Genomic DNA, 72,089 nt, shown 5'->3' with positions numbered 1-72,089 from the left:
TTTTTTTTATTAGAGGCTTTGAAAGAAATGAGAAATGAAATATTTGAGGAAAAGTTTTTGTGGTTTGCTACTCCTCTAAAATATATTTTAAAAACTATTCAAGAACAAAGGTTGTCATATCAAACTGCACACAGTATCAATTCTTGTACACTATAGACAGGCAATCAATTCTGTATTTATGAGGCAGAGACTGTATAAAAATCAAGGCCTGAGATGGATTGTTTTTAAATTTTCAGAGCATGTTCAGTTACCTTCATTTGTTCAAACATGCTTGTATTATCAGCAGATGCAATTATATGAGTGTTAATTAGTGAGAAGTACAAAAGAAGTGATGATTAGACATCTTCCAATGAGCTGATCTCCTGATATTAATTCTGATGCTGCCCCAAGGCCCTTGCTAGGATATCAATGAGGAGACTGAATCTTTTGACCTGCAGTGCACAAAGTTATGCTCTGCTCAAGGCGGGGGGCAGAGATTCTACTCTTTCTTTTGCTCCCCAAGAATTTCCTTTCAGATAAGTTTTGGAATTGCCAGATAATCAAATTTTGGTTTCTGTCTTGCTATTTTGTAAATGACCCCCCATGTATAGCAGGTTATGTGCTTCAGTTTAATGTCTTTCATTGATACAACAGAGATGTCCTCTATCAAAAGAATGGTTTTTTCTTTAGCTACTTTTGATCACATGACTCCCTGTTCCCTCTTATAAGAACATAAAAAAAGAATCACAAAATACATTTGGGAGTAGCTACTAGCAGTTTGGGACATCAGAAAAGGTTTCATGAAGACAATACTTATGATGAGTTTTACAGGAAACAAGGAATATTTACAAGGGAAACAAGGTAGAGAAAAAGAAAGAGAGCAGAAGAAAGAACTAGGAAACCCAGGGGATTGGAAAAGGTGAAAGGAGTCAAAGTTGGGGTTACAAGGAAGCCAAGAAATGTGGATTTTCTTCTCTGCTTTCTTTCTTTCTTTCTTTCTTTCTTTCTTTCTTTCTTTCTTTCTTTCTTTCTTTCTTTCTTTCTTTCTTTCTTTCTTTCTTTCTTTCTTTCTTTGTTTCTTTCTTTCTTTCTTTCTTTCTTTCTTTCTTTCTTTCATTTCCCCGTGACTATTTTTCCCCTTTCTTCTTCTTCAATAACAACAATCATCAATATCACCACCATTTATATAATGTAGAATGCTTTATACCCATTTAACCCTCATAATTCTGTAAAGTAGGTGCTATTATTATCCCCATTTTATACACGAGGAAACTGAGTCTGAAAAATGTTAAAGTCACACATCTATTAAGTGTCTGAGATAAGATTTGGAATCAGGTCTTCCCGACTCTGTGTTGAACATTATACCACACAGACTTTCTGGAGAAAGTGTTTCTGTCTGCTGAAAATTGTTGATTCACTGGTGCTTTTCTTTTGAGTTTCTAGGGGTAGCATCTCCTGACAATATAAACATGGCACAAAGTCTATTGAATTCTGTAGAGTTTGCTTTTAATGGGAAGACATCATTAATTATTTATTTCCACTGTAACTTTTAGCCGATATATAGATGGACAACAAAAGAACTCAATTTGAAAGGAAAAACTTGACTCTATGAATTGATGTAGGCAAAGCTTTTTAGTGGGCATAGACTGTACTATCCCTATTAATCAACAAATCAACAAACTTTCCCATGTCCCAGGCAATATGCTAAACATGGAAACACAAAGAAAAAATGAAAACAATTTTTGACCTCAAGGACCTTACATTATAATGGGAGATGTGAGTACATGAATAGCTGGGAAATATCTACTCTCCAATACGGCAGGGAAGATGGATTTGCTACCCAGTTCTTTTAGGAAGTTATGCCATCTAAAGGTCAATCAGATAATTTATTAGATTTTGTGTCCTTCTTAGTCCCCCTTTGTCTGAAAGATTGACTTGATTCTCTTTATTACTGAAAGCTATTCAATAATAAGGAGTTGACCCTTTGGGTGTTTTAAAATAAAATCAAACACTTTTACTGAGAATACTGAAAAATTAGCTATGGCTGGCTGCATTTTTCATAACCAATTTTAATAAACAGGTTAGAATTAGCATCCTAAGTGACTCTGGCTGTTGGCTCATGTCAAGTATCAATTGTATTATGATAAGCAAAAGTTTATGAATTTAGGGAGTGCATATATTTAGAAAGCTGCTTGACTGTGCCAACAGAACTCCATGGGAAATAGAGGTTTACAATTAATTTATTCATTTATTCCTCCTAAAGAGCATCTTTCTTTATAGCACCGAAAGGCTTTAATCAAAATGGGTAAAAAAAGACTTCCTCTTATATTATTTCTCATTTACATTACTTACACCAAGAGAATGTGGGGTATCGGATAGATGACTGACATTAGAGTCTGAAAGATTGTCATTTTCCCTCTGACTTTATAGACTATAGGATCCTTGACAAGTCAGAAATTGTTTCTCTGTTGATTATATACAATCAAAAGACCCCCATAGAAGCAGATTTTAGTGAAAACAGTAGTGCAGTCTGTGTCAGGAGAGACTGGACTGCAAACTTTTGTTTCTATCACTTACTAGTTGTATTATCATGAGCAAGACAATGCATCTATTTGAGCCTCAGTTTCCTCATCTGCCAAATGGGGACAATAATAACTCAGTACTTCATTCACAGGGTTGTAGTGAAGCTCGAATGGGAGCATATTGGAATAATTGCTTAGCAATGGAAAAAGGGCCATGGTGATATGCTGACTGGGATTATATAGGTCCCCTCCCTCTTGCTCCTCCTTCTCAGACTCTGGCCTTCACTTCCAATTAGTCAGGGTTGGGGCAGGGTGCAAAAATATTGGGAAGAAGGAAGTGGTCAAGTAAACAGTGTTTTTGTATCAACTATTCCTATTTGACCAACTTAGTTAAGTATCTCTAAAAGCCAATGAATTCATATTAACTGGTAACTAATGTGGGAAACACATTGCTGGTTCTTGTGAGGAACAGAATTAGGAAGATTCTCCTCTCTCCCTAAAAATTAACCCTATGATCCTAAGAGGGTAAATAGCCAGATTTCCTGGAACCCATTATGCCAGGATGAATTGCTGTTTGGGAGAGTGATTTACCAAAGTCTCCATTGGAAGCGGATTGATTAAGATAAGTGACCCAGGGGATAGCTTGTAAATTTGTCCATGTAAATTCAGAGACACACAAGTGAGCCTCTCCCTTGCTAAAAGCATCAGGTGTTCAAATCTTGAGTTCAAATCCTGACATTAAGCAGAGTAATCTTGGGTAAATCACAAATCTCTTTCTGCCTCAGTTTCTTCATCTATAAAATAAAGGGCTTAGACTTGATGGCCTCTAAGGTTCCTTCCAACTCTATGATCCTGTGGTCCTAGGGATCCATTTTTCCTACCCATCATTTCTTCCAGCCAAACTTGCTTATCGTTTACCTAAAAAGGGAAAGCCTATTTTTTTTTTTGTTGTTCTGAGGATTTGGAAAATTGAATTGATAACTCATTTTTGGTCACTGAGTCTCCATACTAGAAATTCTCAAACAGTTGTCAATCTTTCTCTGTCTCTCTGTCACTCTGGGTCTGACTCCATCTTTTTTTTATCTTCCTCTCCTTTTCTTGTCTTCTTCACTTCTGAACAACACTGTATGTATGCACATGTGCATAGTGGGTAGAACACTGGACTTAGAGTCAGGATAACGTCAGTTAAAGTCCTGCTTCAGACCCCTACTGTATAACCCTAGGAAAGTCACTGTAGTTTCCTCAATTACAAAATGAACATAATTTTTTTATAGCTAAATTTCAAGAAAATTAGTTTCCTTTGTAATCTGATTGTGTTTTATTTTGAATATTTAAAACCATTTTTGTAGAAAACGGGTTTATAAGCTTTACCATACTTCCCAGACATAAAGTTAAGAACATTTGGTCTATATTAGTTTTATTAAATCTGAACTAATATTTAAAATAACCTCCTGAACTTATCTATTTATCAAAAAGGACACAGAGGTATCTGGAAAGGGCTGGGTCCTGCATGAAGTCAGTTTGACTATCATAGCTGATAATCTGTGATGGATAATCCATAAACTGGGAGGAGGGGAAAGAAGCACCAATAGTTATTTGCTTAGATTTTACACACTGTCCAAGTTCCTAGTAAAATGTAAAATGAGCTTCTTCTTTTTTTTTTTTTTAAATGATGGGAATTTGAATAAAGAACCACTTATTGACTGTACTAGATTTACACATAGAACTTAAATGGATTTCTAAACAGCCCTCTTCTATTACAAAATAGATTTGATACATCTTTCAATGATATTGCCTAGGGTGTCAGCTGAAGTCTCTTCTAACTCTCAAATGCTGTGAAATCTGGAAAAAATGGAAAATGACTGAGAGGGTTTATAAAACTTTCAAGGAGAAATTTTTAGCTTTATATAAAGCTGACATAGAAGATGAAAAAATTTAGGAAAGTGATGTGGTACAATAAAACTCCAAACCAAAGCACTGTATTTAAAGTCTAAATTTCAGTTCTAGTTCCAGTGTTCTAGAATCAGTTTCAGCTGCCTTCCAAGAAAGCTGATTGTTAAAATTTCAATATGAGCATTCATACTTTTGTGTACATCTGAAAATCAGAGCTTGACTTATTTTGTTGATTATCTAGCCTTAATAAAGAGATGGAAAATATATTAATAATGCAGATTGCATTTTAAAGTGTTATATATACATATATACACATCCATATATAATATATGCAAATACATATATGTATATGTATATACGTACATGTATATATATACACACATATATATATGTATATATATACACACACACACATATATATATGTATATATATACACATATATATACATATATATGTATATACTTTTTCTTTTAGTGGAAAGCTAGTTGTCAAATATTTTCCAGCACATCTTGGACTCCATTGTTTACCAGCTATGTGACTCTATATAAATCATTCCATTTCTCTTCATCTCAGTTTCCTTTCCTATAAAATAGGATTGGACCTGATGATTCCAATGAAGATTGTATTTTTTAGCTTTAAACTTTATGAATTGCTTTTATGGAATGGAATTTGGTGCAACTTTCTTGGTGATTACTGATATTGACTACTAAACTATCCCTTTCTCTGGGCACATGAGGCTTAGTAATGAAGAAAAAGCAAGCTTCATAATCATTACTTTTCATCTTTTCCTTTTGTAGTCACATCAATGAGAGTAACCTGCACATAGTAGGTCTATTAAATAAGTTCTTGCTGAATTGTAGTGAATGAGCTTTGCAAAGATTTGGAAATATGTGGGGCAGCTAGGTGACACAGTGGATAAAGCACCAGTCCTGAAATCAGGAGGACCAGACTTCAAATCTGGCCTGACACTTAACACTTCCAAACTGTGTGACTCTGGGCAAGTCACTCAACCTCAATTGCCTCAGCAATTAAAAAAAAAAGATTTGGAAATATGTGTATGCAAGATGTTAGGATCTCTGACTTAGCTATCCTTATTAAGTTGGGCTTATGGGGCTGGTGGATGTAAACATATGGCTTTTAGATTTCTTTCCTGAAAGGGTACAGTTTCCAATTCTTGGAATTTCCTGAGGTAATGGGTCACAGATTTCAAGCTGGGAATGATATTAAATCTGATCTAGACCTGCCATTGAATTTTATAGACAAAGGAGTTGAGGCCCAGAGAGTTAAAGTGACTTGCTACAGATAATAAATGGCAGAACTAAAATGTGAAGCCAGGTCAATTCACTTCAACTGAACAAACAGTAAGCACCTACTATGTGCCAGGTGTAGATACACAGCTAAAAATGAAACATTCTCCACCCTTGAGAAACTTTTATCATACTGGGGTGGAGAGGAACCCAACAATGAAAACAACAGAAAACACTATCTCAAGTGATACATAATCATTTTCAGAAGTATACTATTTATTGGTAGTGGTTATAAAGGAAGCAGAGGGCAATATAATTGGGGAAGACTTCAAGTAGATGATAGCATATAAGCTAGATTTTTTAAAAAAATAATTTAATATAATTCTTAGTTAATGGAATAAAATAAGCAGTTTCATAACACAGCATAATTAAAACTATGGTTGTATAAGAAACTGCAAGTCTATGATGCACAATTTGCTATTCTTTTCAAATATACAACAAAATTATCATGTAAATTTCTTGTTTTTTTTCCCTCTTCCATTTCCCAACCCTAGTCCTAGAGATGGCTATCATTAGAGACAAATAGGTGTATACATACATACATATATACATATGTAAAATTATTCTATATGTATTCAGTTTTTCTCTGGATGCAGATAGTGTTTTTCTTCATATGTTATTTATAACTAATTTGAATATTTATAATAGACAAAATAACGTATTCATCAAAATCATATTGCTGTTACTGTATATAATGTTCTCTAGATTCTGCTCATTTCGTTCTATTTATTATTTTAAATTATATCTATGTTAGCCTTAACTTTGTAGGAGACCATAATTGCTATCATTGCTTTTTTTGCATCAGCTGAAGCACAATGAATTTTACTGCAACCTTCTATTTTTATTCTGTTTATCTCTCATTTTCAAATAAGTTTCTTGTAAACAACATATTGTTATATTCTGTTTTTTAATCCTTTCTGTTGTTTCCAATTATGGGTGAGTTTATCCCATTCACATTCAGAATTATAATTGCTATTTGTGAATTTTTCTCCATCTTATTTTTACTCACTATTTTCCTTCTCAGCCTCTTTTCATTCAATTCCTGTTATTTTATCTTGTTTTATTCCTTATTTTACCCTTCTCTCTAAAAGTCCCTCCCTTATCTATTTACCACACTCTCCTAATCTTAATCAGCACTCTCTTCTACAAGTCCCTCCTTCACCCTATCCATCAGTTTTCTCACCCTTTTAGAACTTTAGAAAATTTCTAAGCCCCTTCAGATGTATTCATTGTTTCCTCTTCAACCCAGATGAAAGTTAGGTTCCAATATTATCTATCTTCTTTGCCCACTTACTTCCTCTGTATTACTTTTTCCTTTCATGCCCTGCTTTTTATGAGGTAAATTTTCTTTTTAACCTTTTTGTACCCATTTTTAAAAAGAATCACCTCAGCATATACAACAGAGCCCCAATCTTTCTTTCAAACTACCTTAATGGAATAGCTAGATGTTACAGTGGGTAGAGGGCCAGTCCTAGAGCCAGAAATTGTGTGACCCTGGGCAAGTCACTTAAACCCAACTTGTCCTACAAAAAACCCCCACAAACTATCTTAGTAATAATAACAGTTTTAAGAGTATCATTACTACTACTAATATTTACTCTCCCTTATATAAAGACTATAAACTCTTTATGGGTAGAACCCATTTCTTCTTTTGCATATTGTAGAAACTTTCAAAGTGCTTGTTAAAATAAAACTTCCTTACATCAGATGATTCAGACAATTAGGTGGCCCAATGGGGGAAGTGCCAGGAAGACTCATCTTCATGAATTCAAATCTAGCTTTAGACACTTATTAGCTGTATGACATTGGACTAATCAGTTAACCCTGTTTGTCTCAGTTTCCTTAGCTATAAAATGAGCTGGAGAAGGAATGGCAAAGCGCTCTAGTATCCTTGTCCAGAAAATCCCGAATGGGTGATGAAGAGTCAGACATGATCAAAATGACTGAACAACAACAACAATATATCAGGTAGTGAATTAAGTGCCTGGATATTTCTCTCTAAACCCAGAAAATCATGTATTTGACCTCCTCTTTAGACTTCTCCATTGCTTGCTCTTTCCCTAGTAGAGTCCAGCTCTGGACATGCTGAACCTTAATGTTCTTTCACTCAGAGTTCCACGAGATTCTGACTAACATATCCAAAGTCTTGCTTTTCTCGGCACTAAGATAGAGATAGTATGGTCCAGGGAAAAGATCAGTGGCTCTGGACCCAGAGGACCTTGGTCTAAGTTCTTCTTTGACACTAGATGTATGACCATGATCAAGTTACTTAGACCTTCTGGCACAGTGGGTGAAGCAGTATTGGGCATAGAATCAGCAAGATTTGAGTTCAGATTCTGTTCCAAATACCTAATACACAAATTCTTCAATCTTTCTGTGCCTTAGTTCCATCTGAAAAATGAGGAAATTGAGCTTCATGGAGTCTGAGGTTCTTTTTAGTTAAAAATCTATTAGCTTATACTTAGACGACCATAGAGGCTTTTTCTAGTTCCAACGCCCTAATTCTATGGATTCCTTCCAAAGATTAATTTTCTAATGTTAGAACAAACCTCCTCAGAATCAGGAAGGAGGAAAACTGACTGGTGGATATCAGCTTTCCCTTTTAGTCCCTTTCTTACTCTTTGTTGGTCACTCCCATGTGCTCAGTATTTTCATTCAGGCCTTTGTTCAAGGCTACCCTTCCACAACCTTTCTTGCTCTGGTTCTATCCTTCATTGCTAGTGCTCATCAAAAGATAACTCCCTCTGGGTAAGATATGAGTAGCCCCTGACTTACAAAAACTAGACCTGCAAAACAATGTGCAAAACAGATGGCTGCCCCCATTTTTTCTACTCCTCCCTCAGAGGTATAGATTTATCTAATGGCTTTGTTGGCCCATATAACTAGCTTGAAGCAGTAGGGAATCTACTGCTAGTGCACAGAAAAAAGTCCAAACTTGGGGAACAGGATGGTTTTTGTTCTTGAAATGGCTTTATCTCCCTTACCTTAATTTCCCTCATATTCTGAAGTAGTTGGGATTCTGAAGAGGTAGTTTTCCTCTTAATGTTCAGAAGTCTCCTTTATTGCTTATCCCTAAGAATTTTTTTTTTTGTTGCTAGCATCTTTATCTCTTGAATTAAAAACAAAATAAAATGAAAGTTGAAAAAAAAAACTGACCAGTTTTAAAGAGAAGCTATATCCACTAATGATAAGTTCTAAAATCTTAGAAACCCATCATAATATTATAAATTTATAGCTTAAAAGGACTCCAGAGACCATTAGTCCAAACTACATTTTACAAATAAATACACTGAGGCACGGAAAGGTTTGTGACTTTTTCAAGATCACACAGGTAGCAGGTGACAGAGCTTTGATTCAAGCTTGGGGTGTTCAGTTGTAACATTCTTGCTATGATATCATGCTGCCTTTGATATAGGGCAGTCTTCCCCCACCCTTATCTTTAATCTTTTCTTTCCTACCCTAGACCCACCTTTTTTCAGATTAAACTTTTGATTACCACAATGTGATCCAAATTCTGCCTCGTTTTCTTTTTTCCAAAAAGTCTTCTTTCCTTCTGTCCACTGTGTCCTTCCTTCTCTTTCCTTCCTTCCTTCCTTCCTTCCTTCCTTCCTTCCTTCCTTCCTTCCTTCCTTCCTTCCTTCCTTCCTTCCTTCCTTCCTTCCTTCCTTCCTTCCTTCCTTCCTTCCTTCCTTCCTTCCTTCCTTCCTTCCTTCTATTTCTTTTCTCTCCTTTCCCTCTGTTCACATGTACATCTGTTTCCTATTTTTGGAGGTCAAGCCACTCATTCTCATGTTGTTTATTGATTCCTTTCTTCCTTTTTGCTTAGCCCTTGAGTCCCCTTTAACTTCTTGGTCCTTTCCTGGGTCTTACTTTACCATGAAAGGTAGATAATATATGATTTATCTCCTCAAAGGTCATAAGCTTCTGGATGATAAGAACTGGTGCAGTTTTTGGCCTGCAGTCGAGCAATAAAATAGGACTGTTCACATAGTAGGCATCTAAAGTGCCTTCTCTAACCTACAATATTATCTGATTTCCTCAGTCTAAAATGATAGAGACAGTTTGGTATAGAAGAAAAAACCAGGGTGACTATATTACGATTTAGAGTGGAAAGGAATCTTGGATAGCATTTAGCTTATTCCCTTAATTTTATAGAAGGGGAAACTGAGATTCAATAAAGATAAAGTGATTTTTCCAAGTTCAAATAGTGTCAGAGGAAGTTCTAAAATTTCAAATCAAGTACATTTTCTTCTAAGCTGCCCCATGTTAGATTAGAGTTTGGAGATTTGGGTTTGGATCCTCTTTGTGCCTGTTAAAGTCACATTTAGCCTTTCTAAACTTTGATTTCTTTTTATTTAAAATGAGGGGATTGGACAAATTGGCCTTGCTCTAAACTTAGGATCTTCTCATTTAAACTTCCCTAGAACTCTTAGGACAGCAGATTTATAAATTGCTTATTACATAGTGGGTTTTTTTGTGTATACCTTAATTTTCCTACTATATGGTAATCTTAGGGACAGCAAGTCACTGTACTAGCCAGAGTTCTGGCTTTGGAAAAACATGACATGCTCAATGAAGTATACTTTCCAGAGACCTATTGTTTTGGTTAGATTTCATTAAAAGAGAAGCAAGATATCCCCCCATTCCTCAAGGCTAAAAAATAAAAAATCCTGGTTCTTCCAGTTACTACTCTGATTTTTAGCAAATCATTTAACTGACTTTGACAATATTTTCTAAGCTTCTGCTATATTCCTGGCACTGTGTTAGATTTTGAGAATAAAGAGAAATAATGAAGCGGTCCCTCCCCTCAGAGAGCTTATATTCTATTGGGGAGAGGGAGAGAAAATATAAAAACAAACAGAAAGCAATTTTAGGAGAAGGGAAAATAAATAATGATTAAGGGTGAGAGAGAGGGAAAGAGAACATTAGGAAAGAGCTGCTCTCCAAGGTAGCACCTGAGCTCAGCTTTCAAGGAATATGGGAACAGTGAAAGTCAGAAGTAAGAATTCCTGGCACGGAGAGACAGCCTATGTAAAGAGTGAGAAGATGGAAAATTGTATATGGGGGACAGAAACAGGCCTATTTGGCTAGAGTGTAGAGTGCTTGAGGGATGTGATAAATATCTATGGAAGTAAATTGGAACCAGACTGTGAAAAGCTTTAAATGCCAAGTGTAAGTTTCTATTTTATCCTGGAGAAGACAGAGAGACATTTAATTTTCTTGAGTGGGGGAATGGTATGGTCAGAATTATGTTTTAGGAATGTTTATTTAGAAGCTTTGTGGATAATGGATTGGAAAGATACCTCCCTAGGTCTCAGTTTCCTTATTTTTTAAAAAAAAGGTTTGGATGACTTCCATGAAGTTAAATTTATATACATATATACATACACACACACATATATATATATGCACACATACATACATACATATATACACATATGCATACATATACATATACACATATAAATACACACACATACATATATATATATAATATTTAAAATATTTTTCTTTGTAATCCTACTTTTAAAATGTTATGCATTTAAAAACATCATTTTGATACAAGTTCAAAGGGTTCCTCAGATATTACCACTGGGGCCATGATACAAAAGATCAAGAACTCCTTGGTTGGGTGGTCTCTATGCTCCTCTCTAGATCTATCTCCTGAGATGCTACTTGTCTGTGACTTTATACCACATTTTACTTTTTTTTTTTAAATCCCCACTACCATCTAGGAGAGTACTTTTCACCCATCAGGAACTTAATAAATCTTCATCTGAATGAATAGATGGAAGGCTATATGAATGGATGGATGAGGCTACTCCCATAATGGAGGTCAGGCTACCATCAAAAGTGGCATTCCTTATCACAGAGGGCCCACATCCTCTTTTTTTTTTTTTTAAGGGTGTAAGTACACGCGATGTGAGCCAGAAGGTCAAGAAGAAAAATTGGTTCTGTGCAATGTCAATGTGAGAAATGAGAAAACTACTTTTAACAGTTGGAAACCTATTTAAACCCCTAATCCTCTTATTAAACCTGTTTGAAGACTGCCTGGAGAAATTGATGTTGAAGATGCTCCCATTTACTATCCAGATGTACAAAATAAATAATGGAATTTCAATCAGTTGGAGAAGCCGCCGAGCCCTAACACCTGATGAGATTCTTTTATTCATTTTTCCTCTGGGAAAACTAATTACGACAAACTATTTCATCAAAATGTCCTTGAAAGCGTTTATGTTTGGCAGTGCTTCTCTTCAAGAGAAGGAGTTTACTTAACGCAAGGATATGACCTTAATTCTACTGCATTAAAGAAAGGGAAATCGATAGCACAGCAATGATACTTTGCGACTGCTGATAAGGGGGTTTGAGGGAGAGGGGAGATTGCCCGGCTACAGGAGTGATAACCCAATCATGAAACGACGTATCGATCGCAATTAAAGGTGAAAAATTCAGGCCAATAGGAATATGACAATACAGAGCCCATATCAGGTTGTTTCTTTGAGGAAATCAGGAGGTAGAGATTTAAATAAACATCCCACAGATACAGACAACAGGGAGAATTTACACAGGAAGAACCAAAGGTCTAGCGCTGAGTTTGGAGACCAAAGGATGAGTTGCTTGTCTTGCTTGGGAATCAAGTTGAACAAATGTCACTTGAGCTGGTCTGTGTCCTTTTCAGTTAAGTCAGCAAGAACTTTTATGAAGGATTTATTATATATCAGGCATTGTACTTAGTTCTAGGAATACAAAGAAAGGTAAATGCATGGTCCCTGACTTCAAGAATTTTACATTCAAATGGAGTGAAATAGAATATAAATAATTAGGAAGATAAGAGGATATAGGCAGAGGAGATGGAAGGTATCTGAGAATCAAAGGCAGTGGTATATGTGGGGGGGGGGACAAGTGGGAAGAAAAACAGACCTCTGTCAGAAGGTGGGATTTGAGTTGTTTTGAAAAAAAATCTGAGAAACTAAAGAGCAGAGGTGAAAGAGATCATTCCAGAATAAGGGGTGTCCAGTATAAAGGTGTGGGGGTAGGAGTTGGAGCATTATGTTTGAGTAGGCCAACAGAGAATACCTAGGATTATTTATTAGATTGTGAAAGCACAGATTTTTGCCTTGGAAGAGACTTTTATAACCTGGTTCTTCTTTACCTTCTAGTCTTCTTAGAGTTTATTTATCCCATGATATATTCTGTCCTCATACAATTTCAGCTCCCACTTCCCATATGATGTGAAGGGCTGAAACTCTTGAGTCAATGTACTGGGGTCGGACAATGGAGCACTTGAAGCTAATTACTGATTGGACAATACTCTATAAGAATATGCTTGGAAAATGGCCCTTCCCATTATCTTGTGCTGGCCCAATCATTTGGTGTATATGGGGAATTGTGGGAGGGACTAGGAGGTGCAGGGAGACTAGCCAGGGCCACTTCTTCAAGAGAGATAAAGAGGTGAGGTCCCAGAGATCCTATTCATCTACTCTCTTCACTTGTACCACTAAAGACCAAGAATAAAGACTTTTGCTTATTCTGACTCCAGCTGCTACTAAAGTACCCAGGGTACTAACTTGGTCTCCACATTATATGTTTACTGATGGTGTCCCATGCCCTTCTTACTTACTTACCTTCTAACTTTCCTGGTTTCCTTCAGGTCTCAGCTATATATAGTCTCACTTAAAAGAAGCCTTTCCCAATCTTGCTTAATACTAGTCCTTTCTCTCTGAGATGATTTCCAAGTTATTCTGGGTAATACAGAGTCTCCATATTGTTCCTTCTATTAGGCTTTGAGCTACTCAAAGGCAGGGACTGCCTTTTGTCATTTTTTTTTTTTTTGGGTAGCTCCAGCATTTAACATAGTACCTGGCACACTCTGAATAAATGTTTATTGGAATTTACTCATCAATTGCAGTTAACTCATTGACTACCCAACAATTAGTAGGGAGCAGAGACAAAATATGAACCTTGCTTCTTGGACTTCAAATATATTACTCTTTTCACTTTGTCCATCTCAAGATCAGAGTCAGATGACTTGAGTTCAGATCCCTGCTTGTTTCTACATCCTACCTATGGTTAAGACACACATTCTCTGGGCCTTAGTTTTCTCATTTATAAAGGGAGGGTAGAATAAACATTTATTAATTATCTCCTATGTGCTGGGCACTGAATTAAATACTTTACAATTACTATCTCACTTGATCCTCTAATAATCCTGAGAGAAAGATGCAATTATTTTTCCCATTTTACAGTTGAGAAAACTGAGATAGACAGATAATAAGTGATTTGCCAGTAAATCTCTGTCCATATTTGAACTCAGGCCTTCCTGATTCCAGGTCGAGCAATCTAATCTAGTGCACCACCTAGCAGGAAATGATAAAAGAAGCTGAATCAAACGAGATGACCTTCAACTTCCTTTCCAGCTATGAAATCTTCTATTCTTCTCTTGATGGATTCTCTATTGATGACTTTTGACCTAAGTTTGAATCTCAGGTTCACCACTCTCTATTTGGGACTCTTTGGATACACAAGCCCAATATAGTCCAACATCACAGGTAGTTTGAGCAGCATCCTTCAGGAGATCGTCTTTGTAGCACATATTTTAGAGGGCTATTGCTATCATGGATAGAATGGTAAGCCTAGAGTCAGGAAAACTTTTTTTTTAAATCTTGCCTCTGATATTTACTAATTGTTAAAGGACTACACTTCAGAGTGAAGAGGCAGATCAATTCTTTGAAAGCCCCCCCCCCTCCAACTGTGAATCATAACACCCTTGAAGGAATTGCAAATCAGCCTTTACTGATTCAGATGTTACTTGTGGATGGGGAATAAAATAAATTCAAGGGAGAGGGAAGAGGAAGGAGGTCTGAGAGTGCAACTGCCTCTCAGTCTCCTTGTGTCATTATCATCCTTTCACATGAAGGAAGAGGTCAGAATTAGATCCCTAGCAACCAATAGCAGGTTGCTCCCATAACAACTAGCTGTGTCACCTTGGACAAGGTCACTTAATCTTTGTTTGCCTCAGTTTTTTCATCTGTGAAATGGGTATAATAATGGCACCTATCTTCTTGTTGTAAAGATCAAATGAGATTATATTTGTAAAGTTCTTTGCAAACCTTAAAGCTTTATATAAATGCTAGCTATATAGATATCTTAGTGACCTGGAGAGAGTGGAGTTAGCCAGGGGCACTAAAAATATATATTTCCCTCTTTATAATGTTAATTCTAATTTATATCTTCTTAATATTATTAGCAATAAGGACTAAACCTGTAATTTCATTAACATAGGGAACTCTCACATGAGGGAACTCTCTTTTGTAACAAAGGCTGACACTGTTTTTTACATTGTAGTTTTACTGAGAGACTGAATGACTTGTCCAGGTTCATATTGCATATGTCAAGGCCAGAACTTGAATCTAAAATTTTCCTGATTTCAAGGATGGTTTTCTATCTACTTTGCCACACTGCTTCATTATCATTGCTATCCATCTTTATTTTGATTTTAATAAACTCAGAATGAGAGAATCTATGATGTCTGAGGGGGGAAAAGAGTAGGGCATATTATCTTGACAAAGGGCCTTCATGAAATGCACTAAGGACATTTGTAAGGAAGCCAGCTTTATTTAAAAAAAACCTTTAAGGTGGTCAGAACTGGGTGTAAAAGTTCTGAGTTATAGAGAATTACATACAAATAAGAAATGGATATTTTTTCTTTGACTACTCTCTCTGTATCCATTCATCTTCCTCTTGATGTGACATCATTTACAAAGGGAAAGATTATTTGCTATGGAGTAGAATTCACCCTATTTTGATTTACTCCTGGATTATTTTCAATTTCTGTGAGGGCAATTAAGGATATCAAAGTAAGACCTTGTTCTTCATTTGTAAAAGTGATCAAGTGCTAAGGATTATTTCTGAAAGCTATAAGGTAATATTTATTAATGGTTTAGGAAACAAAAACATTTCCACAGTATAATGCACCACAATGTTCTCTCCAATCTTGCTTTATTGAATCCTTAGAGAGAAATATGGACTAAAGTAGAGGTTTTCAAACTTTTATGTCAAATAATGTGGAGTCATGATTAAACAGAAGAATTTTAATCATCTCTATTAGCTACTAGTCTCTGTGTCTCTGTCTCTGCCTCTTTCTCTCTCCTTTTTTACTTTCTTTTCCTCTTTTCACTGTGCTTTCTCCTCACAGCTTCTGCCTTCCCCTTTTCTCCCTCTTTCTCTTTTTTCTTTTACCCTTCTTTCATTACCTCCTTTCTCTTTTCCCTCTTTTTTTCTCTCTATCCTTTCTCTGTCTCTCTCCTCTCACTATCTTCTATTTTCTCTTCTCTATTTTTTCTCAATTAGAATATTTATTGAATCATTGCTATATATATTATGGCTATTTAATAATATGCACTTACTCTAAGTCAACAACATTTTAATATAATTATTGGTTAATATAATTTTTAATAAGTTTTATATAACTGCCTGCTTCAGTTTCTTTACCTGTAAAACAAAGTTTATAACAGTTCCAACCTAACAGAATTGTTGTGAGGATCAGATGAGACAATACCGTTAAGATCTTTGTAAAGCTTAGAGTGCTATGGAAATTCTAGCAATTATGTTGTTATAAAATGTCAGTGCTGAACCTTATTATCATAATGTATATTTTATTGTTATTGTTATTGTTGTCACTGTTATAAAAAGCTAACCAAAAATTATGTTAACTAGTACTTACATTAATGTTAATATAACTATTGATTTATTGTAACTACTTATTGTTGAATTATTAATGTACACAACTGAATTATTAATGTACACACTAATGATTAAAATAGATATTATAATTGAGGACACCCTCCATTGTGAATAATCAAATGCAAACTGGTATGAATTATGTAAATAAGAGAGAAAAAGTAAGGGAGAAAGAGAGAAAGACAGAGAAAGACAGAGAGAGAGGAAGAGAGAGAAAGGAAGAGTTGGACAGAGAAGAGGAGGTCACATGACTTGCCAGTAGTACACAATCATTAAACATCATTCAAATTCACATCCTATTAATTCCAGGTTCTAGTCATGCCTTATAGTTTCAAAATTGTTTTCTTTCTGAAAATCATGTTAAGTAAGTATTATTGTTATTTCCATTTTAGAGATGAAGAAAATGTTTCTCACTGAGGTTTGCTCACACAGCTCAATTAAAAATTCAATCCCAGGTCCCTTAATCTAAGCAAGGTACTTTTCCTGATAGGTATTTTTTAAGTTCATGATACAATTAAGATAACATAGATTAATGTGTTTTGAAATCTTTTTTGTTATATAATTGTTAATTGTTGTAATTGTCATTGGTATATTATAATTGGTGTTGTTTTCTTTAATATTGTTGACTGTGGCAAAGACCATTCTTTCTTTCATTATGGCAGCACATGGACCATGTATTTTTGGTCCAGGCCTTGTTGGCAATCAGGAACAAATGCATTACTACAGCATGATGATGAAATTTTAACTTGAAGAAAGAGGAACTATTATTAACAAACTGAAAATGTTTCATTTTGTAAAAGTAAGTTTTGAGTTGGGATTTGAGTTTAAATCCTGTTTTGGCCACTTATCTTTGTGACCTTGGGCAAATGGCTTTATCTCTCTGAGTCTTAGTTTCCTAATCTGTAAAATGAGAGTTTTGGATTTGATGGTCTGTGAGATGCCTTCCAGCTCTCAGGTTCACATCCTAATTATGAAAGCATATCAATGACATTACAGAATCATCTCTCTTTGGACTCCACTCAAGATATATCCCATGGTATTTTAGTGAGCTGGTAAAGACCTATGAAAAGGAAATCTTTTGTCCCTTCATTTTATTTTGTTTTTAGAGTCACTGAATTTTCCAAGGCTATATAATCCAATGATTATTTGACCAGAAATCACCTCTCATATTATCAAACTGTGCTTTTTCATCCTAAAATATTTTTCATATGTAGTCTCTCCAATGTTAATGTGAAATCTTATGAGCAGGAATTGACTCACTTTTCTGTTTGAAGCTGAAATGATTAACATGGCCTTTTTATATAGTAATCATCTATTAAATGCTTTTCTGTTCATTTATGCATCCATCCATCCATTCCTTCATTCACTTGAAGGCTTTTAATGAGAGAGACCCTTCTACTTCCTGAAGCAACCCATTCTACTCAAGAATGGTGCTAATTGTCGGGCAATTTATGAATTTTCCACCTATTGATCCTACTCCTACTCTCTGGGAACAAGCTAATCTTTCTTCTGTAATAGAGTCTTTCAAATATTTTAAGATGAGATATCATATCACCTTTAAATCTTTTCTTCTTCATGATCAAACATCCTTAGTTCTGTCAAACAGATCTTTGTATCACATGATCTCTAATCCCATCACCTGCATGATTACCCGCTTGTGGACTTATTTCAATCTATCAATATCATTCTTAATCATGACTCCCAGAACTGGGCACACTATCCCAGATGTTGTGAGATTAGGATAGAATACAAGATACTTTATTTATCTTTCATTTGGAATATTATGCCCTTATAAATATATTGTTAATCTAAGAAGTAAAACAAGCATTTCCATAACACAGTAGAATAGAAAAAAAAGATGAATATTATGGAATATTATTGTTCTGTAAGAAATGACCAGCAGGATGATTTCAGAAAGGACTGGGGAGACTAAAGGAACTGATGCTGAGTGAAATAAGCAGGACCAGGAGATCATTGTATACTTCAAAAACAATACCATATGATGATCAATTCTGATGGATGTGGCCCTCTTCAACAATGAGATGAATCAAATCAATCCAATAGAGCAATAATTAACTGAACCAGTTAGCCCAGCGAAAGAACTCTGGGAGATGACTATGAACCACTACATAGAATTCCCAATCCCTCTAATTTTGTCTGCCTGCATTTTTGATTCCCTTCAGAGGCTAATGGTACACTATTTCAAAGTCCGATTATTTTTGTACAGCAAAACAACTGTTTGGACATGTATACATATAATGTGTTTAATTTATATTTTAACACATTTAACATGTATTGGTCAATCTGCCATCTGGGGGGAGGGAAGGAGGGGAAAAATTAGAACAAAAGGTCTGACAATTGTCAATGCTGTAAATTTACCCATGCATATATCCAGTAAATAAAAACTATAAAAATAAATAAATAAATAATAGAAAAAAAGTTTAATTGCACACGAGACTGCAAATCTTTAATATACAACTTGTTATTCCTTTTAAATTTATAATAAAGTTATTATGTAACTTTCTATCTTTTTTAATTTCATTCCCTGCTTACTGAAAGCAAAAATACCATTCACTTCCAGGCTGCCTTATCAAGTTTATTTATGTTGACTTTTTGGTCTATTAAAATTTCCAGGTTTTTTCCTGTCATCTATTTTCTAGTCATTCCTCTTCCATCTGAGGTACCATAATGCATTGGGTGAGCTGGTATAGTTTACTGAACACTTCAAATCAAACTGAATGTTCAGATTCTAACTCAGGCATTCAATAGCTTTATGAACCTGGGCAAGTAACTTTTTTTTTTTTTGCCTCCAAAATGAATGAGTTGGACTCAGTGGTCCCAAAATTTGTTTACAGTTGTAAATCTATGATGCTATGAATCAAAGAGAGAAGCAGCTAGTCATCTCTACTCTTCCTCCTCCTAACTCTTCTATGTCATTTCTTTACCTAGCTTTAATTACTAAATGGGTATTGCCTCAGACAAACTGACCTGGGAAAAACCTTAGCTTAAAAAGTCCAATTGTATCTGGAGCCATCTCTAGTCATCTTGGTCTATATTTTGCCAGTGGACTCAGATGATTCTGGAAGACAGAATGGGGGTCGTGACTTTGCACAGCCCTGCCCGACTTAAATTCAATTTATTTGCAAGTCATGGTCTTCAAGAAGGAAGAACAAAGAACAACAATAACAAAAAACAAAACAAAACAAAAAACTAACCTTGGCAATATTAAGTCTTGGGCTTTGCACATCATACCAACTACTTTAAAGGAGGGCTTTGAGAAGGAAGTGATAGTTGAGTTGTGACTTGAAAGATAGAAAGGGTTATACTGGAAGTTGATAGCATTCAGGTCGACATTCATGGACAGAGGACAGAAGGAAAATCTATTCTGGGAGCAATGAGTACTTTGGCTACAGCATAATTGCATAGTCAAGTAATCGGAGGTAAAGTTAGAAAGGTACAAAGAGGATGAGGTCTTTGAAGAATACACTTGTTAGAAGCATTCTAAAATTAAAAGTATGGAAGGTGACTAATCCTATATACTAAAATTTTTTTGGTAATCTCAACTTTGTACTTCTTGCTTTTCCTTGAAAGTCACAAATTTATTGGCTACTTGCATATTGATGTTAAAAAGTTTAACTTTATGTGCTTATTAAAGTTCTCATTTCAATAGCTTTGTATAGTGGAAGAAATATGTTCTGGAGTCAAGATAAGGTGTTCAATCTGAGCTTCTGATACTTCTGATATGATCTCAGGGAAGTAATTAACCTCAATGGTTTATAGTTTCCTCATCCATAAAATGAAGGGGGTGAACTATATGACCTAGGAACCCCTCTTTCAGTCTTAGCTCTAAAAATATTATTACTCACCATTTGAGATACTCAGAATGTCACATACTGGGGACCAGTTTTCCTCCAGAAAAGATAGCCTCTTTTTGCCCAACATGGAAAGTCATTTTGGCCACCATATAAATCAGTTAATTTTTGTACTTCAGTTTTCTTCTCTATAAAGCAAGGAATTTGTATTCAATGATTGATTATTCAGTTCTCTTCTAATATTAGCTCCTTGTTATTAGATCTGAACCCCAAACAGAAAAATCCAGCGCAAGAGCTGAATATTCACGATCCATGTGCTGCTGATATCCAGATGCTGATATCCAAAATCAAATAATATTTTTCATTTTCCTCCACGTGTATGGTTTTGCACTCTTGCCCCATGGAAGATTACCAGGAAGAAAAAAGAAAAAGACAAGATGGAGCCTTTATCCTAATACCTCTTCAGGATAAGAAGAAGTAGAGAAATAAGCTAGAACTTTTGTCTGTAAATTCAAGGTGAAAACTTTGTCACCTGCTCAGTGAGAGGACTTTGGGGCCATCTGACCAACTCTTTTGCCAGAGTGAAATGCCTCTGTACAGCCTAGAGTGCTGTCTCCTAAGTATGACTGTCATCCACGCAGCTGCTGCTACCGTCTGCTCGCCTTCCCTTGATTCATACTGGCTGTCATTGCCCCCACTCCCATTCTTTCCAGTCGATGCTTGGTTCTTGGGATGTCTTTCAGCTCCGATGATTAATGGTAGCTTTAGCTTTGTGGTTTCTTTCTGCTTTACCTGGCAGGCTGAGAGGAAAGCAACCAACACACTCAAGAATTCACCAGAGGGTCAATAGAAAGAAAAATGGATTTGAAGCCAGAGGCTCTGGGTGCAAATCTCAGTCCCATCATTTCCTACCTCTGGGACTTGGAGACCATTGAAACATTCAAAACCATTTGCAAAACGATGAATTGGATGAGATGGCCCCGAAAATCCTTTGAAGCTTGAAATCTATGATCCCATAATCTATAAAGTGAAAGGATGGGATTGGATAATATCAAACATATCTGAGCTCCAAATCTAGACTTTTGAAATACAGGATTAGCAAAGGCGTTAGTCTAGGCTGGAGCTTCTCTTTTCAAACTGATTACTTTAGTAATCCTAGAACTTAACCTAGAACTAAGATTCAAGTATCCTGAATATGGAGATTTTCTGTGGGTTGGGTTAGTCATTTAAAAAAAAAACTCATTTAAAGAGCTCATAAAGAGTTTTTTAGCTTAGTGCCCAAAGGAGGTACTCATCTGCTTGTGCCTCTCTCTCTGGTTATAGAAAATGAAGTGGTTGAGCTAGCTCAAAATAGGAAAAATGATAAAATGAGAGGTTTGGACTGGATGACCTCTAAATCCTCGTTTTATTCTAAATTTATGATCTGGTGTGAATAAAATTTTTTTTTGTTCAGTCATTTCCAACTCTTCATGACCACATTTGTGATTTTCTTGGCAAAATATATTAGAATGGTTTGTCGCTTCTTTCTCCAGCTCATTTTATAGAAGAAAGAACTGAGCCAAACAGGATTAGTGACTTGTTTAGGATCACACATCTAGGCACTTTTTGAATTTGAACTCATCTTCCTGACTCTAGGCACAGTGTTTTTTTTTTATCTACCCTTCCACTTTGCTGCTTGAATAACTGAAATTCATGGAGTTTAATGAAATCGCCAAGGGAAGTAAAATAGAGAAGAAAATACAGTTCAGTCCAGGACTCTGAGGAATATTTATGGTTCGAAGAAATGATGTGAAAGAAAATCCAACAAAAGAAAAATAGAAGGGACAGTTAAATAAGTAGAATGAGAGAAAGATGTTCCCAAAAATCTAGAGAAAAGAAAGTATCAAAGACTAAAGAGTGAAAATAGGTAGTCTGATTTCTAATTGGAAAAAAAAAAAAGATTTAGGGACTTTCCAAGTTGAGAAAAGTGAACAGGTACAATTTCCTGAAATCAGAAAAAAACTCAAATGTCTGTAAATAATCAAAGGAACATGAAAAAATAACTGATTAACCAGTACAGGCCCAATTTTCAGAAAAGGCATATGGGGCTCCTTGAGATGTGTAATTATGAGAAACTTCTTGCATTACTTTTTGGATTTGATTTGGTTTCTAGTCCTAGGTCCTAGTCTCTAAGCAGCAGGGAGAGGTGGTCCAGATTCCCAGCTATGCAAGGCTTGCTTCAAACTATGCAATAAAAATTTCTCCCAAATCCCACAATTAAATTAAGTTTTCTCACAGATAGAATTTGGACTAGACCCATAATTATATAAAAAAGAAACTGAGCTATATCCAGAATCAAGTCTCAAGATGGAATCACTGTGGTTCATTTAAATCCCATGACCACCTTCTGTGAAAACAGTAAATTAAATAAAATTAAATGAATAAAATATTAAACATATTAATAAATGAAATTAACTAAATAAAAATAAAAATATCAATATATTTATAAAATTAAATAAATATATTAATTATGTGTGAATAAAATTAATTAAAATACATTATATCAATATATAAATAAAACAAAATAAAAATAAAATAAATCAAACATTAATGCATATTAATAAATAAAATAAAATAAATACAAAATTAAATATAAATATTAATAACTAAAATAAAAAATTAAGATCTGATAACCTAGTACATTTGTTTCACATTATAGGTGAGGAAATTAAAACAGAGCAAATGGAAGAATTTCTTCAGGACACATAGAAAATGAGTGGTATTTGAACTCAAGATCCCAGATTGCAAGTCCAGTGCTCTTTCCATGGTACCATCATAATGTCCTTTACTGTTTTTATACTTATACATCATCTTTCTTATATTATCTATGCCTTTTGGGTTGGTCACATTTTAGTTTTGTTTTCCAAAATATATATTTTTCTGTTTTTTTCAATGTTTTCCTCCTTCACTCCTCTGCAATATGATGAAATGACTTTACTCCTTACCAAGGGTCATCCCTCTATTTGTTCAAGTGATCCTTTTCCATCCCATCTCCTCCAATAGATTTGTCTCCTTTATCATCCCTACTCTTATCACTTATTTTCAATCTCCTCCTTTTCTGTTGTCTCATTTTCTCGTGCTTACAAATATGTTCGTCTCTCAATCCTGAAAAAACCCTCCCTGACCCTTCCATTCCTGATAATTATCATCTTTTATCTCTGCTACTCTTCCTAAATAAGTTTTTAGAAAAAACAGTCTCCAATAGATGCTTCCACTTTCTCTCCTCTCATTCTCCTCTTAAGCCTTTACAATCTAGCTTCTGACCTTGACATTCCACCAAAAATGCTCTCTCCAAAGTTACTAGGACCTCAGTTTACAAGTCAATCCTCATTCTCCCTGATCTTTTGGCAGCCTTTGTTGAACCCTTTTCACTCTTTACTTTTTGATACTTTCTTTCCTTTAGATTTTTTGGGGATACCTTTCTCTCATTCTGTTTATTTGACTAGCCCTTCTATTTTTCCTTTATTGGATTTTCTTTCAGATCATTCCTTCAAACCATAAATATTCCTCAGGATCCTGCCCTGAGCTGTATTTTCTCCTCTACTTTACTTCCCTTGGTGATTTCATTAAATCCCATGAATTTAATTTCATTTCTATACTGATGATCCTAACATCTCTATTCTGTCCCAAACTTCCTGTTGGCCTCGAATCTCACATCTACAACTGCCTTCCAGACATTTCAAATTGGATGTCTAGTAGACAGATTAAATTCAAAATGTTCAAAACAGTTTCCCCTAAATCTTCCCCTAGTCCTACTTTCCCTATTATTATAGAAGGCAACATTATCCTCCCAGTCCTTCAGGCTCTCCATTTAGGAGTAATGTTATACTCCACACTACCTCTCCTCCCACCATTTCCAATCTGTTGCCAAGGCCTGTTTATTTCACCTTTGTAGTCATCTCTCATATATACTCCCGCCTCTTCTCTGACACTGCTACTATTTTGGTAGAAGTTCTCATCACCTTACGCCTAGATTATTACATTAGACCACTGCTGGGTCTGCCCGCTTCCATTGTCTCTCTACTCTAATCCAGGTTTCATTCAGCCACTAAAGTGATTTTTCTAAAGCTTAGGTCTTATCATGTCACTTCCCACTCAATAAATTCCAGTGGCTCCCTATTGCCTCTAGGATTAAATACAAAATGCTCTGTTTTGCATTCAAAGTCCTTTATAACCCAGATTCCTCAAACCTTTTCAGTATTCTTACATTTGACTCCTTGACCTTTTGATCTATGATACTGCTTTGGGTTCATTTGATGAACAAAATACTCTATTTCTTGGTTCAGAATATTTTCTCTGGCTCTCTCCAATGTTGAGAATGCTCTCTTTCCTCTCCTCTAACCATAGACGTTTTTGGTTTCCTGTAAATCCTAAGTAAAATTCCACTTCCTTTTACGGGAAGTCCTCCCCAATCCCTTTTAACTTTAGTGTCTTCCCTCTGTTAATAATCCATTTAGCTTTTTTATAGCTTATTTTGTAGATATTTGTTTGCATGTTGTCTTTCTCATTATATTGTAAGTTCCTTGAAGACAGGGATTATCTTTTGCCTTCTTCTGCAAACTCAGTGCTTAACACAGGTCTGGTACATTTTTGTTGTTCAGTTGTTTCAGTCATGTCTGACTTTTTCATTCCATTTTTTTTCAAAAATACATGTCAATTTTTTTGCAAAAAAAATGGCAAAAAATAGCATGGATTGCTATTTCCTTCTCCACTTCATTTTGCAGATGGAGAAACTGAGGCAAAAGAGGTTAGGTGATTTTAATTGGGTCACACAGTTAGTAAATATCTGAGCTAGAAGTCGAACTCAATTCTTTTTGATTCCCATCCAGAAACTGTATCCAACATCTCCACCTTGCTGCCCATTATAGTAGGTGTTTAATAAATGTTCATTGACTGAAATAACATTGTTGCATGATTCATAGCCATGTTAACTTTGATAACACAAAACAAAATATAAACATAATTTTTCATTTTGTCAGGAGGAACACCTTTTCCAGGGCCTGTTAATCACTTTATGATTCTCATGCTGAGATAAAAATGATGAGATCTGGCAACTAATTGGACACATGGAATAAGGCCAACTGAGTATTTAAGGATAAAGCCGATATTTTGAACATGGGAGCCTGAAAAAAGAGTGGTGGCTTCAAGTGGAATAGGAAAATTTGGAAGAAGGTTGAGTTTGGGCAAAAGACAAGAGTTGTTCTGGACTTTCTGTGTTTAAAACATCTCTGGGTTGTCTAGTTTAAAATGTCCAATAGAAAATTGTGTAACTGAAATTCGGGGGAGAGACTGGAGTTGGATAAATTTACACTTACATACCTGTATGGTTCTCTACCTATATGCAATGAAATGTGAATCACATTAAGTGCAAAGAGGTGATTATTAAACTGATAGGAACTGAGAACATGTATAGAAAAGAATAGAGAGTCTAGGAGGGAATCTTTAAGAACATTGACACTTATGCAACATGAGATGATGAAGAAACAGTCAATAAATACAAAGAGAACAAGGAGGCAGCAATGTCATGAAAGCTGATAGAATAGAGATGATCTCAAGAGGATAGAATGCAATAGGGGGGTGTCAGTATTAAGTGAAGCAATATGTCAGGTGAGGAATAAGAAAGGATGGGGAGGTATTAAGGACCATGCCTAGGTGAAGAGGCAGGTCAATTCTCTGAGAGCCTCAACAGCTGTGAAACATAAATTTGAAGGAGATGCAAAGCAGCCTTCACAGATGTTCCTCTTGGATTGGGAATGAAATAAATTGGAATCAAGAAGGAAGAGAACGAAACTGCCTCTCAGTATCCTTGTATCATCATCATTCTTTCATGTGAAGAGATCCATTCTACAGTTCTGAGTTTGACCTCCAGCAACCACTGGCAGATGGCTCTCATTGCAGAGAGGGAGTAGGGAATAAGCATTTACATAACCCCTACTATGTGCCCAGGACAATACTAAGCACCTCATAAATATTTTTTCATTTGATCATTAGGAGCATTAGGCTTAGCAATCAAGAGATTATAAAATCATTGGCACCTTTGCAGTTGAAATTGAGTGAATGAGCTCAGAAGTTATATTGTAGAGGTTGAGGAACGGATAGATAGTGTAGACAGATATTCTTGGAGTTTGGCTTGGAAAATGAGAAGTAAAGAATAATAGCTTGAAGGGATTGTAAGACTTAATGAAAGTATTTTTTTAAGGATAGAGAAATGGACTTGGATGTGTTTGCAGGCAGTATGAAAAGACCCAGTAGAGATCTTGCAGATTATATAAAGAAAAGGGATGATTGAAATTGCTGTATTGGTTAAAAAAAATCCATGTAGTCACATATGTATGGTTTGAACTTGACAAGGAGAAGGGTTTCCTAAATGTCAGAGATGATAAAAAGGAGGAGAGATTGAGGGATGACAGAGATAAAGAGATGACTGATGAAGAAGAGGAAAATGTTGAAAAATATTCTTTGTAAGGTAAGAGGTGAGGTCCTTAGCTGAGGGGAGAGGGAAAGGGAAGGGGAGTTATGAAAGCCTTGTCTTTTTGAAAGAAAATCTTCAGTGGGGAAGTATGGGGTAAGATTATTGCTGTTCAGCCTTTGACCAATGATATTATGGGATGATGTCTTGATTTGGACAAGAATTGGATTTAAGTGAAGCAGAGTTGCACAAAACACAATCCATCTTTCAGTCAATGAAGTTCAGTGCAAGACAAAAGTCAGGGCAATTGGCAAAGCCTGGGATGTGGTGACTGACCTTGGTGTCTTTGAAGTCTAATCAAGCTTTAAGTGCATAGAAATGGGGGAGAAGGTGATATAGGAAATCAATTAAAGAGACATCAAATCTTGTCTACTTATAATGGAGGCCCAGTTGATGGTGGATAACATGGGTTTGTAATTTATTCAACCAGAATATTTATATGGCTTCCTCCATCGCTATTCACCAGTAAGATCATGAATTTTATCTTTAATCCAACCCAAATCTTGGTTGTTTTATTTTCCATTGCATGATCCAAATAAGGTGTTAAAACAAAAGTGTTGAATTGAATCAGTCATTTTCTCTCCTTAAAGGTCTTCTTTAGCTATGGATCATGACTTCTCAGTTTCTCCCACACATAGAAGTTGTACCTTTTCTTGAAGATGTGAGTGGATGACTCATTCACTTAGGTTTCTCTAAGTCAAACTAAAGCCACATCCTTTATCTCTGATTTTCATTCATATTAACAGGCCATAGCTAAATTGTCCATTTAAAGGAGTTGTCAAATGGTCAGAAAGGAAATGTGTCTTCAATTGGCCTTAGAAAATGTTTGCTGTTCCTGGGAGAGTTCTGAATCATGAATCTAGCCCTGTGACTTTTGTTTTCTACCAGGAGATGTCTTTAAGAGCAGCATTATTCAATGTCATGGGCAATTCACTTTTATTGAATCATTTTCTAAAGGATCCCATGTCAGCATCTTAGGAAATTAATCGGAGAAATTCCCCATTTGGGGCCTCAATCTGAGCTCTTATTGGCAGGGACAGATGGGAGTGCCATGTGCCACAGTTTTAGAGACAAAATGACTCCTGTTATCAGGGAGGTAGGCAGAGATACTGGATGGCAAATGGAGTATAGAATTCTCTTGAAATAAATCAGGTTGAGTTACATAGGAAAAAAAAACAATTGATAAAACATGGTATTCTTTGCAGAGCAGAGTTTAGGAAAGGGAAAAGTGCCTTTAATTTTTGGCTTGTTTAGAAAATCAAATTAAATAAAATTCCTGTGGTACAGTGGTAACTGTCTTGGATTTGGGATCTGAGAACCTGGTGTGATTCTTGAATTTTCCATTTATTACTTTTGTGATCTTTCACTAATCATTTCATATCTTTGGGTCTCAGTTTCCTTATTTGTAAAATGAGGGATTTACGTTAAATAGTCTTTAAAGTTTCTTCAGCTCTAAATATATGACAACGCTATGATTCTATAAACAGAAAGTATCTCTACCTACCGAGATTTTAGAGGTTAGGGTAAATTGTGAAGAAGCAGCTAGATGTTGCAATGGATAAAGCACTGACCCTTAAGTGAGGAGAATCTGAGTTCAAATCTAAGCTCAGACACTTAACACTTAGCACTATATGATCCTAATTGCCTTCCCCCCCAAAAAAAAAGTGAAGCTGAAAGTAAGAGAAAAATGTCCTTCATAATGATAGTATTTAGCATTTTAAGCTTTGCAAAATGCTTTATAAATATTATTTCATTTTATCCTCTCAACTACGAAAGGAGGTAGTTGCTTTTACTACTCCCGTTTTACAGATAAGGAAAATAAGGCAGACAAGTTAAATGAATTATCTAGGGTCAGATAGCTAATTAGCCTTCCTGATCCAAGTTCATTCACTGTGTGTACCTAGCCACCTCAATTACTATTAATGCCTTTTAATTACTCTCTCTGCAATAGTTATGGTGAAGTTGAATTCCCTTTGACCATATCTTTCTCCTTGCATAAGGTAGCTCACTTTCTTCTGACACCCATTTTCTTTTGACTTGAATCTGGCAACAGTAATAACTCACATTAGCCTGGAGGGAAAAAAACCATGTGGTTTACATGGAGCCTTTTCTCTGCTCTTTTAGGGATTGGGTAAATATATATTATTTATAGAAACCATTACCACTAGATCCTATCATTCCTCTGCCTTTGGAGCTCCTCGGTCAGAATCAGATCCAGTTCACAAGGACAGCCTTAATTTCTTGACCTATTTACAGTTCTTGTGTTGTTAGCTAGTCACTGACATCCTCCAATTTTCTCTTCCCTGGCACTGAACAAATAGACATGCAAGACAAAATGGTCATAATTTATTATGGATTTTATATGAAGCAAAGTCAGGAAATCGAAACATCCTAAAGAAACAAGAAAAGATACATGGGGAGGGAAAGGAGGAGAGATTAAAACCTTTTAGAGCTTTCTTCAGTTTTTAAAGGCTTGACCACAACTGAAAAGTACAGCTTGGGTTCTTCATTTCCTAAAGCAGAAGTTATTTAGTACTTGCAAAATCATTTACTTCTCTAGTGATTTTTAAGAAATGAAAACATCTGGAGGAATAAGAGAAAATTGTGATTAAATATAACAAGTTAATTTATAAAGATAACCAGGTGTTTGATTAAACTTAGCTGCTTTGAAGTTCCCTTCCACTTCTTTGTCTTTGACCTTTGTCTTGCCACTGCCACTGGTAACTTTGCACAGCTTTACCTTGAAGTTCCAGAGGCCAGCTTGAGATATGAAGTTCCTTTTTTTTTTTTTTTTTCTTTTTCTTTTTTTTCTTTTTTTGCATAGCCAATTGGGGTTAAGTGACTTGCCCAAGGTCACATAGCTAGAAGTGTTAAGTGTCTGAGATCAAATTTGAACTCAGGTCCTCCTGACTTCAGGGCTGGTGCTCTATCCACTGCACCACCTAACTGGCAGTTCCCATTTTTGAAGTACACATCTCAAGATACCTTCAAGGTGCCAAACACTTTCCTGTTAGTTCTGTCTCTCTGCTGCCTCCCTTCCCTTCTGTTCTTTCACTGATGCCTATTTTGCAGTGATTGAAAAGCTCCCTCCATTATGTGGAGTCCATCTCCTATCTCAAAGATAAGGAGGGTTGTAGCTTTTTGCAAATCATAAAAATAATAGTTAGCATTTATATAGCACTCTAACATTTGCAAAGTACCCTACATGTTAACACATTGGATCCTCACAACAACCTTGTGAGGTAGGTGCTATTATTAACCCCTTTCTATAGAAAGGAAACTAAAGCAGATTGTGGTTACAATGCTTTACCCAGAATCATATCTTCTTGAACTCAAATCTTCTTGACCTCGGGTTCTCTGTTATATTCTCTTGGACCCTTTGATGCTTCTGAACTACAATCCTAAGATTCCTGGTAAAGATTGCAAAATGATTCCCTCTATATTGTAAGGAAATCAGTCCTAAACATATCCTAATGGAAAAAAAATTCTCATCCTGTCGAATTTCTTGTTATAACCCTATGAGTTTATCTCATGTTGGAGGCTAAAACTGTACAAACCAAGCAAGTTTTGTTTGGCTTTTATTGTTGTTTGACCATCATTTTCTTTTTTTTTTTTCTTTTTTTTTTTTTTTCTTTACTTTCTTTTTTTATTAATGCATTTTTTTTTATTTTATATATATATATATATTTTATAATATTATCCCTTGTATTCATTTTTCCAATTTACCCCCCCTCCCTCTATTCCCTCCCCCCGACGACAGGCAATACCATACATTTTACATGTGTTACAATATAGTCTAGGTACAATACATGTGTGCGAATATCACTTTCTTGTTGCACAATAAACATTAGAATCCGAAGGTACATGCAACCTGGGCAGACAGATATTAGTGCTAACAATTTTCATTCCCCTCCCAGTGTTTCTTCTCTGGGTGCAGCTACCTCTGTCCATCATTGATCAACTGGAAGTGAGTTGGATCTTCTTTATGTTGAAGATTTCCACTTCCATCAGAATACATCCTCATACAGCATTGTTGTTGAAGTGTACAGTGATCTTCTGGTTCTGCTCATTTCACTCAGCATCAGTTGATGTAAGTCTCTCCAGGCCTCTCTATATTCCTCCTGCTGGTCATTTCTTACCGAGCAATAATATTCCATAACCTTCATATACCACAATTTACCCAACCATTCTCCAACTGATGGACATCCATTCATCCTCCAGTTTCTAGCTACAACAAAAAGAGCTGCCACAAACATTTTGGCACATATATGTCTCTTTCCGCTCTTTAGTATTTCTTTGGGATATAATCCCAGTAGTAGCGCTGCTGGGTCAAAGGGTATGCACAGTTTGATAACTTTTTGGGCATAATTCCAGATTGCTCTCCAGAATGGCTGGATTCTTTCACAACTCCACCAGCAATGTATTAGTGTCCCAGTTTCCCCACATCCCCTCCAACATTTGTCATTATTTGTTCCTGTCATCTTAGCCAATCTGACAGGTGTGTAGTGGTATCTCAGAGTGGTCTTAATTTGCATTTCTCTGATCAGTAGTGATTTGGAACACTCTTTCATGTGAGTGGATATAGTTTCAATTTCTTCCTCTGAGAATTGTCTGTTCATATCCTTTGACCATTTATCAATTGGAGAATGGTTCGGTTTCTTATAAATTAGGGTCAGTTCTCTATATATTTTGGAAATGAGACCTTTGTCAGAACCTTTGTTTTTAAAAATATTTTCCCAATTTGTTACTTCCCTTCTAATCTTGTTTGCATTAGTATTATTTGTACAGAAACTTTTTAGTTTGATGTAATCAAAATCTTCTATTTTGTGATCAATAATGATCTCTAGTTCTCCTCTGGTCATAAATTCCTTCCTCCTCCACAAGTCTGAGAGGTAGATTATCCTCTGTTCCTCTAATCTATTTATTATCTCCCTCTTTATGCCTAAATCATGGACCCATTTTGATCTTATCTTGGTATATGGTGTTAAGTGTGGATCCATATCTAATTTCTGCCATACTAATTTCCAGTTTTCCCAACAGTTTTTTCCGAATAATGAATTTTTATCCCTAATGTTGGAATCTTTGGGTTTGTCAAAGATTAGATTGCTATAGATGTACCCTTTTTTTTGACCATCATTTTCAACAAGGACTGATGACATTGTGAGAGTGATATCATGATTTGTAAATGAATCAGATTTAAGTGATATAGAACTGTGAAAAATTATTAGTGTCGGTGGCAAGTCAAAGGTCAAGATGACTTGATGATAGCCCAGGATGCTGTGGATAACCTTAGCCTTTCTAAATCAGTCATTTCCCATGCCTCAGTTTGTCTGAGACCTGGAAAGAGCATTTCAAAGTAGCTAAGTTTAACTAATCCCACTGGTTATCTTTAAAAATTAACCTGTTTTAGTTAATCACAAATTCTTCTTATTTCTGCAGATATTTTCATTTTTAAAAAATCAGTAGAGAAGTAGTTGGTTATGCACTAAAGAATCTTGGTGTTAGCCTCTATGTCCCTTGCCTATTCACACTAATTTTTCAGAAATTCATTCCTGTTTAATATAATGGACAATGATTCATCCAGAGTCACACAGTGTTCGGGGGCAGAAATTATTTGGAGTTCATCATGTTATATTTCTAAATGTAACATGTCACTTGGAATCAAAAGCCCAGTAAGAAGAAAAGTGAATGATAACAAACGGATGAGCAAAGAATCCTGATGATATCTATTCTCACTATGGATTGAAACTCATTTATTTAAGTGTAGATAGCTACAAATAATTTCTCATTGTTTTTTATTGATATTCAGAGGCTCTGTGGTATATTAAATAGAGTGCTGGGCTTGGAGTCAGAAAGACCACCATTTGAATCTGGTGTCTGACAGTAGCTGTTTGATGCTGGGAAATCACTTGCCCTTCCTAGGTCTCCCACTTTCTTAGGTTTTAGCCACTGTCTTACATGGCTTGCATGTGCTGATTAAATCACATATTCTTCACATGCTCCAATATTAATCTTTAATATAGTTTGGGATGAACTATTTTTATTAGATAAGTAGAGAATGGTAAGATTTTATTAGACAATTTACTCCAATTGACCACTTCTTAACACACAACTGACTGAAAAACTGCACAATTTAAGATCTCGTATTTATTATATATTGATTTAAAAAATTAAAACAAAATATAATCCTGAAGATTGTTCTTAAACAAATCAGATCTAGTACCAAGGTAACCTGGTTCAATGTATGCTGTGAGTGTTAACATCATGTGATAAGTTATTATAAAGGTATGTGTTTTTCAGACGTGTTCATGGTTGTTATGGAAGATTTTATGCTGTGTTCAGAAAAAAAGATTTTCAGTCTAATTAAAACATTTTCCAATGCTGCTCTATATAGATGACATTGTATTGTTTTTTTTCCAAGCCCCAAAATGCTACAGAAGCTCCTCAGTGAAATACATAGCTAATTTTCACTTATTGATTTATTTATTTTTATTATAGCTTTTTATTCACAAGATATATCATGAGTAATTTTTCAGCATTGACAATGGCAAAACCTTTTGTTCCAAATTTCCTCCATACTTCCCCTCATCCCCTCCCCTAGATGGCAGGTTGACCAATACATGTTAAATATGTTAAAGTATAAGTTAAATACAATATATGTCTACATGTCCATACAGTTATTTTGCTTTACAAAAAGAATCAGATTTTGAAATAGTGTACTATTAGCCTGTGAAGGAAATAAAAAATGCAGGTGGACAAAAATAGAAGGATTGGGAATTCTATGTAGTGGTTCATACTCATTTCCAGAGTTCTTTCACTGGAAATACATAGCAATTTAAAAAGAGATTTATCTATTTACTCCAGGAAAACAAAGTGGATGACAAGTGATAGTGCAATTAATAAGTCAGTTAAGAAGCATTTATTAAATGTCTATCATGCACTAGGTACAGTGATAGGTTCTATGACTATAAAGACAAAAACAAATCCAACTGGCTTATTGATGAATATAAGACATAAATATATAAGTATAAGGGTTATGGAAAAGGATGGAATCTGTGATTTCACTGAGATAGGGAATTCACTGGTGAGGGAAATCCCAGTGCCAATTCAGACAGCACTTTTTCTGAAACTTCAACTTATGGACTGTTGGGTAGGGGCACTTTGGATTAAGAGATCCTGGGTCTCACAATGAGCATATTTTAGAAGTAAGATTTGAACCCAAGGCTTTCTGGCTTTGAAAATATCTATTGTTTTGTCATGTTTCTTCTTTAAAAAAATCAAATGATATAAGTAAAACTTAAAGTAAGAGGGATCTAATTTCTTGAGCACAGGGAATTCCTAGATCAGGAAAATCCCCCTACTAATGCAGATAAGCACTTTCTTTATGACTTAGAGTCTTGGAAAGTTACCTAGAGTAATGAGCAGGTTAGTGACTTGTCTAAGGTCACATAATGAGTATGTAAAGTCTAGGATTTGAATTCTTGTCTTCTTGACCTTGAGGCAGGGTTTCCTATCTGTTTCACAGATTAGAAAGCTATTTTACACCGATCCTGGAGTCAGGAGGACCTGAGTTCAAAATCTGACCTCAGACATTTACTAGTTGTGTGACCCTAGACAAGTCACATCACCCTGATTATCTCCCCACACACACACAAAAAGAAAAAAAAAGTTGTTTTATTCCCTGTTTATTTTATCATAATTCAAACAATTATATATCAAGTTTCTCCTACAATGTATGAAATGCACAGAGAGATAAAATAAAATGCTCATTTGGAGGAAAAAACTAATATTTGCTCCACTCTGTATCACCACAGACATAAAAGCAGTACATTTGAGCCTGGAGGACAGAAAGACAACAGCTTCTGGCAATGATTCCAGCCAGGACTCTAGGCTCTTTTTTGATCTAATACCACCTGTACTCATCAGATAAAAATAAGAAGATGCACAGTCTCTGCATTGATGCTTCACAAACACATGTTTAGATTGTGGCTACTGAGCCGAGTCTGTTTAAAGAAGAGCAAACAAACAAACAAACAAACAACCCAAATAAAACCAAAAACTTTGTGAGATCTCTGAATACAACCATGAAGTTCTAGGAAGTCTAGTTTCACTGCATGCTCTTGTGTTTTGACTTTACTAAATTCTATGCAGTCCTATAGAAAATATGTGCTATACCATAAGTTACTAGAATACACAGGAAGGCTGGACAATAAAAACTATGTCATAAGGTAGGGACACATGGGTCCTTGATAACATCCCTTCCTTCTTTCATATGCACCTGACATAGAGATTTTGGGAACCTAGTAGTCACTATCCATAGGACTCTGCAATTATAAACCCCAAAGGCTCCTCATCCCATGTTGAAGCCCAGGAATATCTTTTGAAAAGCCAGTTTATCCCAGTAACTATTTTACAGGTATTTGCATGTTGGACAGGTATGTCCAACAAAGACCTGTTTTTTTTTTTTCTTCCTCTTACACACGGATATTCAGGACTACCAGTGCCAAGCTCTTTAGCTCTCTAGCTCTTCTGTCTTCCACTTTATTGGAAACATTGGCTTTTTACTGCTCCAAGTCTGCAGACTTTCTGACATTTTTTGTTTTTCATTGTATATCCTGCTAAACCTCCTCTTGTCTCTGTTCTTAAATGTTCCCCAAGATCCAAGCTCTACAAATAGCTGTCTATTCACATGGCCAGTCTTTTTACAGCTTTCTGCCCTCCAGCTCTTCTTCGATACAGAAATGTTCATATAAAAGATGGACTAACTCCCAGAGAGTTTGCACGTCTTCATAAAGAAATATCATGTACTAAATGATGAGAATTAAAATGCCAGTTCCCGTACCCAAGTTACACAGCTTCTTTCTTCCCAAAGATTCAAATCACTTTTACTCTATTTAAGTACATTAAAATATCAATTTTTTATCCTTTCACAAGAAAGTGGAAAATCATACTAATTTTTTCATTATTTAAATCTGCCACTAGACATATACTTTGCTGTAATGTATGCTTTTGTAGCAACATCAAAAAATGCCCAGTCTCTTTAACAGAGAAAATAAATGGAAATTTGTGATTTAGGAGAGAGAATAAAAATTTGGAGCTAAAGCATATTAAATATAGAAAGACTCACTAAAGTTCCAGGGAACAAAAATATTCCTGATTTTTTTCTTGGATACTACTCAAATTCAATTTGGGAAACTTTAGAATCTCATAAAGGTAGGAACAATCTAGTAGAGGGTCTGAATGCCAAAAGAAATAGAATCAGTTTAGGCCATTAAAATGGAAAATCGGTGGGTAATTTACCAAGGATGAAGACATTATGAGGATGGTCTTTGAATTTAACTCAAAACGATTCTCTTTGGAAGCTGTTAACAGTACCTCATAATTGCATGAATTTTATTTTTTTTAAATCGTGTTCCATACAGAAAAGTTGATCACCAATTTCTGTCTGCATTTCTTTTTTTCCCTTTCCCTTTGAGGAAATTGCAAATGTGCACATTAGGAAGAGAGGGAAAGCATGAAATGTTTGCTCAAGGATGAATGATTATTTTAAAAAATACTCTTTTCCAAATGGTAAACCATGATCTGCTAGAGCTCTCTTAAAAAAAGAATCTTTTCTCTGCTGAATTTTGGACCACTTCTATCTCATGTATTATTGTATTTTTCCTCTGGATGCCAAGTGTCTCTTTTAGACTCAGTAACCTCTTAGTTTGGCTTGAAACATATTGATTAGATGGTTTCTATGTGCCAGGCATTGTGTTCAGTTCTGGGGAATACAAAGAAAAAATCATATAGTTTCTGCCTTCAAACAGTTACATTTTACTGGGGAAAATGGTATAACATTAAGGGAATATGAAATAGATCCAAAAGAATTCCAGGAGGTTACACTAAAAGCTATAGGGGAGATCAGGACAAACTTTGGGTGGGTGGAATTACTTGAACCGAGTCTTGAAATAAGGTAGAGAATCCAAGAGACGGGGGTGAGAAGAGAGTATTCTGGGAATGGGGAAGAGGAATGCAGAGACACAGAGATGAGAGGTGTATATAATACACGGGGAACAGTGACTTGTCCATTGGGTTGGACCATAAATGTCGTGAAGAGAAATAAGGAGTATTTGAAACTCCTTGAGGATCCTGAGTGCTCTGAAGATCATGTTGCAGTGTTTGGTGAAATAAGCTTGGTGTGATAAGCATGTATGTGCATGTGTGAATTATCACATGTTGGATAGGTGTGTCAATCTGATTTTATGACATTGAATTAATTCATTCCTTTGACCTATTTACACATTTCCTTTCAGCATTTACAGAGTGTTCCTTAGAGACCTGACTGTTGGTGGTTTGGACCAGATGTTTAAATCAATTGAGAGGGAATCAGCCATCAAGGCATTCTGTGACTAACTTAATAAAATTAGTTTTAAAAAAAATCTCTGCTCAGCTAGTCAAAGAAAGACAAAGTCACAATTTCTTGCTGATGTCTTTTACTCTATGGCACATTCAGGCATTCTGCATTTTCATAGATTATGTATGAGCTTGGAAGAAATCAAAATTTCTCAAGAGTGGTGGAAACACAGTCAGCCAAATTGATTTGAAATAAAAAGTGCCTTCTGAACATTGGGCTCCATAGTGATCTTCCTACGTGAAGAATCATTTCCCTGGATTATTGAAATAAACTATTTGGCAGAGCTGTTTCCTACCCTTCTCTTCCCTTTCTGACAGCCAGGGCCTCTCTCTAAGTTGATCTACTTTTTGACTCAAATATATTTTCTGTGAACAGTTATTTGTGTGTTGTCTATTCATTATTCACTTCCTATTCTAATATTCATCTCCCATGCCTGGAATGCACTTCCTTCTTACCTCCTTTTACCTTGTGTGGAATAGAGAGATAAGGTGAAGAACTTACAGGAATGTGTGAATTCTTTTTCTGTATTTTATTTTCATTATTTCTGTGTTTCCCCTAGGACCTGCATAATATGTGCAGGCCCATATTGAGCCTTGGCCAGCTATAACCATATTTACTTAACCTGAGCTGATAACATTTATCAGTATTTGACATTTATCGATATTTAGTCTATCAGCTTGACCACTGTCTGCTTGATTACCTAAAGCCTGAAGGCCTGATTTTCTGTTTCCTAGAAATCAGGTGCTTTTGGGGAAACAGAAACCTTCCATTTCCCCCTTAACTTCTCAATGTTCTCTTTCTTGTGATGTAATCTCTTGTATAAAAGCTGTGTATCTTTACTACTTCTTTAGACCTCTTCCCACACGCTTTCTCTTTCCCTTATCTCATGGTAAGATTGCTCATCCTCATGAGGATTAATAAACAACCTTTTTGCTTTCTACTTTGAGTGATCTCTGAGTAGTCATTTTGGGTAAGGGTCTTCTAAATCCCACACAACCTCATAGAGTCTCTCTCTTTTTTTTTTTTAAGAGGCAGCTCAGGCATTATGTTCTGCATGATGTTTCTCCTCATCCCTGCAGCCATTAGTGCTCTCCCTCCCAAACTACCTTATATTTAACTATTTGGCATATATTTGTATTTATTGACATATTTATGCTCTCTCTCTCTCTCTCTCTCTCTCTCTCTCTCTCTCTCTCTATATATATATATATATATATATATATATATATATATTATTTTTTTTTTTACATGTACTTGCCTTCTCCACTAGAATACAAACTCTTTGCGAGTAGAGCTGGTCTCATTCTTTGTACAGTATCCCCAGGACCTAGATATAAGGGGTTGTTGTTGAAAGATTATTTGGTCAAAGTGTATGAATTATCAAGTCAATCTCTGTGTGTACGTCTTGGGTAAGCCCTTTGCCTAAGGGAAACCCCTTCCTTTTCCAAAAGAGAGCAGTGGATGTTGCCAAAAGGCATCAAATGTACATACTCATCGATAAGTTCCCAAGTCCCTGAAACTCTATATGTATTTGCATCAGCTCTGCCATGTTCATCTCCCCCATGGTATGCTAACTGCAATAATATTGTTCAAGCCTCATTCTGGAGCTGTGAATACACTGTGGGAAGATCCCAGATGGGTCACAGACACTGCTCCAATCCAACTGTCCCCTCCTGGTTATCCTTCCCCGTTTAGCTACCCAAATGTCATTCCTATACACTGGTGTCTTCCAGAATGCCTCTCTCTGGTCCAAGTCTGTTTGGCATTTCACTGTGATGCATTAAAAATCAAAGGCTAAATTATGCACTCTGCTTTCTCTTGATAGAAACGAATTTTTTGTAAAGGGCTTAAAATAACTGAAAAGTAAGCTTTATTGTTAGAACAGAAAGGAATGGAGAGGAAGCAATTGGTGATGATTTCTCCTTTATTGTATCTCTTGCTACCAAAGAGGTGAATTGTTAAGTTTCTTCTCCTTAGTTTTCCCCCATATATTTTGAACCACATTGCTTGATTTCTCTAATTCATTTACTCCCTTTGGAAACGTGTGTGTGTGTTATATTTAGCTTCTTTAGTCTTGTTCTTTCCTTATGAAAAATAGCTTTTTCATAAATGGAAAAATGGAGATTTTTTTTAACCAAAGGCGACTTTTCAAAGCTTGTTTTGGAGAGAATACTCTTCAATGAGCTCAATATCCTTAGATATATTTTTCAAAATGAGTGATCATTTGAATTAATTCAGTTAATGTATTAAGTATTTTGGGCGGGGGAGCAGAAATCAAAATTTTTGTGATATATTGGTTGTCCCAAAATTTTTAGTGTAGTTTTCTGATACTAAAAGCTTCAAAGAGAAATCAAAACTTCTGAGACATACTGTATTTCTTTTAAATAACTTTCCAGAAAGGTTGACTTCAGGATGTATTTTTGTAGTACAGAAAGAATTTATTAGGAACCTCTTTTGTATAAATCTGGGCAGCTAGGTGGCACAGTGGGTAGAATGTTGGAGTCTGGAAGACTTATTTTTTTAAGTTCCAATTCAGACTCAAACACTTATTTGATATATGACCTTGGAGAAATCATTTCACTTTGTTTGCCTCAATTTCCTTATTTGTAAAATGAGATGGAGAAGGAAATAGAAAATCACTCCAGTATCTTTGTCAAGAAAACCTCAAACGGGACCATGAAAAGTTAGACACAATTAAAAAAGCAATTGAATAACCAAATCACAATAGCAGTTACTTTAGAGACACAGGCAAAAATAAAACATTTTCTAACCTCAAAGAGCATTTCTTTTACCCAATAAGGCATGTACTCAAGTGAGTAAATTGAAAGTATGTGCAAAGTACACTAATTTCAAAAGAAAGAGAGAAATAATAATTAGGAGGATGAAAAAAAGTTTTACTTAGGAACTGAGCTCCTACAACTGAGCTGTGCTTTGAAGAAAAACTTTTTTGAGGGCTACCTGTGAGGGAATGGTGTATTTCAATTTTTTGTACAATGGCAAGGAGATTAGAGCTAGAAGGTCATCCGGGGGGGTCAGGATGGCTGGAATGGGGAGTGTGAAGTGTATATAAATGGGAATCTCATGAAATAAGAGTGGAAAGTCATGGGCACTTAGACTACGAAGAGCTAAGTAGCTTCCATTGGTCTTAGAAACAATAGGGATCCATGAAAAATTTTAGGCTGAGCCAAGGATGTTAGGGTTGTATCAACAAATAAAGAGAGAAGATAAGAACACTAAGAATAAGATGTTAGAAAATGTCTGATTGAAGGCAATACCCATGTGATTTATTTTATTGAATTGTTTGATCACCTCAATAATCTAGTTGGGTTCTCTTTGAACTGAATCCTTAAATTTCCCATCTGACCCAACCAATTAGTTTAGTCAATATCATTGAAATACTGTATACTAACATTAATACCAAAATTATAGCAAAAGTCAAAGTCTGAGATAAATTAGTTCACAAAAACTGAAAGGAGAAGAAATTGTATAGATTGAGGAATCAACTCAAAACAACTTGGCACTTGAGTGTATGTAAGGGATCATACGAAGGGCCTGAGATAAAAAGATAAAATTGGTTGTGAGACATTTACAAATATAAACCAATTGGAAAGAAAGCAATGTGGTATCCAATTAGACCACTAATTAGTATTGGTTAGTTTCAAAACACTTGAACAAACATACCAGTTACAGTGCTAGGCACTAGAGATATAAAAATGAAATCGAAAAAAATAGTTCTTGTCCTCCAGGAACTTACATTCTATTGGGGGACATAATTTTAAAATGAGGGATCATTTGAATAAATACAGTAAATACTTTTTGAATAAAAATAGAAATTTACTGTTTTCAGCTTATTTTTTAGTCATTTTATAGGTGTTTATAGATTTAGAGGTGGTTGAGAATGTTAGGGTTCATTTAGTCTAATCCCAATTTTATAGGTGAAGAATTGGAGGCTCAAAGAACTTTTGGATCGCTCAAGTTTACACAGGTAATCAATGAAGGAAGTAGGAGTTGAGTAGAGGTCCCATCCAATGTAATTTTCTCTTTACTGAGCTGCTTCTTAAAGAACCATCAACTTCAATAAAATATTTTAGTTACTACAATCGATATGTGTTGGAAGAAATGAAAACAGATCCTTGTCAGATTTTAGAAATGAAGGTTAAAAAAAGTCAACCAAGTTAAGTTCCGCTTTCTGGCCCAAATGGGTGCTTGCTGTGTTTAGAAGTGAGAGATTGTGGACACACAAGTTATCAAGAAGGTTCCTATAGATTGGGTTTGGTTGGGCTTGGTCTGATCCTGTATGGCATCTAATACTTGTGACATTACATGCCATCATGTGTTTAGAATGCTTAGCTCCAGTTTTCTTGTCTGGCTTTCCTCCTCATTACTCCCTTTATACTTTTGGTAACTTGCAGAAACGGTACAATTTGCTATTGCCTGAACTTAGTTCTTCCTTTCTAGTTCCTTTTGCATGCATTGTTCCTCATCCTTGTATAGTCAAAATTATGCAGTTTCTGTTCACCCTAATAATACTAAAGAGCTCACATAAGTTATCACCATCATAGCTAACTTTGAGAAATAAAATAAAATAAAAACAAAACAAAAATAGGGCCAACAGCTGTCATGAGCAAAAACTTCCTTTATTCTATTAGAGAAGAAAAACAAGATACTTTTACCAGGGCTTCCTCTAGAAGACTTGTTTTAATGAGACCAAATCTCAGTACATATATCAATGGTCATATAGTAAGCTCTAGCCCTGACAAAAAGGGAAAATAGCAAGGAGGAAAGAAAGTAATTCATAACTTCGTAACTGGAACAGGGTTCTACAGGTGCTTGTTTGAGTTCAGGATCCTCTTAGGATGACTGTGAGACAATGCTGGGATTCTGCTGTGACTGAGTTCAGTCAGAGTGAGTGAAAAAAGCTCTGGACACAGCTTGCTTGCTGGGTCTTAGATCTGGCAAATAGGGTTTATCCTGAAAATAAAAAGAGACATGTAAAAATAGAGGAGTGGTCTTGGCATGGAGATCCTGACAGCTGTAATGCATACCATTCTGACCTTTACCTCTTAATGCCTAGCCCCTGGCATCCTTCCTGGTTCAGTTTAAATGTTGCCTTCTTTAGGAAGCTTCTCTATCTCTGCCTGCCTCTGTTTTTATTTCTATTTGTCTCTTTCTCTCTGTCTCTGTCTTTCTGTCTCTGTCTCTCTGTATTCCTTCCCTCCCTCCTTCTTCCCTCTCTCCCTTCCTTCCTTCTCTTCCCTCTTTCCCTCTCTTCCTTCTCTTCCTTCCCTCCTTCCCTCTCTTTCTTCCCTCTCTTCCTTCCCTCTCTTCCTTCTCTTCCTTCCCTCTCTTCCTTCCCTCCTTCCCTCTCTTCCTTCCCTCTTTCCCTCTCTTCCTTCTCTTCCTTCCCTCCTTCCCTCTCTTTCTTCCCTCTCTTCCTTCTCTTTCTTCCATCTCTTCCTTCTCTTCCTTCCCTCTCTTCCTTCCCTCTCTTCCTTCCTTCCCTCTCTTCTTTCCCTCTCTTCCTTCTCTCTCTTCCCTCTTTCCCTCTCTTCTTTCCCTCCTTCCCTCTCTTCCTTCCTTCCTTATCTTCATTCCCTCCTTCCCTCTCTTCCTTCCCTCTTTTCCTCCCTGTCTTCCCTGCCTTCCTCCCTTCTTCCTTGCCTTTCTCCTTTCTTCCCTGCCTTCCTCCTGCTTTCCTCCTGCCTTTCCTTCCTTCCCTGCCTTCCTCCTGCCTTCCCTGCCTTCCTCCTGCCTTCCCTGCCTTCCTCCTGCCTTCCCTGCCTTCCTCCTGCCTTCCTCCTGCCTTCCTCCTGCCTTCCCTGCCTTCCCTGTTTTCCCTGCCTCTCTCTGTCTCTCTCTGTCTCTCTCTGTCTCTCTCAGTATCTCTCTCAGTCTCAGTCTCTCTGCCTTAGTATCTATCTTTCTGTCTCTATCAATATTCTCCCTCATTTTATTTTATTTTTCTCGAGAAGAACATAATCATCTGGAAGGCAGGGGCTACTGCATTTTATCTTTCTATCTCGTTCCCCTAGCATGGTTCCTTATACATACTAGGTGACAAATTGTATTAAATTTGTTCCTCAGACAGCCAGAATCAATATACTTTCTTATCCTTCCATTTTTCCCTCAACTAATTTAGCTCAGACTTTGACTTTTGCTAATGAACAAGCAACCCAAGTCTTGAAGAGCTTTTCTCTGTGTCTCGTTATTATTAATGTGCAGATATTTTTAGTTTTCACTCAGGCACTAAATCATCTCCCTGCCTTTCAGCATTGCCAGTCCAAGCTTTAGTTCTGCTCGTCACAGTAGAATGCCTCCTATGCCCTTTGTGGTTTTCTTTTGTGGTCATTCTGCTGCTGAGTTAGAAATAGAGAGGGATTATTACTTTCTTAAATTCTTCATCTTTCTGTCTCTCTTTGTCTCTTTCTCCTCCTCTGTCCTTTTTTTCTGTTTCTGTCTATCTGCTTCTAAATTCACCTGCATCTGTATGTGTGGACACGTGCCTTTTCTGTTTTATGAGAGGAATATTGAATAGCAGGGAGACTTTCCTTTCCAAAACAATTCCTTGGAGACATCAGTGGGATTTTTGTGGCAGTGGCTGCAGGAGAGAGAGCTCACTCACCTGACAGATCCTGCCCCTATTGACAGGGTTAGCGGTCCAGAGGCAAGAAAACTTTGGGACATAATGATAATTTCTTTTGATTTTGTCTAGAATCTTTGTTTCTTTCTTTTCCCTCCCTCCCTCCTTTCTTCCCTCCCTTCCCCTCTCCTTCCCTCCCTCTTTACCTCCCTCTCTTTGTCTTTCCCTTCTTCCCTCCCTCCCCCCTTCCCTCCTTCCTTCCCCCTTTTTTCCTTCCCTCTCTCTCTCCCTCTCCCTTCCCCCCTCTTCTTTCCCTTCCCCTTCACTCTTTTCCCCCTTCCCCTTCTCTCTTTTCTCCCTTCTCCCCTTCCTATCTTCCCTTTCCCCTTTCTTCCCTTCCCCCTTCTTCCCTCCCCCTTTCTTCCTCTTTCCTTCTGTTGCTTCCTCCTTCCCTTCCCCCCTCTCTCCCTCCCTTCTTTCCTCTATCCTTTCTTCCTTCCCCCTTCCTTCATTCTTCCCTCACTTCCTCTTTTCTCCCTTCCCTTTCCCTTCCTCCCCCTCTCTCTCCCTCCTTCCATACTTCTCTCCTTTTTCCCTCCCTCTCTTTCTCCTTCCTTCCTTTCTTTCTTCCTTCCTTTCTCCCTCCTCCTTCTTTTCTGCTTTCTTCCATTCATCCTTCCTCCTCCTCCTTCTCCTCCCTCTTCCTTTTCCTCCTCCTCCTCTTCCTTCTCCTTTCTCTCTCTCTCTCTCTCTCTCTCTCTCTCTCTCTCTCTCTCTCTCTCTCTCTCTCTCTCTCTCTCTCTCTCTCTCTCTCATTCCTTCCTCATATTGATAGAATCTAAACCAAAACAGAGAATATACCTAATGGCTCTAAGTAGTTCTATTTATCAACAAACTTTTTAGGTCCACTATTAATCTGAAATTAGGGAAAGAGGATGCATTGCAATGACAATGACCCTTAATAAAGGAGACCTCAAATCAAATGTTTGTTGATGAATCATTCCTAAAGAAGCTAAGGATTCAAGGCTTTTTTTTTCCTACGGGACATAGAGAAGTAAGGACTAAGAAAGACTAGATCAGCTGGAGTCCAGGTTGAAACAGCAGAGAAGTTTGACTAACTGAAGTCCTTCCATCTACAAGGATATCTTCAGTGGGAGGATCCTGGCCCTCTTCTCTTCCTTGCCTACATTATTTGGTGATCTTATCAGTTCCTATGGATTTAATTACTCTCCATCCCAATCTAATGATTCTCAAATCAATCTTTTTTTTTTTTTTTGCGATAAATGCTCTGCTGAACTCCTATCTCCAACTGCCTTTTGGACATCTTGAATTGGATGCCCAGTAGATGTCTTAAACATAATATGTTTATCCCCTCTAAAATCACTTTCCTTCGCCATTCCTATTACTATAGAGTGCAATGCCATACTCCCAGCCTCTCAGTAATCCTGGACTCCTCCCTATCCTCTCACCTCCCACCTGCAATCTGATAGCAAAGCCTGTTGATTTCACCTTTGGAACACCTCTCAAATACTCCCTTTTCTTTCTGTTAACACTTGCCACCATTCCGGTGAAGGTCCTCATCACCTGCTGTTGGGTCTGTCTGCCTTTCTTTCCCAAGTCTCCTCCATCTCCAATCCATCTTCCATTAAACTATTAAAATTCTTCTAAAGCACAGAGTCCTCCCTCCACTCAGTAAATTCCACTGGTTTTCTGTTGTCTCCAGAGTCCTTCATGACCCATACACCTCCTACTTTTCTACATCTTCCATCTTTCTCCCCAATCCATTATCTTATACAGTGACATAAGCTGCCTGGGTTTTCCAGGAACAAAACTCTCCATTTCTTGGCTATAGGCATTTTCTTTGGCTACTCCCCATGTCTGGAATGCTCTTGCTCCTTAACTACACTGTGTTAGCTTGTAGGGCCACAAAAATAAAAGCAAAATGGTTCCTGGCCTCAAAGACCATATGTTTTCATGGGATGAAAGGACAAAATACTGAGAAGCAAGTACAATATGTACCAAGTAGTCTAAGACCAAAGAGAATTAAGGGAGTCAGAAATATCTTATGTACGAGGCAGCTCCTGAGCTCTCTTGAATGAAACTTAGTATTCTCAAGAGGAGAAGAAGAAGAACATTGTACAGAAGAAAATGAACATTATAAAGCACCTACTCTGTTCCAGTCACTGTGATAAGCACATTACAAATATAAATATTTTTGATCCTCTGAAGAATTTTGCAAAGTAGATGCTATTGTTATTCCTTTTTATGGTTGAGGAAAGGAGGAAGACATAGGTAAGTGACTTGCTTAGGACACCCAGTTAGTGAATACAGGAAGCCATATTTGAACTCTCGTCTTTCTGACTCCAGATCAGCACTCTATTCACTATGCCCTCTAGTTGTTTTTACACATGGAGGAGTTGCCAAGGAGACCATAGACTAGATGACTGGAAATTAGAGTGTATGGGGGGAGTAATATACAATTATATTAGTTCAGGGTTTTTCAGCTTTTTTTCATGGCTCTTTTTTTGACAATGTGTGTTGGTAACATATGACCCTTTTACAGAATAATGTTTTTAAATGCAAAATATAAAATATCTAGAGTTACAAAGAAAGCCAATTATATTGAAATGAGATTATCTACTTTTCTTTTCCAAGTTAGAAAACTTCCATCATTAAATCTATCCTTTAATCCTTGGAAGCTCTGTGGAGCTCAGATAAAACAAAACAAAACAAAACAAAACAACAACAACAACAACAACAACAACAACAAAACAACTTTGGTCTAAAAAATTGCACTGAAGTTTGGTTATGAAGCAACCTAAGAGAACTGTTTTTAATCTTAGAGACACTAGGGAGGTTCTAGAGCCATCTTGAGTAGGGGAATGATAAAAAAAATAAAAATGCCTTAGGAATATATTAAAGGGATGTTAAAATAAAAAAAAATGCCTCAGGAACATCAATTTTAAAAGTCTCATATTATGATCCATTCATGAAGAATTTCACTCAGTTTATCCTTTTAAATCTGGCCAGTCTGAACTCAATATTCTGTAGCATGTTCTGCTACATAAGCTTTTATTAAGGCTTAATATGTGCCAGGCATTGTACTAAGCTCTGGGAATGTCAAAAAAGACAAGAAACAGTTCCTATACTCAACAAGCTTTCAGTCTAATGAATGTAACCAACTGTAGATAGACAAATACAGACAGGATAAATTGGAGAAACAAGAGAAGAAATGAATGTTTACTTTTTCTCTTCTTAATTATCCAAAACACCTTGATTCTAGTTTCCCTGTCTCTCTAGTCATATGTGCTAAGTCCAAATAGGGTTCACAAGAGTATATTGACAAAGCAAGAGTTAATTCATAAAAATATAAAAGAAAAAGTGCTATAGAAGTATATAGTCGAAGCATCTAGATGTTGCAATGGATGCAGAGCCAGTTCTGGAGTCAGGAGGTACTGAGTTCAAATGTGACCTCAAACACTTGACACTTGCTACTTGTGTGATCCTGGGCAAGTCATTTAACCCTGATTGCCTCACCAAAAAAAATAACATGAAAATATATAAAATTAGAGTTTGGAAAAATGTCGTCCATATCCAAACCACTCTGCCTAGTTTTAGGTGAGTGATGACTATCTATTAATATCTAGTCTTGCCCACAGGAATAGGCTCTCACAAGCCACACAGGAGATCAGACCCATCTCACTATTTAATCTTCTAAGTTGAATGATGATTCTTTATCTTTAGTCCCCTGCACTAAGGCAATTCTAGTCAACTTCTAGCTTCTGATACCACTCTCTGAAGCAACTGGAAAACTCCCTCCCTCAAGGTCATTTCCTATATTCTGTGGACACGTTCACATATCGCCTCTGAAGGCTTCTTTGTCTTCACCATTCATCCAAGATACCCAGAGCTGAGTAATGGAAAGAGTGCTTCACTTGGAGTTGGGAAGACTTCCATACAAAATATGGTTGGGCTGCTTATGAGCTGGTAACCCCTTGCAAACCAAAACTTCTTTCAGCTTCTGTTTCCCCATCTCTAAAATGTTGGGGTAATACTACTACTTATCTCATTTTGTAAAATGGGGATCATAATCGCTACGATCTCTCGGATTGCTGTGAGAATCAAATGAGATAGCATGTTTAAAGTGATTTGCAAAACTTAAAAATACTATATGAATTTTGATGTTAATAAGAGTAACAACAACAATAATAACATTTTATCTTACTTCTGAGGGGAGACTTTTCACTATACATGTGCAGACAAATTGGAAGTGGGAGAGGGTGGTTGTTGGAACAGATCTGGACACATGATTTTATTAACATGGACAGCTCCTGTGTGGAACAGTGGAAAGCACACCGGATTTGGATCCAGATGTCCATTCAAGTTTGACCTCGGTGACTTCAGACAAATTATTTCACCTTTCTTGCCCCCAATTTCTTCCTCTATAAAGTGAGAGAGAGAGAGACAAGATACCTTCTAAAGTCCTTCCCAGCTTAAAAACAATGATATATTGTGGATTGTCGATATTAATCAGGGATTCAGTTTCAGAGTTGAAAGTTGCTTAAGAGCAGTAATGATTTGAGCGACTAGTTTGTAGCTAGCGTTTCTATAGATATTTCTGTGTTGCTAGCTAGATGACATAATGGTCAGAGAGCATTGAGTCAGGAAGAAATGAATTCAAAACCAGCCTCAAACATGTACTAGTGATGTGACCCTGGGCATATCACTTGGGAAAAAACTTTGCCTTAGTTTCCCCATCTGTAAAATGGGAGTAATAAAATCATTTAGCTCCAAAGGTTGTTTTGAGGATCAAAGTAATAGTTGTAAAGCATTTAGCATTGTGCCTGGCACATAATAGGTGCTTCATAAATGCTTATTCTCCCTCTCTTCTTTAGGACTTTAAGGCTTGTAAAGCACTTTACAAATATCTCCTTTGATCCTCACAGCAATCTGAGAGATAGTTGCTATTATAATCCCCATTTTACAAATAAGTAAACTGAGGCAAACAGAAAAGTCATACAGTGAGGAAGCATTGGAGATTAGATTTGAACTCAGGTGTTTCTGATTTTGGGCATTCTACCCACCGTACTACCTAGTATCCTATACCTGAGAGCTCAAAGCTTTCTGGCCACTCTGTTAGGTTTCCTCTTATGCAAGCTTCCTACTTACTTGGAACTTGTGATTTCATTATTATAGAGTATTTCCCATGAAGAAACTCTCTCCATCAATTGTTGTTGTTACTTAGTCATACTCTTTGTGACCCCATTTTAGGTTTTCTGGGCAAAGTCACTGGAGTGTTTTGCCTTTTTCTTCTCCAGCTCATTTTACAGATGGATGAGAAAACTGATACAAGCAAACAGGGTTAAGTGAGGTGCCTAGTGTCATATAGCTCCTGTCTGAGGCCAGATCTGAACTCAGGAAGACGACTCTTTCTAGTTCCAGATCTGACATTCTCTCCACTGAGTCCCCTAGCTGCTTTCCCTGCCAAAACAAACCAGCAGTTGTCCTTGGACTTTACAGCAGGAACACTTACTTTTTGATTATCTCATAGACCTCTTCAGCATTCTGATGAAGCTTATGGACTTTTCCTCAAAACAGGGTTTAAATGCACACACAAAAAATATAAGATTATTGAATTATCAAACTATTAAAAAAATGAACAGACAGGAGTAGCTAGGTCAGTGGTCCTCAAACTTTTAAAATAGGGGGCCAGTTCACTGTCCCTCAGACTGTTGGAGGGCCGGACTATAGTAAAAACAAAAGCTCACACTCTGTCTCCGCCCCTCAGCCCATTTGCCATGACCCAGCAGGCCACATAAACGTTCTCAGCGGGCCGCATGTGGCCCATGGGCCGTAGTTTGAGAACCCCTGAGCTAGCTGGTGCAGTGGATAGAGCATCAACCCTGAGATCAGGAGGACCTGAGTTCAAATATGGCCTGACACTTAACAATTCCTAGCGTGTGACCCTGGGCAAGTCACTGAACCCCAATTGCCTCAGCAAAACAAACAAACAAACAAATAAATAAACAAACAAACAAGTAAATAAATAAAAATGAATAGATCTCATAGATTCTGAACAATTGTTACAAGAGTTTCTTGAGACAGGGACAAATTTAATTGCTTCCCTAGCTAGTATGGCTAGATTTAAACCTATGTCTTTCGGCTATGTACATCATATTATTCTATTTCTCCTCTCCATCACCCCATGATTAGATGCAGGCAAATTCTCATCACAAACATTGTCCCCAAAGTCACAAAGATTCTGCAATATTTTGCAGACTAAGAAAAATAGTAAACTCTTTCTAGAAGACTTCAAAAATGAACTTGTATGGAGTGCCTTGGTGTTTTTTTTTTAGATCAACACCTTGGCCAGTGGAGTCCTCCTTACTTATGGTCTCCTTAAATACTATCAACTAGAAAGTTTCTGACCTTGAAATCTAGCATGCTGCTGGTTTGTGCAATCAGGAGACGTAGAGTACATATTCAGGTCACATCTGTGCCAAGTTGTTTTATTTATGTTGATTGAGTTGGTATTATTACAAAGCATCCCTCCTTATTTAGAATGAGTGCAAATCGAGTGGAATGGAGTGAGGGGTTTTAAGGACAAGCAGTGATCCAGGTGCAAAAAAGGTTGAGCAGAGAGGAGAGTATAATATCGCAAGTTGACAACATAAACTTTAAGGAAGCCTTTTTATTAAACTATAAAAAACATCTGTGCTGTCTCAAGACTGTGAAAGTTCAGGCTTATTAGGTACTGGCTAGGTAATGAATTTTGGAGGAAGATGTCATAAAACATTCATTCCACCTGCTTTGGGGCTTATATTTTGGATGTGGTTTCTATTTGAATCCAAGCCAGCCTGGCCTTGAGGGAAAGTGAGGCCTGTTCTCCCTAGTCATTGCCTCTGTTATTGCCCTTAGAAAGCTCTATGGAAAGTAAGTATGTGTCATAATTGCGGCTTGGTCCTGAGAGGGACAGGTGAGAGTCAAAGTGGAACCAAGAAATGAGAAAGACCCCCAGGGAGGATGCCTGAGAGATATCTTTATACAAAGAGCATTTCCAGGAAGGTGAGCAGTGTCAGATAGATTTGGCAGCAGGAAGTAGAGACCTGCAAAATGAGGGTGTTTACTTCCAGCTCTGAAGCCATGACTCTATTACCCTATGACTTCTACGACCCATTTGAAGTCTAAATCCAAGATACTCCGAGCCCATGGTCTTTTCAAGTTTTGAATTTATAATCTTATGACCCAGACATGGGGATATTTTTGAACACTAGAAGGATTCCTCTTTGTTTAAGAAGAGGAACTCAAATTGGACTCCAGTAAAGGAAGAATTAGATTACAGAGGAGAGCCCTAAGTTGTGGGGAATTAATACAGAGAGCCAATGATTAAGAGTGGGAGATTTATCTGCAGCTATAGAAGCTATATCTTTATATCCCCATCAACTTTTAGAAAAAGCATTTATTAAGGAAGCTTTTTGCCTCAAATGAAGTATAATTTAGTGTGACACATAAAACGAATATGTATGACAAAATGATACATACCTATATACAACAAAGTGGTATATACATATGTACAACACACACTTCTTGATACTTTATGGTTTGAAATCACTGCTTGAGATTCCAGTCAGAATTCTACTCTGGTACAAGGGATCACTTTCTTTCTTTGAAGCTATTTCCTTTTGTTAGAATCTGGCTTTCTGAATGCATCAACTTTCAGTGTGTTTTTCTTTAGATGCATTATGTCCATCTGGACTAGTCTCTTCGGTGTCATGGTCAAGGGAAAGGGAAGAAGGGATAAAGTTCAAAAGACCCTTCCTCAAAAATGCCCTGTGAGGTGCCAGCTATCGGTCATGAAGTGCTTTCAGTGTGGTATCATTTGCCTTTAGCCAATGGCCAAAGCCATGTAATCGTCTCAGGTGATTAAGGACTTATTCCACAAGGCTGGGGAATTTACTGAACTGAAATTAAAACTGATTCTAAATCTAGAAGTGGTTTTCTTCTTTTGATTCATTCTCTATGGGGATGGGTAAAGGCAAGAAGTAGATGAAGGCAGATAAAAGAGGAATGGATTTTGGTTCATTTCCAGGGGAACTCCAGGTCAGGGCTGTGATAGAAAACTTGGACTTAGAAAAGAAGAATAGGATGAGAATTTAATAATTAAAGCAAAAAGAAGAGAAAAAGCCAGAGAAGGCCAGCAGTAAGGCTTCCTTGATGCCGAGCAACTAGGCTACCAGTTCTAGGTGGATATGATTAGAGACTTAGAGTTAGAAGAGATCTCTAGGGCCATTCCATTTCTTACATATGAGAAACTTAAGGTATAGGGAAGTTACGTGATTTGCTTTTTATGAAAATTCATTGACTCCAGGTTAAGGAGTTTTGCACTAAATGATTTCTTTTGTTTCTTCTTGTGCTGACATTGTAAGTGGTTGAAAGATCATTGAATGTGGGTCAATCAAGAAAAAGCATTTAGTAACACAGCTGTAAGTTAGATCTGTGTGGAATTTGAATTTAGATATTGCTGACTTGAAGTTCAATGCACTATATAATAATAATAATAATAATAATAATAATAATATATCTGACACATAGTAGGCTCTTAATTAGTGTTTAGTGATGGATAAAATATAATACCTGTAATTTATATAGTAATTTAAAGTTTGCAAAGTGCTTTACAACTATTATTTCATTTGGTCTATTAAATAGTAAACTCTTTGAGGGCAAGTATTATCTTTTGACTTTTCGTATCCCCAGCCTTTAGCACAATGTCTGTAAAATACTTGTTTCTTGACTAATCAATAAAAAAGCAACAACCATGGGAAATAGGTGCTAATAGTATACCCATTTTATTGATGAAAAAACTGAAGCAGACAGAGTGATTTGCCCTAGGACCACACAGCAAGGATCTGTCTAAGTTGGATTTGTACTTAGGTCTTCTTCAGGTTCAATGCTTTACCCACTGCATTAATATCCTTATAATCCACTCCATTCTGGCTCCTCAATTTTTTCCCACTTAGGGATAGGTCTAGTGTCACATTTGGAAGAACAGAGACCAGTTGATGGCTACTCAAAAGAGAGATGATGAGAGGATTGGGAAGCATGTCACATGGGAATAAATCAGAGAGATTGGGGACATTTAGCTTCAAGAGTTGAAGATGCCGGGGCATTATCACCATTTTCAAGCACTGGAAAGACTTATATGTGGAAGAGGGATTGAGCTTCAAGTTTTTTCTTCTTAGGAGTCAAAAGTAAGATTAATGTATTGAAGTTGAAAAGATGTAGATTTCAGCTAGAGGTGAAAACAGTAGTCTGATAAAGCTTATGGGCTATTTCTCAGAATGATGTCTTTAAATGTACAAAAGAAAATACACAAGATTACAAAAGGAAGCAATTATGTTGAAATATATTCATTATATATATTGGATTACTTGCCATCTAAGGAGGGGGTGAGGGGAAGAGAGCGAGGAAAAAATGGAAATGCAACGTTTTGCAAGGATGAATGTTGAAAATTATTTATGCATATATTTTGAAAATGAAAAAGCTTTATGTTTTTGAAAGTTCATGGACTCCAGGTCAACATTAAGTGGTTTCTTTTGTCTCTTCCTGGGCTGAGATTTTGAGTAGTAATAAAAAGCATTTACTAAGCACCTGCTATGTATACCAGGCACTGCACTTGAACAAAATGACAAACTCACTGACCTTAAGGAGCTTACATTCTATCAAAGGTAGCAGCTGGTATCTAGAAACAGGAGCCCTGTGTAACTTTTTCAAGATAATAATTAATCTGCTAGATGCCTGATAGAGAGAATTTGGCCTTGATCCACAAGAATTTGGTCAGAGAAGATACCAAGGCAAGTTAAAAAGTATTTATTAAACAGCTACTCTGTGTCGGGCTAAGTACTAAGAATACAAATAAAAGTGAAAGAAACCATAGATCTTGCTTTCAAGGAGCTTATGGTCAAATGTATGGTGAGAGAGGGCAGGGCATGGACAACTTGCTAGCAACTGTATGCAAAAAAGACAGGGTAAGTTGCTCATCTCAATGAGAAGACCCTAATTGAACAGCCCTTCTATTCATCAATAGAAAGAATTGTAGTTATATGAAATTTCCCTGGAATTGAGAGTGTGTTTTATTTTATTTGTATATTTCAAAAAAGCCTGAGCTCTCTGAAGCTGTCATCTGAGGGCTTCATTTACTTTTTTTCCTATGGCCTACTCTGTTTTGCCATTAAAATTGGCCTTATCCATTCTCTTTATCTTCTGCTTCTGAGCTAGCACAGTTTAAGTTGAAACATTCTTAAATTTCACTGCAATCCAGGGATTTGCCTAACATTTGCTGGGGATCCAACTAATCCCTATCAAATGTATCTATCTATCTCAAACAGTTTGAAAGCTAAACTTAACTAGTGGTATCCCAGAATTCGATTGTCAACTTATTTGTTGTTTAATCATTTTTCAGGCATGTCTAATTCTTTGTGATCCCATTTTGGGTTTTTTTTTTGATAAAGATACCGTAGTGATTACTGATTTCCATTTTATAGATGAAGAAACTAAGACAAACAGGGTTAAATGACTTGCCCAGGGTCACACAGCTAGTAAATATCTGAGAGAGTACATTTAAATTTAGGAAGAGGAGTATTCTTGACTCCAGATCTGTTAACCTGGCACAGCCCCACCAGCTGCTTCTCAACTGCCAAACTTTTATACTAATTTGCTAGTGGAGAGCTTTAGCTTATAGTCTTCATATTTCTTTATTTTTTAGTTATTTATTGCACTAAATACAAAATTAGAAAAGGAGTAGAAAAAAGAAAAACAGAAGAAGAAAATAAACAAAGCAAAACAAAATAAAATATTGTCATGTGCCTGGCAGAACATTAGAAAGAATTCAAAATACATAACAGTAAATTTCCATTTCAAGAAACCATATATAATAATAGAAGAAATCATATTCATGAGCATCCATCTTTTCTGTGCTTCCTTGTAGGTTATTCTTTTGTTGTCTGCTGCATAATTTTAAAAAAAAATTTATTCTTTTTTTCCCTTTCATCTCTTTCTACCTCCCCCAAGCAGGTTATAAGCACAGATATATTTATACACATACACACAGATAGATACATATGTATTTACATACACATATACATTCATACTCACCCTACACATATGTACATATACATAAAGCTGCATGCATATATACCTACATATACTCAGACACATATATACATATGCATATATATATATATACATGTATCTATCCATATGTAAACATGAATCTAAAACATTAATATGGTTGACATATAATGGAGATTTCTCTCTTGATTGAATCTTTAAATTTGACTTTATCTAAGATCAATGATTACTAGCCCTACTTTTTTTTTCCAAGTAATTATATGCATGAGTCTTGTTATAGTGTTTATGTGCATCTCTTGTTTCTTAGCTCTGATAACTTTTCTACTTTAATTCTTCTCCTTAACTTGCCTTGTTATTATGTAACCTCCCCTACAGGCTTCATATTTTTAAAATATTTATAATTTTATTATATTTTAATTATATATTTATTACATTTTATTGATGTAGTTACTCATTGCATAAATGCTGGTAGTATCCCCCTAAGCTTAAAGGGGGGCGGTAGGAAGTAGGTCTAGGATTTCACTGTTATAGGCAAATCTCAAATGAAGAAATTCCCTTTACCAAGTCACTGTCACAGAGCGTTGCCTAGAGTAATGAGAAGTTAAGTGAACATAAGGTAACACAATTAGTTTTGGGGGTATGTCAGTAACAAATTGTATTAGTAACAATTGCTAGATGACAAGGAGTCACCTGTTACTTTAGGTAAAAATATTTTAACCATTGAATGCATTATCCATATTGGATGTTTGGCCATGAAACCATAGAAGGACTTTCCTCAATGTGGCAGTTGCACATTATGCCTTATTTTCTTTGGATGAATTTATGATGAAGTCAGACTAGTTATAATATCATTATCATAAATTAATATGCCCCTTGAGTGGGTTTTTCCATATGCATTATGGGCAAATGCACGTACAGCTTCTGTTGGCTTTCTTTACTAGATGACTGTGGTCAGGACTAGAATATTTTATGCTTTATATAAAGCCCATGCTTCATTCCAGCAGTGGCCCTATTTCCCTTAAGAAGTAGGGCCCTCATACAGAGAGGCTTGGAGAGACTTACATCAACTGTTGCTGAGTGAAATGAGCAGAACCAGAAGATCGCTGTACACTTCAACAACAATACTGTATGAGGATGTATTCTGATGGAAGTGGAAATCTTCAACATAAAGAAGATCCAACTCACTTCCAGCTGATCAATGATGGACAGAAACAACTACACCCAGAGAAGGAACACTGGGAAGTGAATGTAAATTGTTAGCACTACTGTCTATCTACCCAGGTTACTTATACCTTCGGAATCTAATACTTAATGTGCAACAAGAAAATGGTATTTACACACATATATTGTATCTAGGTTATATTGTAACACATGTAAAATGTATGGGATTACCTGCCATCGGGGGGAGGGAGTGGAGGGAGGGAGGGGATAATTTGGAAAAATGAATTAAAAAAAAAAGAAGTAGGGCCCTCAGATCCAGCAGTGTTTCTACTGGGCTTGTATCCCAAAGAGATCATAAAGGAGGGAAAGGAACCCACATGTGCAAAAATGTTTGGGGCAGCCCTCTTTGTAGTGGCAAGGAACTAGAAACTGAGTGGGCCATCTATTGGAGAATGGCTAAATAAGCTATGGTATATGAATGTTATAGAATATTATCATTCTATAAAAAATGATCAGCAGCATGATTTCAGAGAGCCTTGCAGAGACTTACATGAACAGATGCTAAGTGAAATGAGCAGAACCAAGAGATTTTTGTACATGGCAACAATAAGACTATACAATGATCAATTCTGATGAACGTGGCTCTTCTCAAAAATGACGTGATTCAGGCTAGTTCCAGTGATTCAATGAGTGAGAGCCGTCTACATCCAGAGAGAGGACTGTGGGAACTGAGTGTGGATCACAACATAGCATTTTCACTTCTTTTGTTATCTGCTTAAATTTTATTCTTTCTCAATTTCTTCCCTTTTTGATCTGATTTTTCTTGTGCAGCAAGATAATTGCATAAATGTGTATGTCTATTAAAAAAAGAAGTAGGGCCCTCTTGGTGTATCACCCCAAATAAATGCTTGGGTTTGAGACTGAACCTGAATTGTTTCACTGGTACCTGCACACTAGAATGTGTGAGACTTGGCTTCAGGTTTTTCTGGCTTTCATAAAGCTCTCTATCTACATTATCATACTGCCTCTTCAATTCAATCCAATTAATATATATTAAATATATATATTAATGGGCCAGGTACTGCCCTAGGTGCTAAGAATACAAAGACAGAAGTGAAACATTTCTAGACCTCAAAGAGTTTAGATACATCTGGATTGGGAGTGGATTTGGGAAAGGAAAGGGATACAATTCTTACAAAATGAAAAAAAATATACAGGGTAACAGAAAATAATTTCAAGAGGCAGAGAATGCCAGTCGGGTGGGGCACAGAGAAGGAATCAAGAAATGCTTCCTGCAGGATGTAACACCCAAACTGTGCTTTAAATGAAGCTAAAATTTATACAAAGGTAGAGGTAGGGAGGTAGAATATTCCAAGTCCATGATTACTCAGTTATGGATGAAATATGGATGAAATGTTTTGTATAGGAACTTAAGATCTTAGCTTGATTGGAATTGGAAGTGTGTAAAGGAAAGCAATAAGAAAAAAATATCTTAGGTGGAAGACAACATGGGGGGGCTTTCAATGTTTTTGCTTCATTCTGGAAGCAGTAGGGAGCCACTGACAAAATTTTAGTAGGGGAACACAATAGTCCAAATTTTGTTTTAGCAATATAAATTTCACAGCTATGTGGAGGCCACCTGGAGGCTGCTATAATAATTCAGGTGAGAGGTGATAGAGGCCTGAACTTAGGGAGAAGCTGTTTGATTGGAGAAATGTGATGGATGTCTCAGATATGATGGAGACAGAAGCAAAAACTCATTGATGAGGGTGAAAAAATATGTTCAAATGCAGACTACCTGGTGCTGTGTATCTCTGAATTGATCTAGGCTGATCTTCAGACCACAAACATAATGAGAGTCATTGGGCCCATACTCAAAATTTTTGCAACTTGAGAGTACATGTTAAAGCTTGTGTTTTGTTCTATTCACACCTTGTAGTTGGGCAGATCAACAAAAAAACTTTAATAAGAGGCAGCCTAGTTGTGTCCAAATGAGATAATAATTCTTGGGTAATATTTTTTTTAATTTTTAAAATTAATTTTATAATTATATTTTTTTGACAGTACACATGCATGGGTAATTTTTTACAACATTATCCCTTGCCCTCCCTTCTGTTCTGAATTTCCCCCCCTTCCCTCCCCCCCTCCCCTAGATGGCCGGCAATCCCATACATGTTAAATATGTTATAGTATATCCTAGATACAATATATGTGTGCAGAACTGATTTTTTTTTTTTTTTTTTTGCACAAGAAGAATTGGATTCAGAAGGTAAAAATAACCTGGGAAGAAAAACAAAAATGCTAACAGTTTTCTTGTGTAATACTTTAAGGGTATAAAGCCCTTTAAATATTTTTTTGGCCATGTGATCTTTGTGGCAATCTTGAAAAGTTCTATGTTCTATGTTCTAAAGATATGTAACTTGAGGCTCAAGATCAGGTAAGTGATTTAAGAGCTGGGACTCAATTGGGGATTCCAATTACAGAACATGTTCCCTTATGCCATTCTAATCTGTGAAGGCAGTGATTGTAGCATTTCTATCTTGGTATTCTCTGTTTTTCACAGAAACTGGAACATAGTAAACTCTTAATAAATACTTGTTTATGAACAACAGACGATTGATATATACCTATAGATTGCCTCCATGATTCAATTTGCCACCTTAAAACCCATTTATGTTTGGAGCAGTGAAATTACAAGACAGCAATCATGTGAACACAATACCAATAAGCTCTCAGTAAAAATAGGAGAAATACTTTTGGTCATTCCAAAGTAGAATCACAAATTTTGATTCCTTCCTATACGTTAAAGCCAAGATTTTCCACCTTCCACAACATATGAGTCAATCAATTATTACTGAAACTGCACTTTGACCAGAGTTCTGTATTAGGTCTCTGTGGAAAAAAGAGACCTATAAAAGCTAGATGGAGACCGGCAGAAAGAGAAAGAGAATGTAAAAGAGAAATAGAATTGTGTACATAGAAACTGGGACAGAAAGAGAGAAAGCCAGAGAGAGACAGAGTGTGAAAATGATACCGATACAGAGAAGCAGAGTGATAGAGATAGAGAGAAAAAGGAAGAGAGAGACTGAAACAGAATAGAGACAGAGAAACTATGATTCTTGAGCAGCTTCTCCCCTCTGTGCCTCCTTTCCATTCAGATTTTATAACTGACATTTCCAAGTGCAGGAGATGAAGTACATTACTCAGCTAATTTCCAAAGACATAACATTTCACTTTATGCATACCCGTTAGTGAAGGAGCAGCAATCTTCCTGGTTTTCTAGCTTCTTGGTTATTGCTAGCAGAGTGTGTGTGTGTGTGTGTGTGTGTGTGTGTGTGTGTGTGTGTGTGTGTGTGTAGGAGAGGGTCTGTGTTCTTTAAATACTCTTCACTCCAGTTGTCTGTAAACAAAGATTTCCTCATGCATTTAATACCCTGTAACTGCAGGAACACAGGTCTGATAATATATCTCTGGATGTAAAATTTCAAAGTGGTCTTTTAAAAACATTAAAATCCTAGTGTCTGATTCACCTAATAAAAAGGACAAGTAAATGTTTATTGAAGCTTGTCACTGTCAAGTTTATAGGGAGTAAAAAAGAGCCATTAGCAAGGAATTAACACAGCAAAATATAAATCTTGTGAGCAATTAGGCAGCTGTATATTTATCGGTACAGAATGTACTTTAATTTTTAATCAGGGCTTTTGTTCCAACTGACAAAATAATGGCCCGTTTGAAATCTTCTGCAGCAGCACGCTTCCCAAAATGGGATTTGGGGTGTCATGACAAGCTTTCCCCATTCCATTTGCCATATAGCAGGATGCTTTATGTAATGCCATCATTAGAAGCACTGGAGGGAAGCAGTTGGGTTTTCAAATTGGTTAATTTTTTTTCATATAATATTGAAAAGTAAATAAAATGGCCTGTCAGAGCCTCAGTTGCCCCTTTTGAAAGGAAATGAAAGGGAACTATTATTACAAATGTATTGGACATATTCTATTAGCAGTCCATAATAGCACTGAGAGACTCCGAATGCAGATGAAGAATCAGCCGACTGCAGCCTGGAAATCAATAGAACATGCACCCAGATCATTCTATCACCAAATAACGCAGAAAAACAAAACTGAATCATGGCGATATTAATGGAGTTTAAATGACAAGTAGGTTGGCATTTCAGAAACTGACCTTGACGATGTTAATATGCAGTTGAAACACAATTCTTTGCCAAGTATTTATTTCCCAAAGAAAGATATTAAAAACGAATACATAAGAATTGGGTATTTTTTTCCCCTTCATGGTTAAAAAAAGGGATCAGCTCAAATTCATAAAGTGACATTAGGAGGAATGCAGGAAATAACATGCCATGATATACAGAGGGCTGCTCTAGAAGTCACCATGATCTGGTTTAGAATCTTATCTCTGACACTCACTAGTTATGTGATCGTGGGAAGATTGTGGGGATTGTGGGTAACCCCTCAAAGACTCTGACGTCTTATTCAAAGTGGGTAGGTGGTATAGTAGATTAGGTGCTGGGTCTAGATTTAGGAAAGTCTGAATTCAAACTTCCTCAGACCCATCATAGCCATGTGACCTTGGAGAAGTCATCTGACTTTCCTCAACTGTAGAATGAAGATAATCTATGTCATGGGGTGGTTATGAGGATCAAATGAAATATTTGTAACATTAACATAGTGCCTGGCTCATAGAAGGCTCTATATAAATACTTATTCTCTTTTCTTTCTCTTACCTTTTCCATATGTAATATAGGGGAAGGAGAAATAATATCTGTAGAATTTATCCTTAATACCTATAGTGACCCTGGAAAAGTGGCTTAGCTTCTCAGATCTCTCAGGCCATTCACTCAGTAAGAATTAAATGAAAGTATTGGTATAAGGCTCTCCTCTCTGGGATTAACTGGATCAAAAAATGAGAGTGGGAAAGGACTTTGGAAATCATTGAATCCAATTAGTGAAGAAATGAAGCCCCAGGTCATACAGATCAGTTACCAAAGTCAGGATTTGAACCCAGGTCCTCTAACTTCACAATCACTCTTTGTTTTATGCAGCACTATCTCCCATTTTCCTTCACCAGTGAAATTATGAAACTCTTTCCCCTCCCCCCATCTCCCTTCCCACTGAGGGGAATCACACACAGGCTTATCTTGTGATTCAGTGTTCCAAGTGAATGGTAGTTATCACAGAAGGAATTGGAAAACTCTAAAAGTTCCTCCTTTTTTTTCTTTTTCCTTTTGTTTTTACAGGGTTTTTTTTTTTTTAGATTTTGGTTTCTATAATACCATCAGAGAGAAAGAGTGGAGGGTAAAGTATAACAATGCATTTGTTATTATTTTTCCAAGTTACCTTGAGAATCTCTTACTCTAGGCCATTCTTAGCTTCTGTTCCCCTCCTTTACCCGCCTTCTACAGGCATCCTAATTCAGACTTCATCTGGCTCCAACCTTCTCTCATCCTATTATTCCCCATGGTCTTTCCAAATTATCCTGTTCTCCACCCTTATTTTGCTCTTCCCTCTCCTTTAATTTCTCAGTTCTTTAGTGCATAATTTTCTCCATTCATGGGGAGTTCTTATTCATGGTGGTATAGTATTACCACTATCACTATCTTGTCCTCAACTATTAAGTTTTCTCAAGAAATAAAGATAAATCCTTTGTTTTTTTTCTTCCTTCCCTCCTTCCCTCCCTCCTTCCTTCCTTCCCTCCTTCCTTCCCTCCCTCCCTTCCTCCCTCCTTTCCTCCCTTCCTTCCTCCCTTCCTTCCTTCCTCCCTTCCTTCCTCCCTTCCTTCCTTCCTTCCTTCCTTCCTTCCTTCCTTCCTCCCTCCCTTCCTTCCTCCCTCCCTTCCTTCCTTCCTTCCTTCCTTCCTTCCTTCCTTCCTTCCTTCCTTCCTTCCTTCCTTCCTTCCTTCCTTCCTTCCTTCCTTCCTTCCTTCCTTCCTTCCTTCCTCCCTTTCTCCCTTCCTTCTTCCCTCCCTTTCTCCCTTCCTTCTCACCCTTCTTTCTCTCTCCCCTCCTTTCTTTCTTTTGTTAATTTTATTTTTTAAGGCTTTGGTGGCTATAATAACATTAGAGAGAAAGAGTGGAGGTTAAGAGCTGAAGTTTGCCACTCCTGTCACTATTCTGAAGCACCATGCAATGCTTCACCTATTGTCTGTTTCTTCATCTTGTATATTCATATTGAGCCCCTTAAGCTACAACACTGCTCTTCACTAACAGAATTATTTTCTTGTTGTATTTTTTGTTACTGAATTTTTTACTTTTAAATTAATTTTTATTCTATCTTGAATTTAAGAAATAAAACTAGTATTTCCATAACATAATAGAATAGAGAAAAAAGATGATTGCATATAAAACTGCAACTCTATTATGTATAACTTGCTCTTCTTTTTAAATATACATGAAATACTCTAGAGATGGCTACCATTAGACAAAAAAGTACATATGCATATAGAAACATTCTACATATATTCTATTAATCTATTCTTTGGATGCAGATAGCATCTTCCTTTTTATATCTTTTGCAACCAATTTGGCTACTTATAATAGTCTAAGTAACTACTCACTCAAAGTTCATCTTAAAACAAAACAAATATTGTCATTGTTCTTTATAATATCTTCCTGGTTCTGCTTGTTTCACTCTTCATTATTTTGTGCAAGTCTTTCCATGTTTTTCTAAGATCATTGAGTTCATCATTTCTTCTAATATAGCAGTATTACATCAAGTTCATAACCATGACTTGTTTAGCCATTCCCCACTTGATGAGCATCCCTGTAATTTTCAGTTCTTTGTATCAGAGTCCTTGGTGTCTTCAGAATTTCATTCCTGGAAGCTTTTTATTACTACTATTTTGTTTGTTTACTTATTTTACTTATTCTATTACTAGTGACTTGGTTTATCCTGTGGAATTTTAGTCCATCAGATGCTACTTAACCTTTTTTCAGCCCTGGCTGTCATAGAGTGTTAAATATCAACTTAGCAAAACCTGAGATTGAATCCTGCCTTGGATACATATTAGTGTGAAGCTGAGCAAGTCACTTAATTTTTTTCAGCCATAGTTACCTCATCTGTAAATTGGAAAAATAACACATATTTTATAGGATTGCTGAAGGCCAAATAAGATAGCATATGTAAATCATTTTACAAAATTTAATTTGTTGTCTAACTCATTGTGACCGCATTTAGGGTTTTCCTGGAATGTAAAGGGCTAGAACTGAGCAATGCACTTGGATAATGAAGCATGTGAGACTAATTGCCAATTGGAGGGTTCCCTATTAACTTGTTTGGAGGTTGACCCTCCCCAGCTGTTCTGTGCTGACTTGATTGGTGGAACAAAGAGGGGGAAGTGACTTGTGTGGGAGGTGTAGGAGAAACTTGGGTGGTGGAACTCATGCTCTCTCGCACTCGTGACCTGGCGTTGGAGGGGACGGTAAAGATCAAGAATAAAGATGTTTAGTGATCCTGACTCCGGCTGATTTCTGGGAAGACAGAGTTCCAGCACTGGAATAGTTTGCTATTTCCTTCTTCAGATCATTTTACAGATGAGGAAACTGAGGCAAACAGGGAGAAGTAACTTGTCCAAAGTCACATAGCTAGAAGTGACTGAAGCCAGATTTGAACTGAGGAATATAAGACTTCCTAACTTTAGGCCCATCACTGTGCTATCTAAGTGCCCTACAAACTTTCTAGAATAAAATAAATGGTAGCTATAATAAGTATAATACTTTAAAAAATCTAGGTTGCATTTCTGTCTCATTTTCTTTTCTACCAACAAAAATTCTAAGATGTAGTAGTTACTTTCCCCCAAGGTTCCTACCTAATTAATTTTTACCCAATTAAACAGATATTTCTTATTAATGAGAATTAAGTCCAAAAATAGAAATATCCCCATTAGCTACTTATAAAGATGAAATTATATTAAATCAAGTAAGTTTTCTTGCTAACTTCTTTGGGGGAAGAAAGAGAGGTCTTGCAGATGTCTGGTTAAATGAAGTCTCTCACAATTACTTTACTGTGACACCTTGCCAGGTTTATCTTCTCTGTTTCCTAAATGTTTCATCTACTTCCTACTTCTCACCAGGTGGTCTATAGTATATACCAACATAATATCACAATACTTTTTATTTCTATTTCTGTTCACATTTATCTTTGTTCACATCTTTCCCCTCATGTTTGATCAATCCGTCCTTTCCCCAGTTCTTGGAATTTCTTACCTGAATATTTCATAGAAATATGGCTCAGTGTTCACTCATTTTTTCTTATCACCCATAAAGGCAGCTAAGTGGGAGAGCCTGGAGATTTTAAGACTGTAGTACAAATCCTGCTTCAAACACTTAACTAGTTAGGTGATGCTAGGCAAGTTGCTTTACCTTGTTTTTATATTTTAATAGTTTTTATTTACAGATATATGCATGGGTAATTTTACAACATTGACAACTGCCAAACCTTCTGATCCAATTTTTCCTTCCCTCCCTGCTTTATCTCTTTTAACTCAGTTTCAACATCTGTAAAATAGGGATAATAATAGCACCTGCTTTCCAGGGCTGTTGTGAGAGGAAAATGAATAATATTCATAAAACAGTGATGCCCACAACTTCAAATTGACCTTTTTTGACCTAGAACCTTTTGTCTAAATTTGAAATTGCAAAATGTAATGAAGAGATCTCTAATCTGAGAATCTTTATATCTATTTTTTTTCCCTAAAGAATACAAAAAGAAAGCTTGGCCAAACCAAGTAGTTCACTAAACATTCAGGAACTCTCTGCCCTTTTGATCCATGGGATAATGGAGGGTGTTTATAAACACAATTGAATCACACATACCATAAACCTTCAGCACTGCAAGAGTCCACGGCATGAATGCTGCACATCAGCTGGATAGATCAGAGTCACAGCTGCCTCCCCAGCAAGGATACTGCTGTAAAAAACTAGCAGGAGGTTTTTCTCACAGCTGGTTATTATCCCATGATAAGTGGTGACTCTACTTCCTCCTCTGGTTTCAGGATTAGCATCCCCTAAGTCAAAATGAGTCAAAAAAAGACAGTCATTAATAATGATAATAATAGCTAGTATTTGTATAGAACTTTAAGATTTGCAAAATCCTTTCATATATTACATCTTCTAGTCCTCACAACAAACCTGGAAAGTAGGTGTTTTTATCATCCCTATTGTCAAATAAGGAAAATGAAGTGAACAGAGATTAAATGACTTGCCCAGGTTTGTACCACTAGCACATTCTCATTGATCAGCCCTCTTCCTTACCAAAGTGTGACTTTTAGATTTTATTCCTGGTATGTGTCTGCAGTCCTGTCGGAGGCTGGAGATATTGCACACTGACTCTGGCAATGATGGTCATGTATGTTCTCCTGGCATCAAGGTTCTATCTAAGAGCCATCCCTGTTTGTTCCCATGATCCTGAGTGTTCTCATATGTCAAGTGTATGATATGTGTAGGTTATACTGCACATGACTTTGGGTAGAAAATACCTTTCAAAATATGAAAGCATTAAGGAACATGACCTAAGGACATTATTTGTTAAAGTCCTCTTCAATCTGATTGGGGTGCAGAGATGAACCTGTGCTCTGAGAGATTATGGAGGGAGAGAAAAAGCTCTGATAGGTTCTCATATGGTAGATTTGGTTCAGATATTATCTTTTTTATTATTTTTTATAATTATAACATTTTCTTTGATAGTACATATGCATAGGTAGATTTTTTTTTACATTATCCCTTGTACTCCCTTCTGTTCCGAATTTTTCCCCTCCTTCCCTCCACCCCTCCCCTAGATGGCAGGCATTCCCATACAGATTAAATATCTTATAGTATATCATAGGTACAATATATATGTGCAGAACCGAATTTTGTTGTTGTTGCAAAGGAAGAATTGTATTTGGAAGGTAAAAATAATCTGGGAAGAAAAACAAAACAAAACAAAAAAAAATAATGCTCACAGTTTGCACTCATTTCCCAGTGTTCCTTTTCTGGATGTAGCTGATTCTGTCCATCATTGATCAATTGGAATTGGATTAGCTCTTCTTTATGTTGAAGATATCCACTTCCATCAGCATACATCCTCATACAGTATCAGTGTTGAAGTGTATAATGATCCCCTAGTTCTGTTCATTTCACTCAGCATCAGTTGATGTAAGTCTCTCCAATCCTCTCTGTATTCCTCCTGTTGGTTATTTCTTATAGAACAATAATATTCCATAACAGATATTATCTTGACAAAATCTATGCCTGTTTTCTGAGAATCAAAAATTTGTTTGACATGTTTTGTCACCTAACTCTTATTCCAAGTACTGTACTGGGGAGCTGAGTATACAAAGATAAAAATGATAGTCCTTGCCCTCAAGGAGCTTACATTCTATTGGGAATGGGATGGGTCAAATTATGTGTGTGTGTGTGTGTGTGTGTGTCATAGAGTGTTAAATATCAACTTAGCAAAACCTGAGATATATATATATATATAATATATATATATATATATATATAAAATATATGAACATATAATATAATATATGTCTGCATGGATATATGCCTACATGTTTTTGCATTTGTTCAGAAGGGTTGTTGATCACCAGAAGGACAGTTGCTTGGTAATAAATTAATTATTTCTTTGTGGCAACCTACAAAATATAGACAAGTACATTACTCCTCTGACTTGTATAATTCTCTTTTACCTCTGAGTAACAGTAGAAAGCTTGAGATAAGAATAAGAACTAGAGCTGATTGATATAGAGAGTTCTTAGCTATAGAAATTCCTCCTGCCTTTCTGCAACTTATCATCCAAGAGATTTGTTTAGAGGTGAAGAGATTTGCCCAGAGAAAGACTTGTACCAAGATCTTCTTGGCTTTGAGGTGGTGGAGATAGAGATAGAAATCATTAAAAATAACATAGTTTTTAGACCATTTATAACCAGAGGGAGTTGTAGCATAATGGATAGATAATGAGCTTAGGAGTTGGAAGGACCTGCCAAATTGCACCAGCAAGAAGAATTTTTTTATTCTAAGAATTCAATATAGTGATAAAATCATAGCTCCAATCTCTATTTCTATCCCATAATAATTACTTTAGCTGTTATTATTCTACATATGAGTTTATCATCCACATGATTCGATTCATAATTTCACATATAATTAGAAGAATCTAATCACATTTATCTTAATATTTTTGCTATAAATACTTCATAAGGGGACATTGCAGCTCTATGGAAAGGAGCCTCATAGGTTATTTTAAAAAGTAAAAAAAATCCAGAAGAAAGTAGTAGAATTGGTTTTGTTAGTTGTATTTTTAAAAAAATTTTATAATTATAAAATTTTTTTGACAGTACATATGCATGAGTAATTTTTTTTATAACATTATCCCTTGTAATCATTTTTCCAAATTTTCCCCTCCCTCCCTCTACTCCCTCCCCTAGATGACAGGCAATCCCATATATTTTACATGTGTTACAGTATAACCTAGATACAATATGTGTGTAAATCCCATTTTCTTGTTGCACGTGAAGTATTAGCTTCCGAAGGTATAAGTAACCTGGGTAGATAGACAGTAGTGCTGTTTGTTAGTTGTATTAAACCAACAAGAAACATCAGATCTTATGATGGGATGTTTTGCCATTTCATATTGCAATGGTAACTTTGAAGTGAATAAGACCACCATGAAGATAATGGCAACTTTTAGATAGGTATTTGTCAAAGAGAGCAGAGTAGTGAGAAATTCTCTGAATAATTCAATAAGATCATTCATTATATACATTAATCAGTTTTTTGATGTACAGGTGAGTGTAGAAGAGGATGGTAAAATATATATTGGAAAATGTATCCCTTGATTAGGAAAGAAAGGATTCTAAGAGAAGTTCTAAGACACTCAGGATAGAAAATACTATCCACATCCAGAGAAGGAATTATGTATTTAATCTGAATATAGATTAGAGCAGACTATTTTAATTTTTGTTGTTGTTTTCTTTCTTATGATTTTCTGCTTTTGTTCTGATTCTTCTTTCATAGCATAACTAATGTGGAAATATGCTTAAAAGGATTGTACATGTGTAACCTCTGTCAGACTGATTAGCATTTTGGGAAGAGGTGAAAAATAAAAATAACAAATCTTATAAAATGTCAAAAGCTAATAAATAAATAAAAAGGTAACCTCAGATGGGTTAGCAAAGAGTTCAATATGCTTGAAGTAATTCAACAATAATAAAGGTAGTTATTTGTTTAAAAATGAATCTTAAGATTTTACAAGCCTTAGCAGAATTCAAACTCTTTGAGTCAACAGTGTATCCTCAAAAATCTAAACTGATGCACAGTATACAAAGAAAGAAAGAGAGAAAGAAAGAAAGAAAGGAAGGAATAAATAAAGGAAGGAAAGAAGGCAAAAAGGAAGAAAGAAAAAAGGAAAAAGAAAGCAAGAAAGAATCCCAAAGCTGGGACTTAATGTAATAGATAGATGGTTAGTCTATCTAACCTAGTCACTGCATAATGGACTCCCATTCTGGTATCATACATCTTTTTTTTTTTTTTTTTCTGACCTTCTAAGTTGTCTTTGGCTGGAAAATGTTCTGCTCTATTTTTTTTTTTTTTTTTTTTTTTTTTTTGGTGTTCTGTGTGATGTTCTGTTTCTCTGGATTGTAATCGTTCTCTTGGGGGCAGGTTTCTTGGGGAGCTTCTGGAGTCGGCCTTAGTTTCAGTTCAGTTCCAATAATCACCAAATGCAGCCAGTAGATTCTTTATTGTGTCCTCCAATTCTTGTCTCCTTCCTTGGGGCTCAGCTAGTTTTCTGGAGGCCTGTCTCTCTCCTTGGTTCCAGAGAGCTCTTATCAAAATGTCTCCAGCCAGCACAAAAGTCGAAGTTGGAATGAATCAGACTCTGCCTCCAAGAGTGTGGGATTGTGAGTTTCCCAGAAGTCAATCCTAGTTGTGTATCTCCGAAGGTCCTCTCCTGAAGTTCTCTCCTTGACTGAATCCTGACTCTCTATCTCCTCTCAGAGAGTGGGCTTTTATATGCTCTCTAAAAGTGTGAATCTAATGTGTGGACCAATGAGCGAACTTCTTTAAAGGTGTAAACTCCTTTAAAGGTGTGAACTAAGTACATAAGTACCTTGTAAGAATCCTAACAGTTCTGATGTTCTAAAATTTGTTTAAAGTCATTACTTAAAGGAGGAGAAATTTGGGGGAGACATTGGGCAAGTTCCTGTCTTTACTCCATTATGGCTCCACTCTCCTTATTTCATCTCTTTGACAAGTGGAAGATGTTACAAATAGGAGTAACTCAGTTTAGGAAGACAATCTCTTGTCCATAAAACCTTTTGAAGAAGATCATTGGTCATGAGTAATATTATTTCACAAAACAAAGAGAAACAATGGAGGAAAAATAATTTTATCAATAGCTTGTTGAGGGACCCAATTAAATCAAATCACCTGGAGTGCTTCTAAGGATGAAACTAGAGTATAACAAACAAAAAATTAGAAAAGATTTGTGAGAACATTTTCAATAAATTATATCTATCTATCTATCTATCTATCTATCTCTCTATCTAGTTATCAATGACAATCAAGATACCACATATGGATTTAAAAATCCCAGTTCCTCATGTGCTACATGAGGAAGTACAAATGAAACAAAATAAAACAAAGAAAAATTATCTGCTCCAGATCAAGCATACATAGAGTAAGTCTGAACTGTAAGCAAAATAATTTTCAGGGCATTGAGGAATCAATTTTTAGATATTTAAAAGAAGGGAGAATATTAAGTGCTTGGGGAAAATCATGAACATCATTATAATCCCTCTAAAAGGCTATGTGAATGTAAAACTTACCTTTTCTTATATCTATATTCATATCTCTAGAAAATTATGATACTAATTCATCTACCATATCAAGGACATCCTTGATGAATTTGTGAAAACAGGAAGAATTTGGTAGGCTTTGGCACATGCTATTATGTCATCTTTAGAATTATATAATTTACTAAGAGATATAAGGAATATAAAATACAAGATTTTACTGTGCTTATTTTTTATTTATAGAAAGTATTTGGATCAGCACAGTGAAAAATTCTTTCCTTCAAAAATTTTCTCCCATGAGCCTATTGCAACTCATATTAATTTCTTTTAAGATATAACAGAGATATCTTTGTTCAATGACCCTCTGATGATTAATATTAAGTGAGGCATAAAACAGGGATGATGTAGGCTCAATAGAAGTATTTACCACTTTCATGAAGAAGGGAACAGTACAAGTCAAAATGAAAGAAGAATTACCCGTAGACAGAGAGACACTAGAGATATTACTCTTGCAAAAGATCTTTCATCAAATCCAATAACATCATGGAGCCTCCTAAATGACATTAATGATTACATGAATGTTGAGTGATAATGCAGCACATACAGACTAGAATACTAAGTTAGATGGACACTTTATAGAAGTGACCCATGAGAATACATATACCAACAATAACAGCAATAACAAGAAGCACTATTTCTTTAAGGTTTAAAAAGTGCTTTATAAATACAATCTCATTAGACGTCTCACCCAGATGATAATATAAAACAATGTTTTCTTTTTATGAGCTGTATTCTTCTGGGTAAATTATATCCCTAGGAGCTATAGAATACTACTAGGAGGAGTCTCAAGAGAATCAGTATTGAGGATTAACTAATAATAAATGAGAACTACATCATGGTGAATGGATTGCATCATATTAATAATGAATGATGCACCTATAATAAAGGAAAATATCAATAAAAATGCATTGCGGGAAGAGAAATTACATGGATGTAGCACAAAGCAAGGAATTACTCAATGGATAGAGCTTATGCTACATTAATATTCCTATAATAGTGAGAGACTTAGGGGAAGGACTCCATCACATTGCATAGAGCAGTGGTCCTCAAACTTTTTAAATAGGGGGCCAGTTCATTGTCCCTCAGACTGTGGGAGAGCCGGACAATAGTAAAAACAAAAGCTCACACTCTGTCTCCGCCCCTCAGTCCATTTGCCATAACCCGGTGGGCCGCATAAACACCTTCAGTGGCTGCATCTGGCCCGCGGGCCATAGTTTGAGAACCCCTAATATAGAGTAAGGTTTGGGGCTGGTGATTATATCTAGTGGTAGAGAATCTAGTAGGATGTTGATATTCTGTGATAAATTTCATTCTCAGGCTTTATCTGAGGAAGAGCAATCCAAGGCCCCCACTTTTACTGAAGAATAAACAAGAAGAACCAGCCAACCATGATGCTTATTCAAATCTTTTCAAAGTCAAGGAAAACTTCTTTGATACTTCTAGACACACTGAATCTCCAAGCAACATTACCAAGTAGACTGGTACAGAGTATGCTTTTAGTTTTCCTTCTTCTTCAGATGTCATTAACAGCTGCTTTACAGCTGGAATATTCTCTGAAGAAATACACTGCTTCGTTGAAAAGTACACAAAACCATGGCTTATTATGAGATGTGAGCAAAAATAAACACATATCATGTAACATTATCCTAATGTATCTTTGTAAGCAGTAATGACTTAATTAGGCAAAAAAGAGGCATGAGACAGTTTGAGAAAATGATTCTGCTCCCCCCTTAGCAAAATAGTTGCCAACTGATTAAAAATTATGTTTCAGTTTTAAAGAATATTGCCATGCTGAAGTATGAGTGGCAGCAAGCTGAAGATACACATTGAGGTCTGGGACTGAGGAAGATAAAAAGCGACTTTAGAGATTAAACAGGTATGAACTCTGAAACTATGGAAACAGGTAAGGAACCATGGAAGCAGACTGCCAGCCACAAAAACACAAAGAATGGTGGGAAATAAATCAGTGGACCTAAAAACAAGGTAGTATAAGAACCAGAAGGACACAAAGACTCGCAAAACATATCAAGTGGGAGGGTGGAAGTTCAGGAAAACATGAGTTGGGCCTCAGTAGAATTTGAAAGGGCATGGAAACACTTGAAGGAGAAATAATTGTACCAATGTAGACCTTGATCTCCCAGACAATCCTCGACCTCAACTCTGTATGTTTTAAAAACTTTTTTTTTCTGGATTGTAACTAATCCTTAAA

The sequence above is a fragment of the Sminthopsis crassicaudata genome, chromosome 2 (genome assembly GCF_048593235.1).
Source record: "Sminthopsis crassicaudata isolate SCR6 chromosome 2, ASM4859323v1, whole genome shotgun sequence".
NCBI lineage: Eukaryota > Metazoa > Chordata > Mammalia > Dasyuromorphia > Dasyuridae > Sminthopsis > Sminthopsis crassicaudata.
The sequence above is the reverse complement of the archived record's forward strand: the minus strand, read 5'-3'. Positions refer to the sequence as shown.